Genomic DNA, 72,089 nt, shown 5'->3' on the forward strand with positions numbered 1-72,089 from the left:
TGACCTTTCCTTTGAGCATTTCATTCCCACAAATTTTTGGTTCATGCTCGAATATAATTTCTTGCTCCCTCAAAATGCCATTAGGAAGCCTTATCTTTACCACCCGCACAAGCTCAATAGATGCATCAACTTCAATTAGTGCTCTTGCATAGGATAGTCTACCTCTACTTGCCGTGACCTTATCGGTCGATATGGGTTTACCTACTTTGGAGACAATTTTACTCAAAGCATTCATGTTCCAAAACTCCAATGGCAATCCCGACAAGTTGATCCATACCGGCATAGTGCTAACATCCTTATCATCAAAATCGAAGCAACGGGGCATGACTTTTAACATTAATGGTCTTCCATATACCAAGTAGGGACCACCATGCAACACACTTGGCCTTTCCGAGTCCGTCTCAAATTTGAAAACCAACCACCCGCTCGAGTGCACAAAGTATTTGTAATTAACCTTCCACGAATCACACAATTGGAGTAAGGCTACTTTCCCCGAAAACCTACTAGCAAAATACCCAACAAGCTCATATCCCCAAGTATTTTCAATATTATCTTCATCCGATTCACCCAAGACAAGTTCATTTCAACTTAATATTTTCCTCCATTTTTCTATTGTCTTTAAAAAGGTTTACCCATGGAGCTTTTGTATCTTTCACACCATCAACATTAACATTTTTTTGGTTCTTCAATTCCACCGAATGCGATTCAAAATCAGAACTTTTAGATTCTGTATCATTTTCACCAAGTGTTAATGATACACTAGGTGAGGGCAGATTTACCTTATTATCCTCCACGAAATTGGTCTTCGAATTGGCAACAACACCCCCTCCAACATCAGCCTGCCGACCAGCTAGGGGTATAAGCAGAGCCAACCCACTATATTGGCCAGCAACAGATTTTTTCTTCCCCGTGCAGAACAGAAAACGGGGGCAGCTGGGAAGATAAACACGTGCAGGAGAAAGACCCAACAGGAAGAAGAAAAACAGCCCAAAAAATTAACCCAATAGGAGATATACAAGCCCAACACGTCCAGGCCTAATCTGGCCTAAAAAAATGGGGGAGAAATGGGCCACCAACAGAATTCTGGGAATAAGAATAAAAGGCCCAAAAGGAGAGATAAAATACCCAAACACAGGCCCAATAAGGGGGAAGGGCCGGGTCAAAGGTATAATAATGGCCCAAAGAAACCCAGCTGAAACAGGCCCAAATAAAGGACTCGACTCACACCGAAACCCAACAGAAAGTCTGCAAATAAATGTTTGAAAACTTTCCCAAAGAGGAAAGCCAAGGACCGCCTGATTAAACTTACAATGGCTCAAAAATAGATTGCAATTAATGAGAAATCACCCAAGATGGAAGCCCCTCAGACCGACACCAAAATATGCAATAAAAGAATCTGAAAATGGATGGACCAGTCTGCAAATCCAGGAACCACAGCTTTGACCAGAACAGTCCAGCAACGGTCAACAAGTTCAGAATCGAGAGACCACCAATACATACAAAATACATACAGTCCCAGCACAAGGAAGAATACCAGGAACACACGCTAGTCCCAGGCAGATCGAAAATCAATCCCAAACTGAAACTGAAGAAGATAGAACCTGAAGAAGGCTGGACAACTCAAAACGAAGCAACGCCCAAACAAAACCTAGCTGGAAAACACTGAAAAGCACCCACCAGACGTCCAACCAAGCAAGATGAAGAGCTTGATTTCTACTTCTTCTTGGTGGAAATTGATTTTAACATTCTGGTTTTCATTCATTTTATGGTCCACATTTGCTCTGTTTTGGAGTTTTTCTTTTCGGATTTCTGGGTTGCCTTGGACTTCCATAGTCAAGGTTCAGATTCGGTACTCTGCTTGCTGTGTGGTTCAGTTCCAGTTTGTTTGAGGTTTAGTGTTAGTCGGCCTCAAGTTCAGGATCAAGATTTCTGGTCGTTTCTTGGCCAGTTTAGGTTCAAGCTGGTGGTCTTCTGGTTTTCTTGCTAAGGTTGGTGTTCCCAGTTTGCGTGCGGGTCTCTTCAGGTCTTCTGGGTTCCAGTTTGTTTCTTCTTACCTGTTTGTTTATTTGGTTCCCTTCTTGCTGGAGTGTTTTGTTCCTGGGTGTTCTTGGGGTCTTCTTGCAGCTGGGATTGTTTGTTTCTGTATGCTTTGATCGTGGTTATTGATTTGTGATTGTTGCTGGATTTTCTTGCTGGTCGGTTTGGTTTTCACTCTTGGTGCCGGGCTCCTCCAGTTTCCATCTTCAGTTTTCGAATTCTTGGATGTTTCTATGGTATATCTATTGTGTAACTATTGGCCTGGGCTGATTCTTGCATATTTGAATTTGGTCTTCCCTGCAATTTTTCAGTTTTGCTGCACACGGTCAGTGGTAGGTAGCTAATTCCTATTTTTTTTTAATCGGTAAATGTAAATATCATTGATAAAAAAATGTTTCATATAGAAGTACACCGGGCATTCCCGGGCGAATCAAAAGTCAATATCACATACAATTACTCCGGGCATATCCGGGGACACAAAAGAAAGTGAAATGCATAAAAAATCAATTACTCAATGCCAAGGATTCGAAATGGATTAAGACATCCGGATACAAGGTAAACATAACTTTGTATACGTGTGTCTTGATCCGTCTCACAATGCATTCCAAGTCGGGTGAAAGGTCTTCGAAAATCTTCTTATTCCTTGTAAGCCAAATATAGTATACGGTGCTAGCAAGAGGAATCCTCTTTGCCTTACTTAGCCATGAAATTCCACGTGCCTCCTTTTTCAACCACTTTAAAGCACTAGCAAGTGTTGACATAGATCTCATAATTCCGAGTCATCTCCTAATATTCCCCCATAAGGTAGATGTGAAAGAACACTTAAAAGGAAAGATGGTCGTAAATTTCCACAAAATGCCCACAAAAATCACACTTTCAATCAATATTCAAGAAAAGCAATTTGTCTTTAGTTAGGAGCTTTGATTGGGCCCCTAACCAAAGCATAAAAGAATGCTTTGGTGTGATGCACGGTAGCCAAACTTCGGCTCCCCAAGTTTTGAAAGTACCATTAGGCCTAAAGAAATTATAGACAATTTTTGTGCTGAATTTCTCACTTGTAGAACAGCCCAGATTTTTGTCAAAAAATTCTAGAAACTGCATACAGAATGAAGCATTATGCCCGCCTGTAATGCTGTCCAAATTCTGCCCATTTACCACCCAATTCTCTGCATTCCCGGCACTATAAATTTAGTTAGAAATAGCGTGCCGAGAAGGGGAAAAATCAGCCTTCATTTGACCTGACACCCCTTGTTGTCCATAAGTGAAAACCTGTTGGGAAGCACCATTTACACGAAGGATGTCCCTAATTTCCAACAATTTTTTGAATAGTGGAGAATGATCCTTTCTAGGACGAACCTCTCATATGCAAGTCCCATTAAGATAAACATGATATACCCACCGAATCCATAGAGTGTCCTTTTTATTGTGAATGTTCCAAAGGGATTTAACAAGTAACGCTAAATTCCAACTCTTCAAGTCCTTTAATCCAAGGCCCCCTTCCTCTTTTGGAAGGCAAATATTCTTCCACGCAACTAGCGGCTTTTTAGATCCCCAAAGGAATTTTCGACAAAGACTAACAATCCTTGATATAATTGTAGCCGGAATAGGAAAAATAGAAAGCCAAAAACATTCAACTCCTTGAAGAACCGCCCTTATAAGTTCAATCTTGCCTGCATAAGATAATGTAGAACAATTCCATGCACCAATATATGTTGTTATTTTGTCAAGAAAAGGAGCATAACAACTTACTTTAAGTTTTTTCGAAGCGAGAGGGAAGCCCAAATACCGAAAAGGCATACTCCCCCTCGGAACACTTGTTAATTCCAAGATATCCTCATGAAGCTGTTCATGAATTCCAGCAGTAAACAAGCTAGATTTAAGAACGTTCAACCTTAATCCCGAAACCAATATTTGAAAGGCAATCCATGATAATTTTTACCGACATAACATCTCCCCTAGCAAATAGCATCAAATCATTTGCAAAAGCTAAATGGGTGATCTTTTGGGGCCACATTTTGGATAAAAGTTGAAATCACTATCATTCGTTGTAGCTTTAAGCAATCTTGATAGGTATTCAATACAAATCACAAATAAGAAAGGGGAGAGGGGGTCACCTTGCCGAATACACTTCCTACCTTTGAAAAAACCATCAAAGTCTCATTCAAAGCTATAGAATATGATGTAGAAGTGACACATTCCATAACCCAATGAACAAATGTCGATGGGAATTGCAACCCATGAAGAACGTCTCTAAGGAAATCCCAACAAACCGAATCATAAGCTTTTGAAAGATCAATTTTTAGGAGGCATCTTGGAGCAATCCTTTTTCCTATTGTATTGCCTCAAGAGTTTTTGGGCAAAATGAATGTTCTCCGTGATACTCCTACCTTCTACAAAAGCGGCTTGTGCATGATCGACCACGTCTCCCAAAATGGGTCTCAATCTAGAAGCAAGAATTTTAGCAATCACTTTGTAAGTAACATTACAACAAGAGATGGGCCTAAAATCAACAATATGCGGGGTGTGATCCGATTTAGGCACCAAAGCAATGGCCGTGTGATTAATTTGTTTGAGGATGGAACCCGAAGAGAAAAATTCCATGATAGCCCCAACAAAATCATCACCAATAGTCCCCCAAGCATTCTTTAAAAAACAAAAAGTGTAACCATCCGGCCCGGGAGACTTTTCATCTCCAATATCAAAGAGAGCATCTTTAATTTCCTCATAAGAAATGTCCTGAATCAAATTGTTGCCTTGTTCCAAAGAAACCAAAGGACCATTAGTAAGAATCCATCTCAATAGGCCTAGTAGGGCAATTTTTCCCTAGCAAAGAAGTATAAAAATTGATAAATTCCATAGCAACTTGATGTTGTGATGTAATATACCTCCCATCTTCTTTGAGTCTAGTAGTAATAAAATTCTTCCTAGAATTCCTTTTAACAATGGAGTGAAAGAACTTTGTGCGTTTATCACTTTCCTTAAGGAAGATGCACTTAGCCTTTTGGTAATAAAAACTACGTTCCGCTTCACATAAGCCAACGGTCTTCTTCCTCAATTTTGCAACCAAAAGCTGAAAATGCATATTCATGGGTTGATTATGTAGCTGTAATTGGGCAGCCTCTAAATCATTTTTGGCCTCACTTGCTCTAGCCGAAATATGCTCAAAATGCTTAAAATTAAGCTCCTTCAAAGCACCCTTAAGTTTTCTCAATTTCTTGCAAAGGATAAATTGTTTTGTCCCTCGCAAGTAAAAATTCCAGCAAGCACTAATCAAACCATTGAAGTTCTTATGTTTGGTCCACATATTAAAAAATTGAAAGGACTTTTTGTTGTACCAACACGGTCATGTATCGATACAATGCATGGGGAGTGGTCGGAAAGGCATCCAGAAGAAGAGAAATTTGCTTCAACAAATGCCCCATTTTGCACTCAAAAATCATTGACCATTGCCCTATCAATTTTGCTCCAAACCGACCCATTAGTCCACGTGTAAAAAAACCAATGGAGCGCACATCCGTAAGCCCACATTAAGGCAACAATTTGCAAGATCTTTAATTTCATAAGGGGTAACATCCGCACCATTACATTTCTCATCAAACTTAAGAACATTGTTGTAGTCACCAAGAATCAACCAAGGCAACGACACATTTTCATTGAGCTCCATAATGATATTCCAAAGTGGTCTTCGGTTAACCATAGTATGAAATCCATATACAAAACTCACAAGAAAAGTAAAAGAAGTTATCTTGCAAGTAGCTTTACAATGGATAATTTGTGGATGAACCTTCATCACATCTAAAGAAACTTTGGATGAATTCCACAAAATTAATATTCTTCCGGCTCTATGCGTGCAAAAATTATTTACTTGCATGAAGCCATCGAACTTATTTCGCAAAATCCTCTTCAATTTTTGGTCCCCCAACTTTGTTTCCAAAATTCCCATAATATCAATGCTATGTAGCTTGATAAACCCCCGAATCCCATTTTGTTTAAGGGGTGAATTCATACCCCTTATGTTTCAAGAAACGATCTTCATGATGTTGAAGCAAGGGATGATCCCTTCTTCTCGTCAACTTTTGATCCTAACTTCTTTTTCTCCTCGACTTTGCCTTTAAGCTTTTCATTTCCAGATTTACATGAAGCTGCCTCAATGGAAATGGATGATGAATCTGCCCAGATTTTGAGGCCCCAACATGAGCAGATTTTTTCATCTCAACAGCCCTGTTTTTCTTGGTAATAACCTTTACAAACGGTGCCTCAATCTGCTCGGTATTTTCCATCAGCTGGTAGTCCACATTTTCACTTGCAAACTGCCCAGTTTTTTGGTTATTAATTTACCATTTCAGCCCATCCAAAGTCCTGATCAGTTCTGGGAAATAAATTCACTTTTTTCGCCCTGCACAAATTTCTGTTGGGTAGTCTCCGTGGCTTTTCCTTTTCCTTTCTCCCCACAAGTATGTTTATTGTTACATCCAATAGTCGTGTGACCAAAAACTTTACAAGAACCACAGAATTTTGGTTCATGCTCAAAAACGATTTCTTGTTCCCTCAATGTGCCATTTGGGAACCTAATCTTTACCTCCTGCACAAGTTCAATGGACGCATCAACTTCTACTAGAGCTCTTGCAAAAGATATTCGACCCCTAGTTGCTGTAATTTTGTCGGTTGAGATGGGTTTCCCAACCTTTGACACGATTTTGCCCAAGGCATTCGTATTCCAAATTCCAAAGGTAGACCTGGTAGGTTTATCCACACCGGCATAGTACTCACGTCCTTGTCAAGAAAATCAAAACAATGTGACATAATTTTAAGCATTAACGGTCTCCCAAAGACCAAATAAGGACCCCCATGCAAAACACTTAGTCTATCCACATTCGTTTCGAATTTGAAGACTAACCAACCACTAGCATGCACAAAATATTTATAACTCACCTTCTAGGAGTCACAAAGTTGGAAGAGAGCCACTTTGCCCGAAAACCGACCGGCAAAGTATCCAACAAGCCCGTATCCCCAATTCTCAATGTTGTCTTCATCCACTTCGTCCAAGACAACTTCATCCAATTGATTTACAAAAGCATTCAACTTTATATTTTCTTCCATTTTCGAATTGTCTTTAAAACGATTGACCCATGGGGCTTTCATATCTTTCACAACCCAATTTCCAACAACATTGACATGTTTATGTTGCTCCAATTCCACCGAATTAGATTCAAAATCCGAAAATTCAGAATCCGTATCATTTTTCCCAAGTGTCAATGAAACACTAGGTGAAGGCAAGCTGACCTTGTTTTTTTCAGCAACATTTCCCATAGAAGAAGTGGCAAAAAATGGAGCATCCACAGCTGGACGAGCAGGCAGGGGCTTAAGGGGACTGAGCCCAAGAAGAGAAGGAGAATGGGCCTTTTTCTTACCCATAAAAAGCAGTCCAAGAAGTCCAGTAAAGACAAAGAAGAACTGCCCAACACCAGCCCGAATAGAGAGAAAAATAAACTGCCCAGCAAATAAATTGCTAAACCACACAAAACAATCCAAAGAAACGTCCAGAAATCATGCCCAACACAGGCCCAAATTGAGGGAAAACAAAGCCCCGAATAACATCCAGAATAATACAAATGAGAAGGCCCAAAGTGAGGAATAAATGATCCACAAGAAGTCAGCCAAAACAGGCCCAAAGAAACGTCCAGAAAAGGGCCACAAAATCCCCAAGAAATCCGTCTAGAAAAGGCCCAAAGAAAACGTCCAGGCAGAAAATAAGCTGAAAAAAGGCCCAACACAAACCAATTAAGAAACAATCCAAAGAAAGGCCCAACCACAAGAACAAAACCAGCAATGGACCGGGTCACCAGGGGGACAAAAATGCCAGAAATGGAAGCTGCCAAGGAGTAAGAATATTGTACCACACAGAGTGCCAAACACAGACCAAGTAAGCCAAACCTACAAGAATACAGCCACCAACCCTAACACCCAGCAGAAGATAAAAGGAATGTAGGGAAGACCAATTCAAAAAACTGAGGAGACCGATAGATACACAATATATACAATAATATACTGTTGTAACACCAGAAAATGGGCCAGAAAGTTTAACCAAGTAGCACAAAGTTTAACCAAGTAGCTCCAACTAGAAAACGACGAAGATGAAGACCGAAATTGGAGAATAAAATCGATCAGCAATTGAGAATCGAAAAAGGAACTATGAACCTTCAGAACTTAGAACAGCAACAATGAAGCAATGCCAACTAAACCAACACAGAACTGAAGGCCATCCAGCAAGAAGAAAAATCCAATGACCAAGTTGAACAGAAAACCAAGCAGCAGGGCACTGGCTGAACACAAATGCACCAAGAACAAACAAAAGCAAACTAAAAACTAGAGAACCTGAGCTTGCCTTAGATGACCAGCAATACCACAAACCAAACCAGCACCAAAATTGAACGAAGAAGCTCCAACCAGAAAGAAAGTATGAATATCGAAACTGAAGAACCAACTTAGCCAGAACTAAAAACCAAACTTGGAACTCTGAAGAAGATGAAAATGGAGGCTCAATTCAAAACTCACAAAGAGCATAACATAAACAAAAATCAATATGTATTAATTCAATTTTCACAAAAAGATTAGTAAAATCAAACTAAAACACAAGAGAAAACACAAGAAAACTCTCAAAGCAAGTGTGCACCAAAGTGGGATTTTCTCTCACTAGGTTGAGAGCATCTCTCTCTAACTCACTTAACTGACCGAGAGCTCTTTAGCTGATTCCTATTGTTCCTTTGACTTTGAGTTGCTTCCACTTTGGATGTATTGACATTTATTAATTGTTGCTTGTTTTGGGACCTTTCTAAGTTATTTCTGGCGGCATCTGGCTTTCCCTTTTTGGAAAGTTTTTCAAATACATTTAATTCTGATTTCGTTGGCTTTGTTGTGGATCGGGTTCTTTGTTTGGGCCTATTTTGGCTGGCTATTATTGGATCAATTTTTCCTCACTCTGGGCCATTTCAATTGGATTATTCTGGTCATGGATTCTGGGCTTTACTTTCCCTCATTTCTACCTTATTTTGATATTGTGGGGCTTTAGTTCTGGACGGTTCCTTTGGGCCTATGTTGGGCATATTTCTAGACACTTTCTTTGGGTGGTTTGGTGTGGATTAGCAGTTTATTTGCTGGGCAGTTTTTCTCTCAATTTGGGTCGGTGCTGGGCAATTCTTCTCTTTCTTTGTTGGACTTCCTTTGTTTGGACCTCTTGGTCTGATTTTCCATAGGGAAGAAAAAGACACGTACTCCTTCTCTTCTTGGGATCGGCCCCTTTAAGCCTCAGCTTGCTCTTCCAGTTGAGGATGTGTCGATTTCTGCCACTACTTCAAAGATAATTGTTGCTGAAAATAACAAGGTCAGTTTGCCGTCACCTAGTGTTTCATTGGCACTTGGGGAAAATGATACGGATTCTGAATTTTCGGATTTTGAATCTAATTCGGTGGAATTGGAGCAACATAAACATATCAATGTTGCTGGAAATGGGGTTGTGAAAGATATGAAAGCCCCATGGGTCAATCTTTTTAAAGACAATCGGAAAATGGAAGAAAATATAAAGTTGAATGCTTTTGTAAATCAATCGGATGAAGTTGTCTTGGATGAAGTGGATGAAGACAACATTGAGAATTCTTGGGGATACGGGCTTGTTGGATACTTTGCCGGTCGGTTTTCGGGTAAAGTGGCTCTCCTCGAACTTTATGATTCGTGGAAGGTGAGTTTTAAATATTTTGTGCATGCTAGTGGTTTTTTAGCCTTCAAATTTGAAACAGATGTGGATAGACTTAGTGTTTTGCATGGGGGTCTTTATTTGGTATTTAGGAGACCGTTAATGCTTAAAGTTATGCCACGTTGTTTACATTTTGATGACAAGGACGTGAGTACTATGCCAGTGTGGATAAACCTACGGGGTCTACTTTTGGAATTTTGGAATACGAATGCCTTGGCAAAATCGTGTCAAAGGTTGGGAAACCCATCTCAACCGACAAAATTACAACAACTCGGGGTCGAATATCTTTTGCAAGAGCTCTAGTAGAAGTTGATGCGTCCATTGAACTTGTGCGGGAGGTAAAGATTAGGTTCCCAAATGGCACGTTGAGAGAACAAGAAATCATTTTTGAGCATGAACGAAAATTGTGTGGTTCTTGTAAAGTTTTTGGTTACACGACTATTGATTGCAACAATAAACATACTTGTGGGGACAAAGGAAAAGGAAAAACGACGGGGACTGCCCAACAGAAATTTGTGCAGGCTGAAAAAAGTGCGTTTAGTCCCCAGATTCCTCCCCCGAGACAGCTTTAAATGAGCAACAAACGGGGAAAAAACTGACCGGGACTTTGGATGGGCAGAAACAACAGATTAATAATCAAAAAATTGGGCAGTTTGCAAGTGAAAATGTGGATGACCAACTAGTGGAAAATACCAAGCAGATTGAGGCACCGTTCGTGAAGGTTATTACCAAGAAAAACAGGGATTTTGGGGCGAAAAAATCTGCTCATGTTGGGCCCTCAAAATCTGGGGTAGATTCATCATCCATTTCCATTGAAGCAGCTTCTTGTAAATCTGGAAATGAAAAGCTTAAAGGCAAAGTCAAGGAGAAAAAGAAGTTAGGATCAAAAGTTGACGAGAAGAAGGGATCATCCCTTACTTCAACATCATGAAGATCGCTTCTTGGAACATAAGGGGTATGAATCCACCCCTTAAACAAAATGGAATTCGGGAGTTTATCAAGTTACATAACATTGATATTATGGGAATTTTGGAAACAAAGTTGGGGGACCGAAAATTGAAGAGGATTTTGCGGAATAAGTTTGATGGCTTCATGCAAGTAAATAATTTTTACATACATAGAGCCGGAAGAATATTAATTTTGTAGAATCCATCCAAAGTTTCTTTGGATGTGATGGAGGTTCATCCACAAATTATCCATTGTAAAGCTACTTGCAAGGTATTTATTTTTACCTTTCTTGTGAGTTTTGTATATGGATTTCACACTATGGTTAACCGAAGGCCACTTTGGAATATCATTATGGAGCTCAATGAAAATGTGTCATTGCCTTGGTTGATTCTTGGTGACTACAACAATGTTCTTAAGTTTGATGAGAAATGTAATGGGGTGGATGTTACCTCTTATGAAATTAAAGATGTTGCAAATTGTTGCCCTAATGTGGGTCTTACATATGTGCATTCTATTGGTTGTTTTTACACGTGGACTAATGGGTCGGTTTGGAGCAAAATTGATAGGGCTATGGTCAATGATTTTTGGGTGCAAAATGGGGCATTTGTTGAAGCAAATTTCCTTCCTTCCCAATGCCTTTTCGACCACTCCCCATGCATTGTCTCGATACATGACCGTGTTGGTAGAGCAAAAAGTCCTTTCAAGTTTTTTAATATGTGGACCAAGCATGAAAACTTCAATGATTTGATTAGAGCTTGCTAGAATTTTTACTTGCGAGGGACAAAACAATTTATCCTTTGCAAGAAATTGAGCAAACTTAAGGGTGCTTTGAAGGAGCTTAATTTTAAGCATTTTGAGCATATTTCGGCTAGAGCAAGTGAGGCCAAAAATGATTTAGAGATTGTCCAATTACAGCTACATAATCAGCCCATGAATATGCATTTTCAGCTTTTGGTTGCAAATTGAGGAAGAAGACGATTGGTTTATGTGAAGCGGAACGTAGTTTTTATTACCAAAAGGCTAAATGTGTCTTCCTTAAGTAAAGTGATAAATGCACAAAGTTCTTTCACTCCATCGTTAAAAGGAATTCTAGGAGGAATTTTATGGCTACTATACTCAAAGAAGATGGGAGGTATACTACATCACAAGATCAAGTTGCTACGGAATTTGTCAATTTCTATACTTCTTTGCTGGGGGAAAATTGCCCTACTCGGCCTATTGAGATGGAGATTCTTACTAATGGTCCTTTGGTTTCTTTGGAACAAGGTAACAATTTGATTCGGGACATCTCTTATGAGGAAATTAAATATGCTCTTTTTGATATTGGAGATGACAAGTCTCCCGGGCCGGATGGTTACACTTCTAATTTTTTAAGAATGCTTGGGGGACTATTGGTGATGATTTTGTTGGGGCTATCATGGAATTCTTCTCTTCGGGTTCCATCCTCAAACAAATCAATCACACGGCCATTGCTTTGGTGCCTAAATCGGATCACACCCCTCATGTTGGTGATTTTAGACCCATCTCTTATTGTAATGTTACTTACAAAGTGATTGCTAAAATTCTTGCTTCTAGATTGAGACCCATTTCGGGAGACATGGTTGATCATGCACAAGCCGCTTTTGTGGAAGGTAAGAGTATCATGGAGAACATTCATCTTGCCCAAGAACTCTTGAGGCAATACAATAGGAAAAGGGTTGCTCCAAGATGCCTCCTAAAAATTGATCTTTCAAAAGCTTATGATTCGGTAAGTTGGGATTTCCTTAGAGACGTTCTTCATGGGCTTTAATTCCCCTCAAGATTTGTTCATTGGGTTATGGAATGTTTCACTTCTATATCATATTTTATAGCTTTGAATGTGACTTTGCATGGTTTTTTCAAAGGTAGGAAGGGTCTTCGGCAAGGTGACCCCCTCTCCCGTTTCTTATTTGTGCTTTGTATTGCATACCTATCAAGATTGCTTAAAGCTGCCACGGATGATAGTGATTTCAATTTTCACCCAAAATGTGGCCCCCAAAAGATCACCCATTTAGCTTTTGCAGATGATTTGATGCTATTTGTTAGGGGAGATGTTATGTCGGTAAAAATTGTCACGGATTGCCTTTCAAATTTTGGATCGGCTTCGGGATTAAGGTTGAATGTTCTTAAATCTAGCTTTTTTACTGCTGGAACTCATGGACATATTCTTGAGGATATCTTGGAATTAACAAGTGTTCCGAGGGTAGTATGTCATTTCGGTATTTGGGCATCCTCCTTGCTTTGGAAAAACTTAAAGTAGGTTGTTGTGCTTCTTTTCTTGACAAAATAACAACATATATTGGTGCATGGAATTGTTCTACATTATCTTATGTAGGCAAGATCGGACTTATAAGGGCGGTTCTTCAAGGAGTCGAATGTTTTTGGCTCTCTATTTTCCCTATTCCGGCTACAATTATATCAAGGATTGTTAGCCTTTGTCGACAATTCCTTTGGGGGTCTAAAAAGTCATTAGCTTCGTGAAAGAATATTTGCCTTCCAAAAGAGGAAGGAGGCCTTGGATTAAAGGACTTGAAGAGTTGGAATTTAGCGTTACTTGCTAAATCCCTTTGGAACATTCACAATAAAAAGGACCATGTGGGTTTGGTGGGTTCATCATATTTATCTTAATGGGACTTGCATATGGGAGGTTCGTCCTTGGAAGGATCATTCTTCACCATTCAAAAAACTGCTGGAAATCAGGGACATTCTTCATGTAAATGGTGCTACCCAACAGTTTTTAACTTGTGGACAGCAAGGGGAGTCGGTTCACATGGTGGCTGGAATTTCCCCATCTCGGCATGATGTTTCTGGCCGAAATTATACTGCTGGAAATGCACAGAACTGGGGGGTAACTGGGCAGCATTATAGGTGGGCAGAATGCTTCATTCAGTAGGCAGTTTCTGGAATTTTTCGACAAAAATCTGGGCTATTCTACAAGGGATAAATTCAGCACAAAAATTGCCTATAATTTCTTTAGGCCTAAGGGTACTTTCAAGAGTTGGGGAGCCGAAGTTTGGAAACCGTGCATCACACCGAAGCATTCTTTTATGCTTTGGTTAGGGGCCCAATCAAAGCTCCTAACTAAAGACAAATTGCTTTTCTCGGATATTGATCACAAGTGTGATTTTTGTGGGCATTTTGTGGAAACTTGCGCCATCTTTTCTTTAAGTGTTCCTTCACATCTCCCTTATGAGGGAATATTACGTGATGGCTCAGCATTACGAGATCTATGTCAACACTTGCTAGTGCTCTAAAGTGGTTGAAAAAGGAGGCACATAGGACTACTTGGATAAGTAAGGCGAGGATTGCTCTTGCTAGCACCGTATACTACATTTGGCTTACAAGGAATAGGAAGATTTTCGAAGACCTCTCACCCGACTTGGATTGCATTGTGAGACGGATCAAGACACACGTATACAAAGTTATGTTTACCTTGTATCAGGATGTCTTGATCTATTTCGAATCCTTGGAATCGGGTCATTGATCTTTCATGCATTTCACTTTCTTTTATCTCTCCCGGGTAAGCCCGGAGTAATTGTATGTGACATTGGCTTTTGATTTGCTCGGGAATGCTCGGTGTACTTGTATATGGAACATTTTTTATCAATGATATTTACATTTACCGATAAAAAAAGCAAGATGAAGAACTGTCAGCATTAAAGACAACACCAAAAAGCTAAGGGAATCAAGACGGAACAGCAGAAATCACAAATGCCAGGACCGAACGAAGAAAAACAACCAAACACAGATTCAAACCAGCCTCACTTCCCAACTCCATTCACAACCTAGCTTCAAATCTGAATCCAAATGGAGCTTGGAGTGTATAACTGGATTAGCCCCCCAATCACAACCCAGCAAGACGACTAAAATGCACTGGTCGTAACTTAAGAGACCATGCACAAGCTGAAGCAAACAGGAAACCCAGTGGACCAAAAACTGCCTTGGACGAATAGCAATTACACCGACTGAACCAACACCGAAATCTGGCCAAGTATCTGAAACCAGATTCAAAGCAGCTAGACTGAAAACTGCCTTAAATACAAATCGAACTAGAGCTGAAAACCAACTTGCAGCTTTCAAACTTTGAAAACTGAACACAAACGATTTGAAAATCCCTCCAAAAACCAGATTTAAGTAGGACCAAGTAAAATGCAATATGTTTAAATTCAATTTTCACCAAAAGGAAGTAAAAATTGAACCGAAACACAAGAAAAGTCTCAAGAAGCCAAGGCACTTAAGTGGGATTTTCTCTCACTAGAATTGAGAGCATCTCTTTCTAACCTTGATTGAGAGCTCTTTCTAGATTCTGAACATACTTATTCTTTATTTTTATATTAGATCACACAATTTTCAATTATAGTATTTTATTCAAATTTATGCACAATAAATATAATAACGTAAACATGTTTAATAATGTTACATTAATCACATCAACAAAATAGAAATAAAATTTAGGTATACCAAAAAGGGGCAATTCCTTTAAATTTCTAACTATTATGCTTTGAATTAGTGCAAGTTTGGTTCAATAAAATATATTTGTCTATATAAAACATCACGGAGATTGAAAATGCTATGAATGAACAAGGACCCAATGAAACTCAGTGTCAACAAAGGCATCTTGAGCCCAATTGATATGGTTAGATTAATTATTATTGGCATAATGAAGTTGAACTAATTAAGGATCCATGATTTTCTTCAAGGCAAGATCTTGATACGGTGTCTGGTTTTGGCTCAAGTTTTTGATATTCTACTTGGAAGAATCAGTTTTGTTCTCCCTGAAATTTGGAAGTGCAGCACCTTTCCATAATTTTCTTGCAATTCCTTCAAGTTTTGACCGTATAGATCCATTCCAGCACTAAATTTGCAACATTTCTGTTGTTTCTTCAGTTTTTGACGACTAGTTTGGGTTGTCGGAATTACAGTGGTGCCGAAAAATATTTTGGAAAGAGCAAATTTCAGGCCGTTATTGCAAGGTATCCATTTTTTTCCATTTTGAAATACGGGAAAAAAGTCAAGTAGAAATAATAGTGGGCAGTTTCAACTTGTATTTAGTAAGTTACCAAATCCAGCACTTGGCAAAAAATCTGGAGAATTACCTATTGAGGCTGGATCCAATTCAAAAAAAAAAAAAAAAATCTAGCACATGGAAATTTCCAAAACGAATTTCCAGCACTTGGCCAAAAATCTGGGGACTTACCATTTGAGGCCGAATCCAATTCAAGCAGAATTTCAGCACATTGAAACAATGGCAGTTCCACATCCAACCCTGTGGATTCTATTAAGGCCTTCTGGTAGGAATTCTACCAAGCAAATTTTTAAATTACCTAGTGTATCCCAGACACTTGGTGAAGAGGATACAGAATCGGAGGAAAAATCTACTGCAGCACATCAGGTAAATACTCCTGCCCAAGAAAATAAATCTGATGAAACCAAGGCTCAATGAGCTAATTTATTCAAGGAGAATTGTGAGAGTGAGAATGGTTTCAAGCTCAAAACCTGCAAAAAATTGCCGAATATATTGGTTTTTTTAGAAAATGACTTTGATGATGATCAAACAGCATGGGGTTACTGATGAGTGATTTACACTTATTATATTATGCCATTAATTTCATGATTTTGCTATCTTGGAGAGTATTTTAGAAGTGCTAACAAGTGATTTTGGTGTTGTTTTGTAGATTGATGGAAGTGGAGAAAACAAGAGCTAAAAGAGGCCAAAGGAAGGAAATAGGCAAAAGTTAGCGAAATTGGATGAAATAACCAAAATGTAAGAGATCCAAAATTTGAGGATTAAAATGCAATTAATCAAAAGTCGTGTTGAAACTCGTGATGAAGATTTGAGAGTACTAGGAGTCAATTGGATGAATGAAGGTGTCAAAGGGATCAAATTTAGTCAAAATATGATCACAAATCATTTTCCAACCGAAAAGTTACGCGTCGGAGTTTTGGTCTCATATTGAGACTCATTTTTGACATAGAAAAAAATCGAATTGAAGAATGATGCCTGCTATAAAGTTGTAGCCCTTTGAATTATCTTTTCAACGCATCTTGAATCGCCTCGATCAGATATCGGGAAAAAGAATTATGATAAAAATACTGAAAGCTGTGCAGTGCAACCGAGGTAGTCCTCAGTGCCCAGGCACTATCCCTCATCGCCCAAGCGCCCATCTTGCTGAAAACAAGCAGAAAGTCAATGCCCAGGCGCCATTAACGCAGCGCCCAGGCCCTGCATTCCGAAACAAAAGAAAATTCTGATTTTATAATATTTTCTAGGCCCAATTAGTAACCTGTTGTTCCCTAAATTCCAAAACACTATAAATACACAATTGAAGACCTAAATTAAGAGAGAGCCGCAAACTAAAAATCCATGGGATCAAGTTGTTGGGAATCTACTTATACATGCACAGCGAAAGATTAAAATTATTTCAATTCCCACCGAGAATCCCTTTGTGCTTAGATAGAGATCGTGATAAAGATTGTACCTTTGAAGAATTCTGCAAACCTTTTGCTTTTCTTTTCGTTCCAACAATCTTAAATCTGCCTCCCACAGCTGTCCAATTATCCAGCCTCCAATGAAATCCACACAGAGAATAGACTGTAACTGCTAGGATTTTTCCTCTTGTGCCAGCAAGAATAATGAAAATCATATGGATCTCAAACCCTAGCTATGTATTTATATAAACCCAAACGGGCTCGGCCCGGTCCGGTCCAATATTTAATTAATCCATTTAATTAAATCCGGTCCGTGAATTAATAAATCCAATTAATTAATTCGGGACTATAAATAACCAATCCAATTAATTAATTTTATCCAATGATTGGATGAATTAATTAATTGGCAATTTGCAATCTTCCAATTCTCTTTTGTGTGCGACCCATTAAGTTCCCGACCATGATGCCTAACGACGTGAAATATTATTTTGATCTTATCAGAACTGATAAATTAAACACCCTTTTAATTTATCACAAATTCACACTCGCCGTCCCAGATTGACATCTAGCAATGTATGAGGGCAATACATGTGACGGAAAATGTCACGTGATATGACAAAACCAAAACTGTTCGTTTACCAAGAAACTATAATCCCTTCGTCAATATGATCCCATCAACTACGAGATATGGAAGTGTGTCAATCTCAATTATCGATCATATCTTTCATTCTACTATTAAGCCAATATAAGTCGAAAACTCCATTTCGACTTATATGTATACTTTGGCCATGGATTTCGTTATTGACTTAATTGAACGAAATGCAGATCACAATCTCTTACTATCTAAGAGTGACAAATCCTCTATTGGTCATTCACAACCTTCATATGGTTCTTGACATACCCGAACGATGTCGTATTAGCGGCCCTTGGCATAGCAACATCCAACACCGTCAAAGCATGATTGTCCTCATACAAGGCACTATGATGACCTCAAGTCATAGGATCAATTCCACTACCAAACGTTAGAAATTAACCATTGACACTCAAATAGTTATCCATGTGGAATCTCTTAGCGGGTCTCCAATGTTTTGTTCTATAACAAAACATCCACGTGTTCATTTAAGTGTCACCACACTTTAGCTTGTGAGATCAGCTACTTACTTCACAAGTAAGAAATGCCACACGTGATGGTCTATCCGTAATAACGATATCCGTATCTCGTTATTACTTACGACCACGGACGATTTAAGATTCAATCAGATATAATTTGTATCTCACAATCATAACTCCTTGTGATTAACAAATTATAAAGATTTGAATGTACGGACTCTACTATTTAATTAATTGTCTATTAATTAAATAATAGATGTGCTATTAAATTGCATTAATTATATATCAAAATTATTTATGTCCAAAGTTGATTGGACCTATGGCATAATACTTACAAACTCCCACTTGCACTAGATTCAATCACTTATGTATCCAATATCATAAGTCTACATGACGATCATGTTTATGCTATGACAACTCTTTATCAGTGGATCTACAATATTGTTAAATGTGGGAATTTGTTCTTCTCTTTACGTCATTTCTATGCATTATCTTTCTGATGAGATTAGACTGCCTTAATACATGTTTGGATCATTGATGAGACCTTAGTTCTTTTGCTTTCGCAATGGCTCTATTGTTATGACAATACAATGGCATGTGATCAACAATATCAAGAACTACTCCAAGTTCATTTATGAACATCATGATCCAGATTTCAACTCTTTGCTACTTTTGAAGCAATCATGTATTAAGTTTCTACTATTGAATCAACGGTTGCTTCACGTTTGGAACCTTTTCAACAAACCGCTTAAGAGTAAACTAGTTTCTCGATATGAAATCTTCTCAAGATTTCATCTATGTAAATTGGGATGAGTTAAGCGATTTCTAGATCTACCTCTATAGATCAAGTTGCTTCTCCCATATCGTTCATGAATAAATCCTTTAACAACCATTATTTCCACGATTGAAACATAGGAATGTCGTTTTCTATAATATTAGGAATACGACAATGCTCCCACTATCTTCTTGTAAACACACAATTCGTCTTCAAATTTGATAAAATCAAACATTTTGACTTTTTCATCAAATCTAAGATTTAAGCTCCAAGATACTTCTTTTAACCTATAATCACAGTAAGCAACTGTTGCAAGCAAAACCCGAATAGACTTCAACAAGGCTACAAGAGAAAGGTTTCACCAAGGTCAACACTTAACTTTTACTTCTAGCCTTGCTTTGTATATATGGATATTCCCATCCATATTGACTTTTTCTTTGTAAACTATTTACAAAAATCTATGGGTTTTATTCCATTAGGAGGCTTGACCAAGGCCCAAACCTTATTCACATATGTCGAGTTCATCTCGAGTTTCATGGCCTCTTGCTGTTTCTTTTAAGTCAACACTTGACTTTATTTTGGTACAATTAGTAGGTTCATCATCCTGGATCAGTAATACCTGATTAGCAATCATGGATTCATACCTTCTTGAAAGTTGAATGATCCTACTAGATTCACATAGAGCTAACATGTCCTCAGGAGTCTTTACTTCCTGATCAAGAGTATGTCCCATATCAGATATGAGATCAAACTCGGATTCATCTACTTGGCTAACTATATTTGTAGGCTCTTGAACTCTTTCAAGTTCTATTTTGCTCCTACTGTCCTCCCCTAGAGTAAACATTTTCTCTAAGAAGACGATATGTCGTGAGATGAAGACTTTCTTCACAATAATAGAATTTATATTCAAATATCTGCTTTGAATATCCCACAAATATGTGTTTATCGGATTTAGTCTCAAATTTATCCGATTCAAGGCGCTTCAAATAAGCGCCATGGCCCCAAACTTTCATATGAGATAAATTGGGACTACTACCTTTCCATAACTCGTATGGAATTCTGTTAACCAACTTAGGTGTGACATGATTTAGTGTGTTGCACACTGCAATCAATACATAACCCCAAAACAATTTTAGGAGATTTGCATGACTTGTTATTAACCGCATTATATCTAATAATTAACGTTTCCTCCTTTTAGATACACCATTATGCTGCAGTGTATATGGAGGAGTCCACTGCAAGAGAATCTCATTCTCTCTTAGATAATCTAAATTTTACCTTTAAGAAAATTTCACTCGATCGAATCTTAATGTGAGGGTATCTTTACCTATTTGTTTCTCTACTTCTAGTTTGAATCCCTTGAACTTTTCAAGAGTTTCATGTATGAGTTTTCATCAAGTATACATGATCATTGATGAAATAAGAGAAATATTACCTGACATTAATTGACACGAGTCCATATGCATCCCTATGCATTAGACCAGTAATTATGCTGACCTTTCTTCTTTTCAAGTAAAATAAGATTTGGTCATTGTGTTAGACATGCATAATTTGTACTTGTCAAAATCAATTAATCCCAAATATACATCTCTATGTAACTTTGGAATTACTTTTCATCTATATGACAAAGTCTGTCATGCCAGATTTCGGTAATAATTAGATTATCGCATTTATGCCTTATAATTTCTATACTCATTATAGAATCCTTAGTATTTAGAATATAAATGTTATTTTTTAACTTACCATAGCCATTAGGATCTTTACTAAGATAAACAAGAACAACAATTGTCCTTAACATTAAAATAGTTCATGTTCGAACATAAAATTCATTTTAATGTTCCAGCTATGGTGGGTACAAAGCAACATTTCTCTAATTCCATTACTAAGTCAAGAGGCAACGGCAAGAAGTATGCTCCTATAGGCAATGCAGCAACCTTTGCTCATCTTCAACGTGTAGGTCAACTTCTCCCTTTCGCAGTGGTCTACTTCTATTTAGTTTCTCCATATTTGTATAAACATGAGATCTACATCTAGTATCAAATACTTAAGAAACTCGTGAAGTAGACGTAAGTCATGCAACATCTTCTAATGACCTTTCATTCTATAATGAAAACAAGTGTAATTAAATTTGATATTGTCCTTCGCTTAGACTGTCTTAACCTTATTGGGTGCTTTCTCAAAAACCCTTTAGATTTCCTCTTAACACTCTTAGAAGAATCAATGGTTTGCCCACTACCAATTTTGATAAAGGGCTTGACAGTTCTAAGCATGTTAAGCAACTTAATGAGTATGCATTCGAGTATATTCATATCATAATTCATAATTAGTATGAATAACTGTATGACAGAGATTACAGAGCTAAGTGAATACTTAGTTCATAGTTAATGATTGAACTCAATTGAAACACTTTTCATGTCGATCATCTTTAGCACATGATGATTGACTGAAGATTCTTTTGTCACTTTGCATCAGTATAGTTGTTTGAAAGTCTCATATCCTTCCACACATGATTATTATCATACAACTCTTTGTAATGAAGAATTATGTGTTAACATCTATACTCTCAAGTTGCTTTTGTAACTCAGGTGACATAGTTGCAAGTATCATATATGTTGCAGTACTATTGTCATCACTGCGTTTATTACAGTAACCACCTCTTCTTTAATCGAGTCATCAGCAGGTATCTCTGGAAAGGGCTACTCAAGGACTTGACCAATTTTCTCATGCATGAGAACAATTCTCAAATTGTGGTGTCAATTAAGAAAATCTAGTTTGGTTGTTGGCATCTAGTATGTCATTCAAATACATATGGTTACTCACGATTCAATAAGTATAAATGACGAAAAATGAAAGAATAATATATAAAATACATCAATTAATTTAACATGGACTTTTGTTAAATTAATTATGCTCCCACTATTTAATTCAAATTTATGACCCTCTTACATAAATTTATGGAGTCCATACTCGACTCCCAGTGGGCTGGCCCATCTGTTAAACTAAGACCTTGAGTATACTCAACAAGTCTTAATATAACATTTGGGTAGATACTATTATTAATTGTATCTCCATACAACTCCAAGATCATGAAGCTGACAAATCTTTGTCTTCACACATCTTATGTGTTAGCTTGACATGCCTCTAAAATTTATCTCTTTGAGTGTACTCAATAAAAGATAAATTTTAGTTAAATCGAACCCATCATTCACAAATATCTAATATTTCATAATGTCAAATATATCCCTAATAGACCAGCCTTGAGTGTACTCAACAAGCTGAGATGATTTGAGACTCTGGTTTTTCACTATAATAATAGAAGGTAATCATAAATGTGACATAATATTTTGTGGAGGGATTTTGCATTCAAAAGTCTCATCAAACCAATAATATATATATTTTATTATACATTTACCATGCAATTATATATATATATATATATAAAACATAATATAATAGTGTGGACGATTATGGACTTTACTATCTAGTCTTCCCGAGCCATAAGGAAGACTAATTAGTCAATTTCTAGGGGGTATTACACTGATCAGTATCAGTGTACCATCTCCATGGTCTCCTCCTCTTCTTGTTTCTTCAATTAGTCCAATTGCAACATGTATCCTATACTAGTTGGCACGCAGGTCTAAATGAAATTGGATTCGCAAATCCGTAGTAACAATAATAATAACGAACTCGCAAATCCAAAATGATCAAGAGCTCGCAGGCTCAAAATAATAACAATAATAACAGGCTCGCAAACCCAAAACAATTAAGAGCTCGCAAGCCCATAAAACGACAAGAATAAAAATTAACCATTCAATAAATCCATATGTCGAGTCCATAATCATCCACTAATAATGCATTTATCACATAAATGTATTCTTATATAATATCTAACATTATATGCAAACATGTTTCAAGTTTCTAGCAATTAAGATTGTCTAAACTCTTTTAGACAAATGGATCGGAATAATTAAATAATTAATTAATCATATTAATCAATTATTTAATAAGCGGACATATTTAATTAAAATCAAATTTTAATTAAATACCGAATTAGAGTCCAACTCCAATTCCACAATTATAAGGCGGGGTTATGTAATTAAAATCAAATTTCAATTAAATATTGAATTAGAGTCCAACTCTAATTTCAAAACTTAAGGCGGTTGAATTTAATTAAAATCAAATTTTAGTTAAATAACAAAATTAGAGTCTAACTCTAATTCCAAGATTTTATGGCGGATTTATTTAATCAAAATCATATTTTAATTAAATACCAAATTAGAGTACAACTCTAATTTCAAGAAGAAATTTAGGGCGAGACAATTTAATTAAAATCAAATTTTAATTAAATGTCAAATTAGAATCCAATTCTAACTTCAATAACATATTTGGGTGAATAATTTAATTAAAATCAAATTTTAATTAAACACTAAATTAGAATCCAATTCTAACTTAAATTGAATTAAGATTTTAAATTGAATTAAGATTTTAATTTTAACAACTTTTGATTATTCCTATACGTAAAACAATTCCTAACAAACACAAAGTAGGCTCTGATATTACTGTTGGGAATCTACTTATACATGCACAACGAAAAATTAAAATTATTTCGATTCCCACCAAGAATCCCTTTGTGTTTAGATAGAGATCGTGATAAAGATTGTACCTTTGAAGAATTTTGCAAACCTTTTGCTTTTCTTTTCGCTCCAGCAATCTTGAATCTGCCTCCCACAGCTGTCCAATTGTCCAACCTCCAATGAAATCCACACAGAGAATAGACTGCAACTGCTAGGGTTTTTCCTCTTGTACCAGCAAGAATAATGAAAATCATATGAATCTCAAACCCTAGCTATGTATTTATATAAACCCAAACGGGCTCGGCTCGGTCCGGTCCAATATTTAATTAATCCATTTAATTAAATCCGGTGCGTGAACTAATTAATCTAATTAATTAATTCGGGGCTATAAATAACCAATCCAATTAATTAATTTTATCCAACGATTGGACGAACTAATTAATTGGAAGTTTGCAATCTTCTAATTCTCTTTTGTGTGCGACCCATCAGGTTCCCGACCACGATGCCTAACGACGTGAAATATTATTTTGATCTTATCAAAACTGATAAATTAAACACCCTTTTAATTTATCATAAATTCACACTCGCCGTCCCAGATTGACATCTAGTAATGTATCAGGGCAATACATGTGACGAGAAATATCACGTGATATGACAAAACCAAAATTGTTCATTTACCATGAGACTATAATCCCTTCGTCAATATGATCCGATCAACTACGAGATATGAAAGTGTGTCAATCTCGATTATCGATCATATCTTTCATTCCACTAGTAAGTCAATATGAGTCGAAAACTCATTTTCGACTTATATGTATACCTTGGCCAAAGATTTCGTTATTGACTTAATTGAACAAAATGCAGATCACAATCTCTTACTATCTAAGAGTGATGAATCCTCTATTGGTCATCCACAACCTTCATATGGTTCTTGACATACCCGAACGATGTCGTATTAGTGGCCCTTAGCAGAGCAACATCCAACACCATCAAAGCATGACTGTCCTCATACAAGGCACTATGATGACCTCAAGTCATAGGACCAATTCCACTACTGAACGTTAGAGATTAACCACTCATACTCAGATAGTTATCCATGTGAAATCTCTTAGCGGGTCTCCAATATTTTGTTCTATAACAAATCATCCACGTGTTCATTTAAGTGTCACCACACTTTAGCTTGTGAGATCAGCTACTTACTTCACAAGTAAGAAATGCCACACATGAAATAACGATATCCGTATCTCGTGATTACTTACGACCATGAACGATTTAAGATTCAATCAGATGTAATTTGTATCTCAAAATCACAACTCCTTGTGATTAATAAGTTATGAAGATTTGAATTTACGGACTCTATTATTTATTTAATTGTCCATTAATTAAATAATATATCTACAATTAAATTGCATTAATTATATATTAAAAATATTTATGTCCAAAGTTGATTGGACATAGGGCATAATACTTACACAAGCCACACACGAAATTTGGAGACGGCAAAACAGGGAGTCAGCTGCCCAAAAATTCCACAAATTAGAGAGAATCTGGAGAGGAATAGCCGACAACTTCTAGAGGATTGAAAGGAGTTCATCCGACCAGACGTAACAGGAAGGTAGGAGTCAAAATTCTGGCAGGTTTACTTCTTCAATTAATCAATTTGGTGGATGGCTGGACAACCCTAAAAGAGTCAAAGGACAGAAACTAATTGAGAGGCGTGGAAAATAAGGAAAGAATCGAATTACTCATTTAATTTATTTCTTTCTTCTTCATGTTTTACACTATAATTTGTATGAATTTAATGTCTTTAATTATACACTGATGTAACCGAACTCAATATTAGGGTTTGATGAATTTTTATAATTATTTCGTTTAATTTTTTCGTATATGTTTAATTGTATCATGATTTTAATGCTTTCGATTGCCTGATCAACAATTGGATGATTTGATGCTCTAAATTTGACACTCGAGAGAGGAAAATTTAGGCGTGATCTAAGATTGATACAGCATGAAATTTATAGGTTTCGACAGAAGGTGTAAATCTATGAAGCTTACTCCACAAAAGAATCGGGTCTTTTATAAATTCGTGATTTTCAATTTCGAACAGGGATGTTGGAATTGGGGTCTAGGGTTAATTTCTAATCGGTGCTTGAGAGAGGGGGTTAGAAATACATTAGGGTTCTTGCTTTTAAATAGGGGAAAATTAACCAAGGTAATTGGAATTCGTTGAATCATAATTGAGAGTTAGGTGAAATCAATCCCTAGGCCTTCTCATTTGATAAATTTGCATTCTCCAATTTTGGCGCATCCAATTCTCGTTAGATTCGTTTAATTTATTTACTCATAAAACATTAAATCCATTCAATCATATATTTGTCTAAATAAAGTAGAAATTGCACAATTATAGTACTTAGTGAAGTTAGAATTAAAACCCCTGTGGGTTCGACACTCTTTACTCTATTACTATATTACAAAACTTGACACCGTACACTTGCGGTATAAAATCACGTTGCATAAATCGCGTGGTAGTTACTACTTGGTTAGGTACTTTGCCGGCCCTTTCCCAGGTAAAACAAACCTCTTGTTCAGGTACCAATACTTGTACATCAAAGTGGATGGCTCGTGTTCAAATTTGAGAATTCCAACAATAGAGCACAAGTGCTTGAAGGCGGCTCATAATTTATTTATAGTCGAGTGCTAATGTTGAAAAATGTACAATCATTTTTCCATTTCGATGATGGTGAAATTAGCAATCTTCCTGTATGGGTGACGTTGCCAGGATTGCCATTGAATTTTTGGACAGCTAATGCTCTGGGCATGATTCAACAAAAATTGGAAAACCAATCACAACTGATCTGCTCATGACAACGAAGGAACGATTATAGTGTAAAACATGAAGAAGAAAGAAAATTAAGGCAAGTGCATTCTATCTCACCATGTGACTCTTTTTACTTTTGAATTTGAATTATTTCAAATTATAGTGCACCAACTGATCATTGCTACGTATATGTGAATATAATCATTAGTTTTAATGAAGATAAAGAGCATGCATGTAAAAATAATTTTCTAAATTTTGTCATAAAAAGTAAAATAAATAAAATTTGCCTATCCATTAATTTGTTGGCCTCGAAACCTAAACGATCAAGTTGTCAATATATTTCTTGTCACTTCTTCGTATACAAATGTGTTACTTTTACACTAGAAAACCATTAGATGCAAGGCCATTGTAGACAATCGGTTGCTCTTTAACAATAAATTCATTGGAGAGATAAACACATTGAACGAAAATATATTTCTTGTCACTTCTTCGTATACAAATGTGTTACTTTTACACTAGAAAACCATTAGATGCAAGGCCATTGTAGACAATCGGTTGCTCTTTAACAATAAATTCATTGGAGAGATAAACACATTGAACGAAAATATTATCTCTTATGAGAGATAATTGGTAGGATTGTATTGGAATGAACTTGTAGACTCGTTTACTGAAATCCTGTCTACTACAATTTTCAAGGAATATCTATATGACTTGATGTTGTATGATATGACACATCTACTCTAGGGAAAGTGGGAGATATATTTGGTTTTGTGCCCATAGAGTAAATTTGTTATGATAAAATATTAATTTATAATAACTAAATTGTGGGTTTATTTATTTATTGCATTCATTTATTATTGAACATGCGAATTAGAGTACTAATGATCACTTGTGACAATATAAGTTGGAATTTGTGTTGAGAAGTACATTGTGACGTAACTCATAATTTGATCATAAATAATTTGTTCACAAACAATGTATAAAGGTCGGCATTTTGTACTGGAAGGTTGCAACATTGATCGGTTTACTATTTAAGTTTGTGATTTGTCCTATCACATAAATAGTTAAAGGTGACAATAGTACACTTGAAATGTATTGAATAGATCACGTCTTGAGTTTAATGCTATAGCATGACCAAGTGAAGAATTAAATTTTAGTTGACCACTATGTATTTCATCTAATCCTTCGAAAGTGTTATGTACATCCTTTCGTGATTTTAATGATTCTTTGATTCATCAATGAGTGAGATTAATTTGATTGTTCAAATATCTCGACGAGCTGGGAACTTGACAATGAACGAAATAGAGAACATGAATTCGTGTTGGGAACCATCCCCTTGAGATTGGGTAGAGTTACTGTTTAAGTATTTTCTATTAAACGGTTAAAATTTGAGCTCAATATTTTCTATTGAGCGGTTAAAATTTGAGCTTATTGTTTGCAGAACCATTAAAGAAAATTATACTTAAGTTAGCGAGAATAATTAGAAGGACAAAACGATCATTTATGTTCCTACCTAGTTATTGAATCTCGAACGAGGATAAAATATATGTACGTGTGTCAGATGAAAGTATTACAATTTATCGACTTTTGTGATCTTATATATTCCAAGAGATAAGTTTTTTGCCTTTAATGAAAAAACAAAGATTAATAATTAGATTAGGTAGTCCAAGGTCGATTAGACAGATCTCGGGTCTTACTGGTAGCTCTATAAATTATTGAGATTTAACTACGGTAATTATAATAGTTTTGGGTTTAATTGTAATCACAATAAAGTTTTGCACTTAGCTGTAATTGTTGTTAAAAATTAATAAATTTAATTATAATTGTAATTGAAGGTCTAGGACTACACATGTAATTTTGACTTTAATTGAATATATAATTATTATTCTACTAGGTTTGGAACTATTCTATTTTTATAAATAGATACTAAATAGAACCTAAACTCCACCAACAATTATAATACATAATTTTATAGTGTTCAAATTTGGAGAGGGAAGATAATTATCTTCATACTTTATTTAATTGTCCAGTCCAAGAACTAATTTCTTTATTTAATTAAAAGAAGGTGTTCACCATCGATGTAATTTTGATTTTGGAGAATATCATAGAAGATTTGGAGGTTTGAAACTTCAAGTTCTTGGAATTAAAAGTTAAAATCTCGTAATCCAAAAAAAAATTGGAAGTTTGATATTCAGAATTTAATTCAAGAATTGACCATTGAATTTAGATAAAAATAATCATTTTCTCTTGATATAATATACACGTGAATATTTAGACGATCTTATTTATTGAATTAAAAAATTTTAAGTTATAAATAATTCTGCTTTTGCATTCCAACAAAATCATATCCTATAAAACATGCATGCACATATAAATAATTCTACTGGTCATGTCTTGCATCTTTCAAGTAAGTTCTATTAAAATTCAAAATATTCATTCCAAAAAAATTTCTAACTCATCTTGAAATTTTTACATAAAGCAAAATTAAAACATTGGATTCACATTCAGCAGAAGAATTATACAAATGGTTATTGTTGTAGAACCAACATGATATTCCACTTGTTAGTTCCGTAAAGTCTTTTTGAGTTGGAACTATGCTGGTCATCACCAGAAATGGCACCTTTTGTTGGCCAATTGAAATGATTTTGTTTGTTTCCAAGCCATTTCCCTGTAATTTTAATAAAAGAATAGTCTTATCATCGAACTAACAATTCCATAAAGAATAAAAGGGGAGTGAGAGCCCCTACAGTACTTCTAAATCAATGCCTGCCTTCCACATCGAAAAATATAAGAGTAAGTTCTATGGTATTGTAGTGATTTTAGTATTGATTATTTATCAAGATGTTCTGTTTTATTCGTTGTTACTTAGGTTGTAAAAGTGCTCGCCAAAAGTCCCACATTTGCTCGTGATGAACAGTGCCTTCAATTTGAGGTCGGCATTAAACGTCTTTTTTCTTTACACCAGGTTACTCGCTTCTTCATTATTCAAGTAACATTTTTATATTTGATATCGTTACATATTAGTTTATTTACTCGGGATAAAATTTATTCCATACTTGTTTTGGGATTTCTATGCTAGTTTTTGGCATTATAATTTATATGTTAAAACAATTGTCGGCATCCACTTTTTTTGTTTATATCAAGCTATAGTTTTAATTGAATAGCTGAAATCACAAGTTAAATACATCCTCAGTGCTAGAGAGGATTTTCCCAACTTTGATTCTTTACTAAAAGAGGACGACAATGCAGTTACTGGCTCGTTAGGTAGTAAAACCAAGTCCAGAATGAAACTCTTAACGGCTAAACTACAACTTCTACAGAGAAGCAAGATGAGACTTAAAAAAGAAGTTTAGATCACCTTATAAACTTCAGCAAGAAGATCTTGCTTTTGATCCTTGGAGGGTCTTGGTAATATGTATGCATAATAGCCAGAATGTACGTTTTGTCTTTGACAGTCCAAAACAAAGATACAAATAGGAAAATACGTCACATAAACACAAGATAAATTATATATAGCCAAATGTAATTTCCAACAAACAAAAGTTTCTCACGAGTGAATGCTTGTTCATAAGAAAGCTTAAATTTTGCATACATTTCATGTACAACAAATTATGCATCGCTTCCCAGATCAAGTTTACTTTCATTCATCCATTCAAAAGCAAAATAAAAAGAAATAATAGAACAAGTTCCATAATCAACGTTGGCAATGCCTTATGCAATAGCCATCATAAAGCCTACCATTTGCACTACATGGAATGGCAAAAATATTTACTGCATTGCGTGTTGCTTTTCTGGTCTTATCCAGTGACACCACAAAAACATCTGCAATAAAGATCCTTCATAAATATTCGTTAAAAGAATTAAACAATAAATTATGATTGACAATCTCTCCTATGTCTCCTTATAAGTCATTCTCATAAGTAAATTTCAATATTTGAAACGAATGTTAATTTTTGCAATCATATAATGTAATTCATATTTCTCTTGATATTTTCTAAATACTTCACAGAAAATCTACTATTTTCTACTCATTTGACCCCTAGATTGTACAATTGAAGAAAAGTGAGTGGAACTAATTTGGAAAAGCTCCATCAAACACATTCTCATGACGCCACGTAAACTTTTCACATTCTTCTTCTAATTCTTTCTCATTTTCCAGTCTTTCAAATTCAAAAAAAAAGTAGAGTTACAAACTGCCTGACAGTTTATACCAGTTTCATTTGTAATCTAGAGGGGCATTTATTTTACAATCAAGATATACCAATCCACAATTTTCAGGCATCTTTACAGGATCATACTTTGCTATCAGTAAACTAAAAACATAACTTATTTTATGGATACAGCAGCATAAATATGAAGACAAAGTGAGTGATCGATTTGTGAATCATTTAGCCTGGTGAATAAGCTAATTATTTCTATCTTAGCCCAACTGATAGAAATTTCCATTTGAATTCTGGCTATTGTTAGTATTAGCTTATAACAAATTGAGGATACCGTGCAAGAGATTTTCAAGCATCTCTCGTAAAAAAGAATTTATGTTACTAAAAACTTGTTGAAGTATTGTGAGCATGTCAAGTAGATCACATATTTAAAACCAGTTTATCTACAAAAGATGCTCAAGTAGTTATAAGCTCACAAGTTAAGCTTTTGTGTGGGACTCAATGAGAGTATTTATGTGGTTCTGTGAAAAAAAATAATTAAAATTTAGCGAATTTAAATCACTATGTTTAGAGGAATGCAAATGGAGACCTGCACCAATATGCTTCAAATTTTGTTGAATTTTCCTAATTCAGATCACTAGGCAAGGAACGATCACTTATTTATGTCCTTGTTCACTATATATCCAGGTTATAATCATCATCAAAAAGTTACCATGACAGTAATTTCGACGATCTTAATCATAATTATAAGTCAAATTTAGTATAGAACTAGAGTTGGGAGTGTAACCAAAGCCTTTCTGATGAAGTGCACAAGGGATTAGAGTTCACGGCAAAATGGGACCATCACAAGGCAAAAGTTGGCAAAAGGGGCAAATGATTTCATGATGACTTTGGGTTTACTCGTTTTTGGCAAATCACTAGTCTAATTTGATTGGAGCCGAGCCAAGGAATAAAACTCAGCACCTTTGGCCCTGACGCAAGACCAATTTCGGGCAAAATCCATGGTTTAGGCCTTCGTTTAATCGTTTTTGCTATTTATGGTAATTTTCATTTTTGCAATATATCTTTCCATGAAATTCGGAATTAGATTCCGTTTGTTGGAGGGTGATCCCGAAGATAAGTATTTTCCATCTTAGTAATTATCTCATATTTTCCATTTTTGGAAAAAAATATCTTTTATTTTATTTTATTTTCCGAATTTTCCTAGGTTTTTTTTCTATTTAATCAGTTGTAAGCCCTTAGAGGCAGTAGTTCTTGAATTCAATAAAATCTTCCTTGAGAGTTTTCTCAATTTGTGATTGTTCAACTTCCCTATAATATTTCCGCTACGTCAGTTGGTATCAGAGCCGAAATCGTTCCTTCACCATGCCGCCAAGGAGACGTCCTGAAGCCCATGATGCCCCGGTAGAGGAGGTACATAGACGTGATGAAGTCGCACAACTACGTCAACAAGTGGAATTGTTGACACGGCAGATCTCTGCGCTTATGCTGCAGCAGCCTGCCCCTACAGGCCAACAGCTTGAGGATTCCGATGATGAGAATCCGTTTGCACCGCTTGAACAACCATTGGATCTGCCAGTTCACCGGAGAAGGGGTGGTCAGGAGGACAACCGACGTTGGGAATCAGGATTTAAGGTGGATATTCCAGAATTTCATGGTGGGTTGAGTCCAGAGGAATTCTTGGATTGGGTGACTGCAGTGGAGGAGGTCTTGGAGTTTAAAGACGTTCCTGCCGATAAATGTGTGCCTCTCGTTGCAACGAGGCTTCGTGGGCGAGCAGCGGCGTGGTGGCAGTAGACTAAAGTGACAAGATCCAGGCTGGGGAAACCTAAGCTTGCATCGTGGGACAAATTGAAGAAACATATGAAGAAACAATTTCTGCCTTACAATTATGTGCGGACCATGTACCAACAATTGTAGAATCTGCGTCAAGGTGGGAAAACGGTTAGTGACTATACCACGGATTTTTATATGTTGATTACGAGGAACGAGATGATGGAGACGGAGGAGCAGTTGGTGTCACGGTACGTGGGTGGTCTTCGTCCCCAAATACAGGATACCCTTAACATGTTTGATCCTGTGACAGTTTCTGAAGCACATCAGAGGGCAATACAGATAGAAAAGCAACAGTCCAGGAAAACTACTAGTCCTTTCATTGCAGGGAGTTCTTCTAGTAACCCACAACAGCAGGTGGCACGTCCTGGTAATCCTGCCCAATCTGGTCCTCCTAGAACAAATCTTGCCCAACAACCAACACGTCCTGGGGCTGGTATTCGTTGTTTCGGATGCGGAGTTATAGGCCACAGGCAGTCTGAGTGCCCAAAGAATCCACGCAGGGGACTCTTTGTTGATGAGGGAAATGATGATTATGAAGGTCCGCCTGTATTTGACGGTGAGGGCGGAGAAGAAGCAACAGAAGAGGAAGAGTTTGTGGTTGGTGATGTGGGTCAGGCACTGGTGGTGAGGAGGAGTTTCCTGATTCCTTTGGAGAATAACACTGATTGGTTGCGTAATAATATCTTTCAATCAACATGTACTGTTGGAGGGAAGGTGTGTAAATTTGTTATTGATTCTGGTAGTTGCGAGAATGTGGTGGCTGAGGAGGTCGTTAAGAAGCTGGGTTTGCAGACTGAGAAACATCCCAAACCTTACAAATTAGCCTGGCTGAAAAGAGGCAATGACGTAGATGTGTCTCAACGTGCTAGGATCAGCTTCTCCATCGGACCTGCCTACAAGGATCAGGTCTTATGTGATGTAGTAGAGATGGATGCGTGTCATTTACTATTAGGGAGGCCATGGCAGTTTGACAGGCACTCACTGCATGATGGATATACCAACACGTACAGCTTTCTGTTTGGGGGAAAGAAAATTGTGTTACTACCGGATAAGGGTTCAGTACAGACAGTTGGGAACAATGCCAATTTACTGACCAGAAAGAAGTTCGAGACAGAGATGGAGGAGTCTGGGGTAGTGTATGTACTGATTGGAAAGTCGGTTGACAGTGAGCATGAAGTCCCTCTCACAGTTCAGCCATTGCTAAAGGAGTTTCATGAAGTTTTCCCAGAAGAGCTTCCTGATGGACTACCACCACTGCGGGATATTCAGCATCAGATTGACTTGGTGCCTGGAGCTGCCCTACCTAACTGAGCGCATTACAGAATGAGCCCCACTGAGCATGAAGAGTTGCACAGGCAAGTTGAGGAGCTTCTGGCAAAAGGACACATCAGGGAGAGTCTTAGTCCTTGTGCTGTTCCTGCTCTTCTCACACCAAAGAAGGATGGCACGTGGCGCATGTGCGTGGATAGTAGGGCAATTAATAAGATTACGGTGCGTTACTGCTTTCCTATTCCCCGCCTAGATGACTTGTTGGATCAGCTTACCGGTGCTTGCGTGTTTAGCAAGCTTGATTTGAAGAGTGGGTACCATCAAATTCGGATCAGACGTGGGGATGAGTGGAAGACCGCATTTAAGACGAGGGAAGGATTGTACGAGTGGTTAGTCATGCCCTTCGGCCTCTCAAATGCGCCCAGTACATTTATGCGGGTTATGAATCAGGCTCTTCGCCCATTCATCGGTAAATTTGTTGTGGTCTACTTTGATGATATTTTAATTTATAGTGCTAATGATGATGAACATGTCCGGCACCTTCGAGAAGTTCTTTCAGTTCTTCGCAGGGATAAATTCTATGCTGCAGTGAAGAAGTGTTCCTTTCTCACTGATAGTGTAGTGTTCCTGGGTTATGTGGTGTCGAAGGTGGGGTTAGCAGTTGATACATCTAAAGTAGAGGCGATAAGTCGATGGCCACAGCCCAAAAGTGTCACTGAGGTGCGGAGTTTTCATGGCCTTGCTTCCTTCTATCGCAGGTTCATACCGCATTTCAGTAGCATCATGGCACCAATTACAGATTGTATGAAGGATGGTAGGTTTCAGTGGACTCACGAGGCAGAGTCATCTTTCCAATTGATTAAGCAGAAGTTGACTACTGCCCCAGTTTTGGTGCTGCCTGACTTTACCCAACCATTTGAGCTGCATTGTGATGCTTCGAAAGTGGGTATTGGTGGTGTGCTGAGTCAGAACAACCGCCCTGTTGCATATTTCAGTGAGAAGCTTTCTGGGTCAAAGTCTCGGTACAGTACTTATGATGTGGAGTTCTATGCAATAGTCTAGGCCATTCGACATTGGCGTCACTATTTGTTCCATAAGGAGTTCATTTTGTATACGGATCATGATGCCCTTAAACACCTTGGTACTCAGGATAAGGTTTCTGCTCGACAAGCCTCTTGGATTGCTTATCTACAGCAATTTACTTTTGTGATCAAGCACAAGGCAGGTGCCCTTAACAAAATTGCGGATGCGTTGAGTAGGCGCCAAACGCTCCTTACAGAAATGCGAGTAGAGGTTCCAGGTTTTGACAGGGTGTGTGATTTATATGCTACTGACCCATAATTTTCCCATGTTGTCCAGAAGTTCCAGGAGGGTGTGCAGTCGGAGTTTACATAGGTTGATGGTTTTCTTTTTCATGGAAATCAGTTGTGTGTTCCAGAGGGCAGTTTGAGGTTGAAGATCATTCAAGAGTTGCATAATGAGGGCCATGTGGGTCGTGACCGAACATTGCAGCTTGTTGCTGCTTCTTACTTTTGGCCATCATTGCGCAAGGATGTCAGCAAGTTTGTGGAGCGTTGTCGGGTTTGTCACTTGGCCAAGGGCAAGGCGACCAATGCGGGCTTGTATATGCCCCTACCTATCCCAACCCAGCCTTGGACAGATGTGAGTATGGATTTCGTTGTGGGACTTCCCAGGACCCAGCGTGGTTTTGATTCAATCTTCGTAGTGGTTGATCGGTTTTCAAAAATGGTACATTTCATCCCCTGCAAGAAGACTACAGATGCTGTCAATGTAGCCTTATTGTACTTTCGTGAAGTTTATCGCCTTCATGGACTGCCTACATCTATTGTGTCCGATCGGGATACTCGTTTCCTCAGCCACTTTTGGCGCAGCCTATGGCGCTCTGTGAATACACGGCTGGACTTCAGCAGTGCATATCATCCTCAAACAGATGGTCAAACAGAGGTTGTTAACCGTTCCTTAGGTGATTTACTACGTTGTTTGGTTGGTGATCACATTAAGTCTTGGGATCAGAAGTTGTGTCAAGCAGAATTTGCTCACAATCATGCTGTTAACCGAAGTACAGGTTTTAGTCCGTTCCAGGTGGTGTATGGCCTTGTTCCTCGTGGTCCTCTTGATCTAGTTCCAGTTTCTACTTCTGTTAAAATGCATGGTAAGGCCGAAGACTTTATTCAACAACTGCACCAGGTTCACTCACAGACTCATGATCAGTTGCAGGCTGCTGTCGCTGAATATAAGCGTGTTACGGATCTCAAGCGCAGACATGTTGAGTTTGAGGTAGGTGACTTTGTTTGGGCGATGTTAACAAAGGATCGTGTTCCTGCTCATGAATACAACAAGCTTACTGCGAAGAAGATTGGTCCGTTGGAGGTCATTGAGAAAATCAATCCAAATGCTTACCGTTTAAAGCTGCCCAGCCATATTCGTACCTCCGACGTGTTCAATATCAAGCATTTGGTGCCATTTCATGGTGATAATTCTGGTGATGATGATGAAGCTCCTTTCCCGTCAAATTCAAGGGCGAATTTTTCCCACCTTGGGGAGAATGATGAAGTGCACAAGGGATTAGAGTTCATGGCAAAATGGGACCATCACAAGGCAAAAGTTGGCAAAAGGGGCAAATGATTTCATGATGACTTTGGGTTTGCTCGTTTTTGGCAAATCACTAGTCTAATTTGATTGGAGCCGAGCCAAGGAATAAAACTCAGCGCCTTTGGCCCTGACGTAAGACCAATTTCGGGCAAAATCCATCGTTTAAGCTTTCGTTTAATCGTTTTTGCTATTTATGGTAATTTTCATTTTTGCAATATCTCTTTCCATGAAATTCGGAATTAGATTCCGTTTGTTGGAGGGTGATCCCGAAGATAAGTATTTTCCATCTTAGTAATTATCTCATATTTTCCATTTTTGGAAAAAAATATCTTTTATTTTATTTTATTTTATTTTCCGAATTTTCCTAGGTTTTTTTTCTATTTAATCAGTTGTAAGCCCTTAGAGGCAGTAGTTCTTGAATTCAATAAAATCTTCCTTGAGAGTTTTCTCAATTTGTGATTGTTCATCTTCCCTATAATATTTTCGCTACGTCACTTTCTATAATTTCCTTGTTTTCCAGATCATCTGCCATACACTTCAGCACTGCCTATTGTTGTGGGTTTTATATTCTGGCAAGATATAGTTATTCAATTATTAATGCTGAAACTGGCAGATTTACATTTCCTATGGAGGCCATTCTTGACTAGCCAACATTTTGTTACTCTATGTGAAGACATAATTAGTCAGTACTGCAATTTCCCTCCCAAAAAATGACACTTTAACTCTATTGTTTGAATTAAAAATGAATGATTACTTAAACTACTTATAAACATTATAAAATTTCAAATCAATCATCATAAACTCTAATTCAGAGACAAATAGGTCACAATGAGAAATGAACCAATACCTCGAGCGATTAGGACAACAAGAGGTGAGAATAACAAGATGGATCTTATAATGGCGTCCTGAAAATAGCACAAAGAGAGAGAATCAATTTGTTAATTACAACATAACTGGCAAAAGTCAAATGATAGTCAAAGAAAATAGATCGGCGAGTCTTTGATAGAAAATAGCATATATATTGTAGAAACTTTTCACAACAAGACCAAGGGAGTTTAAAATAGAACCACATTGATGGACTGATCATGCCTAGGCTTTGGACAACTTTGACAAGCAAGAGAGTCACACTTCGAAATTTATATGATAAGCTCATGAAGCTTTTAATCACATAAAATGCAGATATAGACACCCTGCTAGAAAAGGGCAACATAGTTAGTTATGTAATTCTAACACAAGCAATGGAATAAATAATGGAATACCTCCTAAATAACTATATGAAACCCAGAAATAAATAATTACTCTAGTGTAAAGAGTAGCTAGTGAACTAAAACTCTAATCCATGAAACCAATTTCTTATGCATCATTCTTACATTCTATAATAATATACTCTAAAACAAGAAATGTGAGCTTGTTATCTGGTTAAAAATTGTGCTCAATTCTTTCATTTTTTGTATCATTTGATCTCTTAATAAATTCAAGAAATTAAAATAGACCAATCAATGATAGTATCATTAAAATTCAAACTTTACAAACAAACTACTTGCAATGACAAAGCATATAGAAACTCATAAATGATTACCCACCTAATCTTTTAGAGATTGCAGAACATCCCCAATCATCTCCTTCATCAAATCTAACTTCTTATAGTAGAGCTCGACCTCCTTTATCATAAATTTTTCCCATTTTGCCTCAATGTTTCCCGAATTGCTACTCCCCTTCAAGGTGCAGTTCTTCTTGACCATATCTGGTGCAATGAATCCAATATTTTGATTGAATGACGGATGTATTAAAGGATGCTTTAACTCCATATTGATATCGACTTCATCCTCAACAGTGCCTTTCTTCTTTTTATCTTCTTTTTTGGACCCAAACTCCACCCTTCTCCGCTTTCTTGTTTTCTCACTGATTTCTATGATTAGCTTTTTATCACACCCATCATTTCCCCAAAGTTTATTGGAAAGCTCAAAAACAATTGAGTCGTGACGATTAGAGAAATCCCCGGGGGCCCCATTCTCTGTAGTTTTCTTGAAGTTTCCTACAAACTTTTTCCTGAGCCTTCAAAGTTTTTCAGTGATCTGAATCTTTGTAAACTGAGTGTCAAGTTTGTCCTTGATGAAAAAGTAAAAATCAGTCATGTTTTTATCTCCGTGCATACACTTGAAGTCGATCATACCTTGAAGCAAAACAATGACATCTTTGTCCGTGAAAATCTGGCTAAATGAAACTAGGGGTTTCTTCCTATTAGTTTCTTGAATGTCAGTCTCAAGAGGATTTTCTGTGGGGTTCAAGGATTCAACAACCGTGATGACTTTTTTTTTTTGGAGGTTTTGAAAATCAAAATCAGAGCTGGAGGCTTGTTTGCCCTCTTTTTGTCCAGCTTCTGTGATCTGATTCTCGCCCGCTAACGCTTCTTTAATTTTAGAATTGGGATCACAGATGTAATCACCTTGTTCTTGAGTCTTCTCTAATACAGCATGTGATTGTTTTCGTTGGTCCGCTTGATTGTGAATTCGCAAGGCCGTTAATTTGTCCAACGCTGGTTCATGGCCCTCTTTTTCTCCAGCTTCTGTGGTGGTCTGATTCTCATCAAACAGTGCAATTTCTTGAGCTTTTGAAATGGGAACACACGTAGAATCATCTTCCCGTTCTTGTGTTTTCACCAATGCTTCTTCTAAGTGTTTTTGTTCTTCAGAAATAGCAACATCTTCATCCATTATATTAATTTTTTGGGCTGCAAATATCAGAAATATTTAAAAAAATTACCTTTTCTGCAGATAATCAAGCAGATAATTGGTGTCAAATACAAACAAAATAAAGTTAAGTTTCCTCTTCATTTAAGTCAGTTTGATAAAGGCAAAAATGAATAAGTTAGCCCTAATGTCCTGATGATTAATATGTGAACCCCATCTTGTTGACATATTCTGCAGTCAATTATTCTAAGACTTTAAGATACAAGAGCAACTACATATATTAAGTTTTCAAGACGAACTAAAGATAAACAATATCAAGAAGAAAGAAGAGGCATATAATCAAAACAAGTGCAGAATATGCATTGATGAGAACAAGAAAAAATGCCAATTGGAGATGTTTGGTGATGCCTAAAAGCGTCTGCTAAAATAATTTTAAGAAAGATAAAGGGCCTATTCAATAGCATGGTTGGATTACCTTCCTTCCCCTAAACAACTTAAAGAAACAAACTTCTAGATGAAGTTTCTCGACTGCAAGTGAAAAGCCAAAAGTTTATACAGAAATTCCTACTATTTCACTACCTATCATCTCTATTCATTAAGCAAGAAAAACTCTCCATGAATCTTATTCAAAACTCTTCTCCTACAAGAGAAGCAGATTATTTCTGTTGATACTTCTAGAAAATCCAGAAAAGAAGCCAAAATTGGTTGTTAAACTAGACCACACATGTAAATTGTTCAATATGCAAAAGGGTTTGAATAATCAAAATTAAGTTGAAGAATATTATATACTTACAGCCCTCAGAAGCAGATGATGATGAGGAAGAATGGAATACTAATTTTTTGGACGCCAAAGCCATAACCACCTAGCTTCCAAATCTCTTGTTTTCTTCTTCTTTTCTTCTAGGGGGAATCAATGGTTTACCAGTGAAGGGATCTAAACTTTTTACAGAGTCATCAGAGATAGAATTCTTCCGTGTATTTGTTCCTTGAAACTTACGCTTACCATTAGGCGGATAGTAAACCTCAGTGGCTGTCAAGTCAAATACATGCACATTAAAATTTGAATTTCCAGTGTATTTGAAGAGTAAAAAGTAGCCATAACGGACAGAATCAATAGAATCAGTAAGTCTAACAACATTGGAGAGTTGATGACCTTATCTTTTAACAAATTTGTTGAGGATCTTCCGCACAAAAATACATTATAATTTATTATATATACAAGCAAAAAAATGCAGAAATTTCATCCGACTAAACCCTAAACTTTATATCATTTCTACAAGCTGATATTTCAGTTAGCAAACTACCCCAATAGGCAAATACAAGAATCTCATTAATAATTAAGAAGATATGAAAATTACCAGTTTGTGAAGGGAAGTGATTGAGGGCAAAATAACTTTGAAGAATCTTCTTCTAAATGCATTTTTGTTGCTTTGTGTTTCATATTCCTGGTAATATTCATGGTGTTTCGAATTTTGTTGGAACTCTGTAAACCCCTTTCGAATTGAATGATTCAGTGTGAAAATCACACTCATCCAGACGAAGAGTCAAGCCTTAATTATGCCTTACAGATAATTAGTGTCAAATATCAATCGTTATTGATGTCTGTCCCACTGCTCTATGAGTCTATGTTCAGTATAAATCTTAATTTTATATTATTTTGTATTCAATCCATTTGAATTTATAATTATTGCTATTCTCAAAAAATTTATTGATATTGGGAAACTGGTGCCTTCATTAGTACTATTCTGAGTGTCAAAGGGCTTCTTGAGTAGAATTTGTTCGCCTGTAATTATTACTAAAATATGTGGTTGCGTACATGAGTTCAAAAATGAGAGAAAGTTAAGAACCTTCATTAGAATTAACACGTGGATATAACTATTTTATTGATTTTACAAATAAGTTAAAAGCAAAAAAGGTCTATTCATTTTTTCCAACTTTTATTAATTGAAAAAGTATCTATTCATTTACTTATACTAGTGGTAAGCACGTGCCTTACACGTCTTCTATGCGGCATGAATGATATGCATAGTATTTTTAAAGTAGGACACTTGATAATGTTAAAAGAAAAAATTAAAATTGTTAAAGAATATACATATAAAAAAAGTTTTGTGAAAATTACGTACATAAAGTGAAAATGTTGAATAAATTGAAATATAATGATTTGTTTAGGACAAAGGCATCGACCAATTTTGTGGTACAGACATACAAAGAAAAATCAAATTAAAAGATATACATTTGATTAAGTTTAAAATGTTTACATATAAGTAAACTAATAATTTTCAAATTAAAAAAATTACTCATACTATCTGTACCATAAACTTTTTTCCTATAAAAAAAAAAAGGAAATAAAAGTCTATTATCTAAACATATTTAGAAACAAAAAATTACATATTAATCATGCTCATCATATTAATCCATAGCATTTATTTTAAATTAGAAACCAAAGTTACATCCAAAATAGATATCGTAGTGAAAAATCTTAGACAAAAGTTTTCCTTTTCTTTTGAATGGGATTAATACAAATGGGGGAATAAAAATTCTTCATTTAAATGTACCAAGATAAAAATATTTTCTTTTCTTTATATATTTATATATAGTAAGTAACATGATTACCATGAATTTTTATGCTTATACAAAAAGGAACACGCAATAATAAATATTCAATACTATATTAATTATTTTTTAGAACACATAATATAAATTTTTATTAATGCTTAAAAAATTGGATTTAGTGAAAATGTTTAATTGAGAGGTAAAGCTTGTATTTAGCGTGTAGATATAAATATGGGAAGTGTAAGTAACTTCCAATTGTTAGGAGTAATTAGTAAGGTTTTTAAGATTGATGAATAATTTCTCCCATCATTGATTCTTTCCCTCCTAACTGTTGATCACATGTAAGCACTTTTTTCTTTTCAATTTATCGCCATTTGTATTTAAATAGTTGTATTATCAACTATTAATTAATTACACGTGAAATTTATAATTTTTGAATTAAAATATTAAAAATGTTATATGAGGACAAAATGATAAATTGAACATTTCTCATCCATCTCCACATTTTATTTTTATATATATTGTAATTATAATATAATTATATAATTAGATGAATGTTGATTTTAAGTTAAACTCACGTATATAAATAATAAATAATAAATAATATAATATATATACATGTACGTATATAATAATATTATAATATATTAAAGATGGCATAATTAAAAATTGATTTCACGTAGTCTCTTTTTTTAAGTATAGAATTCATTTTTAATATTAGAGTACTCATAGTTTTGGGTTAACTAAATTAAGTTTAATCACTTAAAATCAAAACTCGTGTACATACATAATTATATTAAAAATATAATAAATATTATTTTATTTGATAATTAATCTACCATTATATTAATGCAACATTTGATTTATTTTATTGTATAATTATAATAAAATTACGTCTAGATTTTAAGTGGTAAAATTAATTTAAATAATGTAAGTTAAGTAATTAAACATAATTTCATTAATATAAAATTTAAGTGCTCCAATATAAAACAATAAATATTACACTTAATGGACATTAAATGAAGTTAAATTATATTAAATGTTACTATATTAAATATATAAGGGTAGAATTGGCATATGGCTAAAAATATAAAGGATTTTTATTAAGAGCATTAATTCAATTTATTCAACATGAAATTGAAAAATGGGTATTGTTTAAGGAACTCAAATGATGGCCTTAAATAACCATTTATAGAAATTAAAAATATTTTTTACTTTAATTAATAGCATTACATTTAAATGGATACTAAATGAAGTTAAATTATATTAAACGGTACTATATTGAATATATGATAATAGAATTGACATATAACTAAATATGTAAGGATAAAATTGATATTCAAAAGCTTTTCCTAGCGTTGGACATGGTCCGGTTCGATTCGGTTCTAACGAGAATCGAACTGACCTGAAATTTTCGGGTATTTAGTAAGTGGAATCATCGGGTCCAAATTTAATTATGAAACCGTTCAGGTTCGGTTCCATTCGGTTCTGTATTATAATTAAATTTTTTAATATATACAAAGTTACATTAATTTACTTAATGATATGTTCAATATTAGCTCTTACAAAATAACGTAGTCTAATTTTATGTGTCTTTTACGTCTCTCTTTGCTGAATTCTTCATAAATTTGATTATTAAAATCATAGGAAGAGAAAGATAGCGAGCTCAAAATAATTAAGAGAAATGTTGTAGAACTTTTATTCGATTTTCTCCAGTAGGAACGACACTATAGTAGAGTAACAGATTTGGATAAAATTGAGATCAATTTGATTAAGTTGATTTTGAACTAAAAATTAGAAATAGAAAAATTATATTTTGTAATTTGAACTAAATTAACTAGTTAACAAATTTATTTAGAAAAAATAAAATAATTTTGCTTATTTAAAATAAATAAATTTAAAAAATTGAGGAGATTCGGTTTTTATTCGATTCTTCGGGTCTTGACCGAGAATCAGAACCGAACTGTACCCGTCAGTTCTTGATTCAAATACCCCTTCGGGTATTTAATTTGAGAAGAACCGTCGGATTCGGTTTTGTTTGGTTCGGTTCGGTTCGGTTCGGGTTCGATCAGTTCGAGAGTTTTGTCCAGCCCTAGTTTTTCCTCAATGCATACTTTTAATATATGGTAGATGATATGTAAATACTTACAGGAAAGCTTTCGAGCTTACCAAGTATGCATTAAAAGTTATAGACGTTATTATTTTTTAAGTGCAAAAACTAAAAGTTGTATTTTAGACAAACGGGTTTGGAGATTATTTTAATTAATATTTCGTTTGAGTAAAATAAAAAATATATATAGAAATATATAAAAACCAAGATAGCCGATGCTATATATTAATTCAACTTACGTAAACATGTAGTAAAAATGTTAAGTAAATAAATTTTCAAAAATGTTCCAATGAGTAAGAAAGAGGAAGATAGCTAAAAAATGGTTAAAAAATCGTATGTAAAAGCATACTAAAAATGGAAAGGGCATACAATAATAATTTTGGCTAGAAAACTTATAAAATTTTTACACTTAGATTATAGATAATGAGCTTAGGTGACCCCGATTTTTGCAATGGCAACGTGGACAACAGATGTCGTGCCCGCTCGTGCCTATGCGAGCAACTTTCGACACGTTATGATTGGAATAACCAATTGAAGGATCTCTAGCTGCAACGAATGTAGATATGGTCAATCGCATCTCATGCTAATGTAAATGGGCCAAATGTTGATAATGAACGGAGCTCCATGCCCAAGATGAGGCTTTTTTGATTAATAGGCCCAATTAAATTAAATAGGCGATGCCATGTCGGTCAATGTGAGACTTCCTCCATCACACGCATGCTACGTAATTTATAGATGTAACAATAGTCCCCTAAGTTTGAGTTGTACATTCATATGCGAGTCGGGCTTCAAAATATAAGTAGTCAACTAGGTGAGATCTTACAAATTGTCTAAAAAATATGAGCAGCTCCAATATGAGGACTCACGGACTACCTTAAAAAATCCGTGCAAGCTTTAATAAGTGGGGGCCTACAGACTGCCTCGAAAGATAGATATCACATATGATTTGTCAATAATTGATTTGAATCATAAAATGACTATTGAATATCACATATGATCAATTGGATGCAATTTGGAGTGTCAAGTGAGTGAAATAGAGTTGAAGTATTTTCACCAATCAATTTTCAACCGAATAAGTTATGCTTTAAATTTTTAGCCTCAATTTAAGACCCATTTTTTTGGATAGCAAAATTTCAAATTGAAAATATTGTATTTCAAGAAGAATTGTAGCTCTTTCAGCTAGATTTCCCTGGAAGAAATGAGAGATATATCTCAAGCAAAATTGGCTATTAACTAGCAAAAAATGGTTAGGTATTATAACTCTAAAGTTAAGAAAAAGTCATTTTCGCTCGAACGACCTTGTGATACAAAAAGTGTTCCTATCTTCTAAATAGTCGGGAGTGGGAACCCCAAGCCCTAATTGGGAGGGTCCTTATCGAATCAAGGAAGAGGTTTGATCAGAGACCTATAAAATTTTAAGTATCGATGGAAGGCGCAGCCTCATCCATGGAATGCAAAGCATCTACGAAAGTACCACCAGTGAAATTGTAAATGAATTTTATGTACGATTTGTTTAAATTTAAATGAAAGTTCCATAATAAAAATTTCTGTTTTACGGAAAAAAATACTTCTCGTTAACTAAATTATGGGAGAACCATCTGCATAGATGAACTGTCCCCATGTGGAGAAGTGTGGCACCTTGACGATGAGGTGTATCCTATCGAAGGCAAGATAGCTTGGAGATATTAACACCTCCACCCATGGTTAGAATTGGCGATTAGAGCATTTTCAGTAGGTTCTTTAAATATTTAATTTAAAAATTAACCTTTAAAATTATGTTCTAAGAGACTACTTAAATTAATATTTTAAAATAAAGAGAGTTTATCTCTCCAAATTTAGTGTGTCAAGCTCACTCTCTATAATTAAATACACTCAAAGTGCTTCAATTTTCATTGGAAAAAATAATATAATAATTTCAAGGAAAACTAGGGAAAATAGAATATAAGGAAAAATAATAAATATTTTTTCGAATATTACTTAAAAATATTTACACTCTAAATTATAAAATATGCTCTTTAAACATAAAGAGTCTCTTGAAGATACTTTTAGCCAACCGAAATGTGCAAACCATTTTACAACCCCTACACTATTAGTAGTATTTTCCATTCAGAAATAAATTTTTATACAAGTATGATTTTTCTTATAAATAATATTTTAATTATAAAGTAATTTTTTACTTCAACTATTTTTATTTGTAGGTTAATTTTGAACAAAATATGTTGATTGACAATAATTATTTATAAGGAATAAAATTGGAAGAGAATATGAGACATGGTAAAAATCTATCGATTTGATGGATTTCATAAAAGGTGCCATGGATTTAAACAGTGAAAAAAAAAAGACAAAAAAAACCTCCAAAGCAAGCTTTTGAAGTTTATTTATGTAGTGTGTGCTTTGCAGCAATTACTTGAGAAAATGGAATTTCCTCTACAATCATGTTTTGGTGTAGTCATGTCAATTTTAAGTCATTTTTATACCCTGCTATCTCATAGGTAATACCTCGTCTTCCAATTTTACCCCTACTTCAGTAATCACCTAGCAACGATGCTTCCACTTGCAACAGTTTAAGATCCGTTTCATTTTGTCACAATTTTTTATACATGTTTTAGCGTGCAATTCTTATTTTTCACTACCCCTTAAAAATAAACATTGAACAACCAAATAGAAATATCTATTTTCCATTTGAAATCTTAATTCTGCTTATAATGTAAGATGAAGTCGCACTATACAACGAGTGCCAAAACAAACAAGGCCAGTCCTGAGATTTTGGAGACCTTAGATCAATTTTAAATATGGGACCATATATATATAAAAATACATGTAAAATAAAAAATAAATAATTTTTTTTGGATCCTCACCAAAGTAGAGCGTTAAGCGATCGCCTACCTCATCTATAATTAGGGCAAGCACTGTAAACAAATTTGGAATGCTTATCTTAGTTGATGCAACATGTAATCTCGTAATTGTTTCCACGACATGTCTTCATCGATCATCGCATCCAATTCAGCTGCAATTTTATCTTCCTCATCGTGGAGGTCTATCTCCAATTCTTCGTAATCTGGCTCTTACACTTTATGGAATGCTTCTTCAACATTCTCATTTGTTTTAAGAAAATTGTGGATAGTCCTTGTTGCAAAATGACCGTTGTTTGAGCTCGAAACGAGTAGCTAGGCATCCCATCAAGGATATTCCATCATTATTTTCACACTCCAAATGACCTCTTAATAACGTTTCTACTGGAGGAGTGATGATTGAATTTTTGTCGGGTGTTACGAAACCTACACCTTTTTAGATTTGTCTCATTATGGAACTCTTGAAAATAATATATGATATCTTAACCTTTACCAGGTGCCATATATCCTACTCGATGTGTAAATATTTGCCATGCACGGGCTACAAAAAATTAATGTCTGGACTATGTATTGTAGTAGCCAAAATACGATAATAGTGTCTATTTCTAATATGTGTTCCATCAATGGTTCTAACTATCCTATTTATGTTATGAATGAATCCAAAAAACAGTTTCCAATTGTCAAGAGCATGATATATTAATAAATACAGAAAAATGAAACTCGTGCAATTGTGTTAACTTGAAAAGAGGACATTCTTCTGCGTTTGGATGGTGATGTGCTGCACATTTGGATATGATTTAATGATACTTCCAGGAAGCATAACAATAACACGAAGAACAGTCTTAATTTAATGACTAATTATCTGCAACAAATGTCCGAAGAATGTTTGAACTTATCAATATCCTTTGTCGTATGCTAATACACACAGAAATATGCCAATTTGTTTGCCTGACAGAGAAATGCATTGTATGGTCAGCAAAAGAAATTGGAAGTTAGCACTAATATGGCACATAAATTTTGCAGAACAAATTGGAAGTTAGCAGTTGAAATGAACACGAAATCACGGCATAATATGGCACAACATATTTCAAAAAAATTTCAACAACATATGGCATTATAGTTGGAACTTAAAGTGTTAACCAAAGATCATAAAGCCGTCATATCCAAAATAGAAAAATGAAGTATTAGACTATAAAAAAAATAGCATATTCAATGGCGGAGCACCTCGATCTTCCTTTCCCATCAATCATCGTATGCCATAATTCGATTCCTGTGCAATTGCTTGTGCTTTGTTGTACTTGTTACCAATAGTCGAGCTTTCTTCTAGCTTGAGGCTTGAGGTCTTCTATTTTTATTGCTTATTTAGTTATTTATTTTGAGAGCTTTAGTAGAATGGGACCTTAATTATTAAGGTTCGAAATTGTTGGAACAAATCATTTGCTTTATCAAGAAAGATTTATTTTTCGTTGGACCCTATTTTCAGTGTATGAGTCATTTGACCTTTGTAGGGTTATTTTGTTGCTCATTATATGAAAATTGTGAAATTGATTCCCGCCTGTTAACTACATATATTTGAAGTTTCCCACTCTTGGAGTGGACTCTTCCGCTTCCCACTGCATATATATACGTAATATACCATGCTTGGTAACTTCAATTAGAGAGAATCTACTTCAAGTGAAATGAAGGGGTCTTTGAGGAATTACATACGGATGAAAGAAGAATCTGGCAAAAGAAGAAAACTGCAACTGCTGGGAAGTAAAGCATTAGTTAAAAAACATAATTCTAAAGGGATAAACCTCGCCAATATTTCTCATAGAACTACTACTTCCAGGTTATAGTACTATGAATTATTATTGAATTGACAGACAGAAAACTCTAGGCCGTCGCACTCAATGCAGCAGATGCAAGGGGTCGACTGGGATGTTATGTGGAGATTGTCTATACATAAGGTATGTTCGGTACATCAATGGAATTCAAGTACAAAGTGTTGTAATGCGGAAGTAGAATTAATCAGAAATTAAAATTTCTTTAATTCAAAAACAAGATCGTTTAGATGTTCACGTGTATGTTATAACAAGAATTAAAGAATTTGAATATTTTACCCAAATTCGATGATCCACCTTTGAATTGATTCTGAACCACGAACTTCCGTCTCTTTCAATTGCAAGAATCTTGGTGCTTCAAACCTTCAAGCCTTCTATGGTATTCTCCAACGGAAAAACTACACCGGCGTGTGGGCACCTTCTTTTAATTAATCAAGAAACTAATTCTTGAAATTGGAAATCAAGAAATAAAATATTTCTCTCTCTAAATTTGAATTCTATGGAATTATAATTGTTGTAGTCTTTTTTCATTCATCTAGTCTCTATTTATAGAGAAAAAGATGATACAATCCTAGTACAATTACAATTCCACATTCAAATAGGATTACTAATTAAAACTCAAGAGGAGTTCTAATTTAAGTCCAATTCCAATTAGTTTACATTAATTATATGTGTAGTCCTAGAACTTCAATTACAATTACAATTAAGTTTTTAACTTTCATAGTAATTACAATTAAGTACAAAACTTTATTGTAATTATAATTAAGCTCAAAACTATTATAATTACAGTAATTAAGTTCCAATACTTTATAGAGCTACCATAGGGACCTGATCGGACATATATTATCCAAGCTCCAATAATTAGATCATGTCTAGTCGACCCTAGACCACCCAATCTAATTATTAATCTTTGCTTTTTCCACTAAAGGCAAAAGACTGAATTCTTGGAATATATAAGATCACAAAAGCCATTAAATCTGTAATACTTTCCTCTAACCTGCTGTATATGTATTTTATCCCTGTTCGAGATCCGATAATTAGGTACGAGCATAAATGACCGTTTTGCCCCTCTAATTATTCTCACTAACTTAAGTTTCATTTTCTTCAACGGTCTTGTGAACTAATCACAGATATCGAAGTTTAGCCGTTGCTAAACACTGAGCTCAGATTTTAACCGTTCAACAGAAAATACTTAAGTAGTCACTCTACCCATCTGGGCGACGGTTCCCGACACGAATTCATGTTCTCTACTCCGCTCATTCTCAAGTTCCCAACTCATCGAGATATTTGACCAATCAAATTGATCTCACCCATTGATGAATCAAAGAACAATTAAAATTACGAAAAGATATATATAATCCTGTCAAGGGATTTGGATGAAATACACAGCGGTCTAGTGAAATTTAATTCTCCGCACGGTCATGCCATAGAATTAAATTCAACACGTGGTCCGTTCAATACACCCCAAGGGTACTAGTGTCACCTTTTACTATTTCTGTGATAAGGACAAATCACAAACCCGAATAGTGAATTGGTCAACACTACAACCTTCCAATATAAGGTGCCAACCCTTATGCGTAGATTGTGAACAAATTATTTATGATCAAAATATAAATTGTGTCACACTGTACTTCTCAACGTAAGTACTCAACTCATATTATCACAAGTGATCATAGGCACTTTAATTTCACATGCTCAATAATAAATAAATGCAAAAAATAAATCAAACATAATTTTATTCAATAAAAATATTGTTATTTTTTACATCAGCAAAACTATACTATATGGGCACACAACCCAACACAAAGAAATTAATATTTACGTATTGGTACAGATATGGGGAGAATATAATTGAAGCAAATGAGAATGGGAAAAGTTGGATATGCCCAGTGTGTCGAGGAATATGTAACTGCAGCAAATGTAGAAACAAGAAAGGATTGCCTCCTATTCCTTGTATATATTCCAAGGTATGTATCCTCCTTTTCTTAATTTTCTTCCACGATTAATTTGTTTTGACTAATAACTAATTAATTTAATATTTAATTTGCAGGCGTTGAGAAATGGTTGCAAGTCCGTGGCACACTATCTTATTAAAACCCACATTGTTAGTATCAGTGGTGAAGGAGAGACAACAAAAAAGGTCTAGTTAGATGAGAAGATTGGTGTCTCCATTGTATAATATATTAGTGTTGAACGTCCAACTCAATCGTATAATATGTTACTATCAATGGTGAAGGAGAAATATCAAATGTCTCCCAAAAAAAATAAATAAATAAATAGATGATGCAGTGTTTATTTTGTGAAACATATTTTGTGAGCATTAGTAGGAAGCATTTTGCTTGTACATTTCTATGATCATCCATCCATCTCAATCATAAAATATATTAGTATCAATGGTGAAGGAGAAATATTGGACGCAGTGTTTATTTTGTGAAATTGAAGCATTTTGCTTGTAAATCTCATCCATCTCCTATCAGATGAATTCATTTGTAATAGCTCATATGAGAAAATGATGTTCATTGAATCTTAGTAGGATGATGCTCACTTCACGATTCCATTCCAAGATCAATCACCCATAGATTACATCACCATGATTCAACTAAATGAGATGGCTTCCTGAATGTAATCTCCCGAGGATGATGATACTCCATTCAATGTGCAATATGTTACTTTTTGTCAAAATCTCACAAGATGAAATATGTGAAGAGGTAGAATCAAAAAGCCATGTGCATGTTAAGCTATGTGAGGTGATGGAACAACCAATCTCAAAACTTATTCCGAAATAAAATAAATGGATGAAAACAATTTGATCAAGTTATCTGCAACAAATTATATTTTAGTTCGTGAAACGTATATCACAGCTTTTTTTTAATTTTTTTTTTCTTGGGTTATTTGCGTTAAAATATAACTAGTTGAAATACATTTATAATTAGGGTTAATAATGTTCAGAATTCCCAGTGTGAAATACATTTACTCTTCTATTTAGCTAGAAATCTTCTGTAAGTATCTGAAGTGGTATATTGAATTAGGGTAATGGAAAGAAATTAGATTATGAAGACATGGAAATTTGACTCATGTAAATAGTAGTGAAAGAAGCAAGATGAGTGTCCACCACGTTCCTGATGCGAGGAAAGAATGACAAGAACCAATGCAAACATCAATTATAAATTCTCTTCGATAGCTTGTAAAATTAGAGTATACATACAGACCTATAGAAGAAAATGAATAAATATTGTTTTGCAAAAAAGTGGCCGTGTTGCTGCACTTAAGATTCCACAATTTTTGGGCTGCAAGAATAATTACAAAATGATTCTGAAGCAATCGCAAGTGTACTGTGTCCATTAAGCAAGTAGTAAAATAAATTTGAAAAGTCCAAATTATCGTTCGCACTAGAATTATGTATCTAATTATTGATTTAACTATGTCTAACTTCTATTCGAGTAAAAATTTTTAAAAGCAATTTAAATTCAGACCATAAACATTATGACTCTACAAAAATAATTAAAAAGTGTGAAAATAGACAATTTAGGATTTTAACTGGTGTACAAGAATTGTTATGGTTCATGAATTCACCATAACTATCCCTTTAATTTCAATCACCAAATTTCAACAATAATCAATTATGTGCATCATATCGCATTCTTCTAATTTAATTGATTTACTTCTCTTGATTTTAAAGCAATCTTATTCAATTAAGTTAACTCACTATATCTTTACATAAAACAGGGCAAGTCTTACTTAAGAGTATACAATCACAAAAAATGACTGCAAAGTTAGCAAAGATTTATCTCTACCTTCTACCCAAGTTTCACTTTTTACTAGGGCTGCACAACGAAATTGTCAAACCGCAAAATCAAACCGAAATTGTTGGTTTGGTTTCACATAAATCCATCAATGTTTTGGCTTTGAACCAAATTAAACCAATTCGAAGTGATTTGGTTTAGGTTTCAATCTTTACAAATTGTTTCAAACCGTCAAACCGTTTATCCAAATATATATATATATATATATATATATATATATATATATATATATATATATAATTTGAAAATAAATTAGTCTAAATTTTTATTTAACCTAATTGAAACTTAACACATTTCAATTAAAAATATACATTCATATTGGACATAACTCAATTCAACTCAATTCTACAATTATACATCTCAATTAAATAATTAAATCACATCCAAATACCCATCAATCATCACAACTGTAAATATAAAACCCTCAAATTGGACAAAATGTTAAACAACTGCCGCTAAACCATATTCATTGATCCATTATTACAATTGAGCAGACAATTAAATCTAAATTTTAATTCGAACTTACACATTTCATTTTCTTCTATTAATAATTTTTGCAAATTTTTCTTGAATTCAAGTCAGATTATCCAAATTTTCTTTTATCTTTTGGTAATTTTTTTATGTCTTTATTGGTAGTTATGTTGTTTCGTTCTAATAATTGTCCTGCTTCCTTGAAGTAACTCGCTAATATTTAAATTGAGTAGAAGTATTGGATGATTCACAAAAAGTCACAGTAGTTAGATATTATTGTATTTGAATTTTGTTGTTCATTTTCTATTATTGTTGCCTACGCCTTGGCTCGGCTGGGTTGATTCTGTCAAAAATGCTGCTTGAACTCCTGGGTATTTGTTTGGCTCGTATGTAGGTGGAAAGTTATTCTGGTTATATAGGACCTCAGTAGGTCGGCCTGAAGCATAGTTGGAAGAAATGTCAACTTCCACTTCCCTTTCAATGGGAATATCACCCTAGTTGTACTCCAATGTAGCAACCCTTTGGCTTTGGACCTCATCCTCTTGCTAGTATTTTTCTTGGAGCATGTAGGAGGCATAGGAAAACCCCCCTAGCCCTGCATTTGGGCCATGAGCTCTCTCATGGCCATATTTTGGCTAACAATGTCCCTCATGTTTGTGGTCATGGCAGCCATTTCTCTAGAGATTTGGGCACATTCTTGTACCACTTCTATGGTAATGGTGGTGGGGCCTACGACGAGCTGCTGGGGGCTATCCCTGCATTTTCTCTTACCCTCCTGGTGGTATATCCTCATCTGAGCTCATTTTTTCTTCTAGATTTCAACTTATAGGGCTTTCTCTTGCTCTTTTTCAAGAACAATTCCTTTTTCAAGGAGGATGCCTGAATGTTTATTTCAGTTAGCTTTCACTACATGATTGCTCGTGGTTATAGTATGGTTTTCCATAGACGGTGTTAATCTATTGATCCTAAAATATGTTGCCAACAGAAATTGGACCCACCCACGCACACGCAAGCCTAGTCCAACACGCTAAGACACGTGGACAGTCTGGAACGAGCAGATTGAGGATGTGAGAGCGGCTCAAAGGCGCGGGACAACAATGTTCGAAATTCGACGAGATTTATATAATGATCGTATAATAATTACCGATCGTGGTTTGTAGAATGTGTATGTAATCTTGAATTATCTTTGTAAGAGAGTGAGAGAGAGTAAAAGAGAGAATATTTGTTCTTGTATTGGATCTTGCATTCGCCTTTGTATGGGGTATATGGCGGAGTATTTATAGTGTTACAAGTTAGATCTTGGCCCTCAGTTGGGAGTACACGTGGCCTCATCTTGTTAGTTTACATGTCAAATTGTAGGAATCAAGTTTGACCACCTAGCTTGCTATACATTTATTAATTGGCAGAGTCGCCGCTACTTTGACAAGACAAGACACTTGCATTCTATGATGGGTGTCCCATCAATCATTCAAAGAGGATTCTTGTGTAAGATCAGATCTTTGGAGAGAAGTGATACAAGTTATCTTGCACTTCGGTTTCAGTATAATGGGCCTCGGTATGAAGAGCCTCGGCCATATGCACCACTTCAGCTATTGCATTTCAGCATACAAAATATGGGCCACGTCATAGGAGCTGTTTGCTGGTGTTGTTCAATCTTCATTGGCTTAGGGGCCTCGCCTGAAATGCCACGTGGTTCAGCATGGGTGGGCCAGGGGCCCCAGTGGGTCTGCGAAATGTATCAACACATAACACTCATCTTGAGGGCCATTTACAGTGCACTTCCTTTTTGGGGGATATAACTTATGTGTCAATACGGTTAACATTTATTTTATGTTATGGTTTTTTTTTTTTTTTGTTGAAATTTAAGTGCAAAAGTTTTCTACAAGTTATGTTTATAAATGAAGTCAACGATGTTCATTATATTAAGGAAAATTTTTATCATTTCTCTGCATTTATGATTTTAAGAGAAAATGAAATGATAATACTTCCAAATCTATGTATCTAAATTTGGGGGGTTTTACAGATTCCTTCCTTCATTTATAAGAAATCAAGGCAAAAAAGTCTATCTTTAATCAGGAAAAACAGCAAGGTAGTTTCATCTCAATCCTTGAATTTTTATTTTCGAAAAAGGGGATTGATAAGCTGTAATCAATATATCAATATCAACATAAATGCCAAAAGTAGATAAAATTTATTTTAACACCAATGAACTTCATTGACATCATAACTTGAAAATAATAATAAAATTTTAAACAATTTTGTGAGATAAAATACATCATCCAAAATGATTTATTAACAACAATGAGATTTATCAGAAGTACAAATGATTAATTTAGAATATAATTAGCCCATCTTGCCTCAAGTAGTGGCATCGCATCACCTAACTCTCATCATCTGACAAATGAAGATGAATAACATGGAATGAACGCTTAGTAAATAAACATCATGCATATGATTTACTTTAAAATAAAATAAAACCAAACATTTCTCAACATATATTCCCTTTTTCTTTCATTTCTTTAAAAACCCTAATATTGAGAATGTGAGCTTACTTTGTATATAGTCTAGCTAATCAAAATACAGTGAGCCATGTCACCGCATTGACATACAACCCGTAACGAAAACATTATTTAGGATACATATCCTTTTAAAAGAAGATATTCATTCTCACCTTGACATTAAAAAACTCTTATTGGTATGATGAATAATCATTAAAAATATTTAGACATAAAACATAATGATTGCATATTAATTGTACATAAATACCAATCTAGATAGCATATAACTACATATAACAAAGTAATATATCTTCATAGACAATTGAAAGTTTACTTACCTGAAATCCGTAAAAGTTAGATTTTAGAATGACAATTGGAGATATCCCCGCCCCCAAAGTTACCGTACCAAAAAAATGCCCTAGTTCATTACCATTTATTTAGAAATTTCAACAATATCTTAAACATCACTTCAGTCCAGACCGTGTTCTACTAATTTTATTTTATTAATGCAAATAAATTAATAAGGCCCCTAATTTATATTATCAACTTAAATTTAGTTCTACTAACTAATGTAGAATTATGTTGTTCAACGTTGTAATTTTATATATAATTTTACACAAATATACTCATTAAGGAGGGGGAATATTTCAACATGAGGTCCAGGCTGAATTCAAAGTAAGACTAGTCATAAGCTCATAAGAAAATAAATATATTATATGTCATATAATTAAATTCGAGCTTAATAACTTTATAAACTCATCATAATGAAATTAATAGGTATCCAAGATGCATTCTACTTTAAGAACATAGTTAGTCATGAGGAAAAATAATTATATGATTAAACAATAATATAATAACAACGAATTTAATGCGACTAGATTCAATAATCACATGGAACAATTATGCGGAATTGCAATTTTGGAAAGATGAGTCCTTGGAGAGAAATATACCATTAAATGGGCATTGGAATTAAATGGGTCTCAATTGGACTTGGACTCCTAATTGGCAATTGATGGGTAGATGTAGGAATGTCATGTCTAGTCTATCTTTATGCAAGTCAATTTGTTATGCTTATTAATCAGTCATTATCTACATAATCTAGGATAAAAACTAATTGGTTATGATACAAACCTAATTCTAATCAAACCATCCTAAGTTTATCTATAAATACCAATGCCATGCACATATGTTTGCCACAAAACCCATTCTTTAACTTCTGTTTCATTCCTTAAAGTTTCAGTAGAAATTCCTCTCTATTTACAAATTTCAGGTAAAAATTAGCACATTGGACAGAGGTGGATGAGTGAATGTACTGGACCAACTGATTATTGTCATGATGTACCTTATTTGTTGAAATTTATTAGTTTGGAGTAACATTATAATTTTTTAAATAGTCCAAATTTTATTGCATGTTAGAACTAGTTTTCATTAATATTTTGATGAAAGATATGATTCGAAAATGTTCCACATATTTTATTAAATTAAATTTATCTTTTGTTAAGTTCAATTTTTATTCGATATGTCATTATATTAAAATTTATTTTTTGAGGACTTTAAGAAATTCATATTTGCTAACGTATCAGGTTGCTAGAATTCAGGGCATTACACGTATTCTCCACAAATTTGCTATTTAAAATATTGTTTTAGCTAGATAATGGTCATCAAATAAGGGCTTCTTGTTTTAATTATTTTCAATTTGCTTAATAATTTTTTTTAAAAAACTAATAAGAAAATAAAAAGAAATCCTGAAAAAAAATGTTTCATGATTATAAGATTATAATTGGTGTCCATGTAACACTAAGATCTGCTATCCAACTCACTATGATTTTTGGGTCCACCTTCCACATAAAATTATTTTATTGAGCTAATATGTGGTAGAAAAATAAATTTATTTTTATCAAACACGAGCTTAATATAGTCTTCAATAAGTTTCTTGTATGTGAGGGTTCGATTATTTTCCCCAAATTTTATTAAAGGCTTGACATATATGAACGACAACACAATTTAAACACAATAATTTCTTATTATCCTTCATTTATCACTTGTTAGATCCCAAAGGCAAGGACACAAACATTAAAACCAAGAATGTGGACCTATTTTTGGTACATCAACTTTGTGGTTTGGATAATTTGTGCATGTATAATACTATACCCCTGTTTGGGCTCCATTATTCCAAATTTTAATGAGGAGAATAGTATTTTTTGAAGAATGTGTGGGTGAAAATCAAGGAAAAGTTTTAAGGTATATGTGTAACATTATTATATTGAAGAATGTGTGATTGATAAGAAAAGAGAGAAAAATGAATTTTAATTTTATGGGAGCCAAACAGGGGGTATATCCATAAATTACGTGATATGTACATGATAAAGGGTGTTCCACATTGATCGATTTAGCATGAATTGTGTTAATTAGATTTGGTTAATCAAAACAAGTAACATAGTCTTGGGTTCGAGCTCGATCCATTAGCCTCACTTGAATTGTATGTGTGTGTGAATCCATTTCTCTCAAGGTAATGTGCTATAGCGTAGGCAAATCCTCATCACCACTCTCCTGCACTCACTCTCTTTTATCCGATTGTTGATTTGACCAGCGCAGTACAAATGATCACCATACATTTTTTCGATCGATAGCCTTCGTATCCTAATGATATGTACTGGTGTATAGATGATGCCACATACTGTTGGCCACTCGATCCGTTGGATTTTGAGGTCAACAAATTGGTATCATCTATTAAAATGATACATTATATTCTCACAACATCCATAAGGCCACCAGAAGGGATAATTTTTTTAGTAGTTTTTTCAACCAAAATATAGAGGCCAGTTACTAAAAATGAAGAAAAATGGCCACTGACCAAGATATGAAAATTTCCTTGAAAAGGAATATTTTGATGATCGTTCTAGCTATTAAAATAGCTACCGAAAGAAGGTCTGAAAATCAGTTATCAGTCACAAATAAGAGAAGATGACAACAAGAAAGGTGATCGGAGGTACAAAAATTACAAAACAAGAGCAAGCTTACATGAATTTTCAAAGTTCAAAAGTGAAAAAAAGGTGGAGCACTCGCTACTTCTTTGTTTACTATCTCACCTATGTTAAAACTATCGTTCTTTTGGAACAACACATTTATTCTTTGGCCACCGATTTCTTATCTTGGGCTCATGGGTTCGTTACCTTTCAGTTATTTGGAGAATGATTGTACTAAAATCATTATAAAATAATCTAATTGAAGAATGTTGGAGGACAAAAAAATATTCTCTGGTGGATGAGTAAAGAAATCTTTTCCAGCACAAATATATTCAGATTTGAAATTATTCACTCAATTTGCTTGACACATTGCTCGGGCTTAAATATAGCATCCAACTGCATCCATTGAGGCATTTTACATATTAGATAACGTATTATTGTCAGAATGCGGAAGCAGAATTATCTAGAAATTTAAAAAAATATTTAATTCAATAAACAATATCGTCTAGATGTTCACGCGTATGTTATATCAAGAATAAAGGATTCTAATTTTTACCTAAATTCGATAATCTATTCTTTAATTAATTTTGAATTACGAACTTCCAGCTCTTTGGATCATGAGCTTCCAGCTTTTTAATTCCAAAAACTTCATGCTTCAGACCTTCTAGTTTTCTATGATATTCTCCAAAGTCAACACTACATCAATGGATAGGCACTTTTAAATTAAATCAAGAAAATAATTCTTGAATTGGACAATTGAATAAGATGAGAAAATAATTGTTTTTTCTCTCTAAATTTGAACACTATGAAATTATGTATTATGATTGTCGTACAATCTCATAGAATGTCTAACTCCCATCTAATCTCTATTTATAGAGATAGAGAATAGCTATAATCCTTGTACAATAATAATTCTACATTCAATTAAGAGTTCTAATTAAAATCCAAGTAGGAATTTTAATTAAAATTCAAATTAAATTAGTTTACATTTAATTACATATATAGCCCTAAAACTTCAATTACAGTTATAATTAAGTCTACAACTTTCATAGTAATTACGACTAAGTATAAAACTTTATTATAATTACAATTAAGGCTAAACCTATTATAATTACCGTAATTAAGTTTCAATTCTTTATAGGGCTACAATAGGAACTTGATCGGACATATAGTATCCAAACTTCAATAATTAGATCTTGTCTAGTCAATCCTAGATCGCCCAATCTATATATAGGCAAAACACTGAACTCCTGGAATATATAAGATCACAAAGCCAATAAATTTGTAATACTTTCCTCTGACTTACCGTATATGTATTTTATCCCCGTTGAAAGTCCGATAATTAGGTATGAGGATAAACGACCATTTTGCCCTTCTAATAATTCCCACTAACTCAAGTATTATTTTCTTCAATGGTCATGTGAACTAATCACAGATGTCGAAATTTAGCCGTCATTAAACACTGAATTCAAATTTTGATTGTTTAATAGAAAATACTACCCATTTTTTAGGTGACGGTTCCCCAGATGAATTCATGTTCTCTACTCTGCTCATTCTTAAGTTTCAAACTCATCAAGATATTTGATCAATCAAATTGATTCTCACCTATTGATGAATCAAAAATCATTAAAATTGAAAAATATACATAACACTGTCAAGGGATTTAAATGAAATACACAGTAGTCAAGTGAAATTTAATTCTCTGCACGGTCATGCTATAGAATTAAACTTGATACGTGGTCCGTTCAATACACTCCAAATGTACTACTATCACCTTTAACTATTTCTGTGATAAGGACAAATCACAAACTTAAATAGTCAATCAGTCAACACTACAAACTTTCTGTACGATGTGCCAACCCTTATACATTAATTGTGAACAAATCATTTATTATCAAAATATAAGTTGTGTCACCTTGTACATCTCAATACAAGTACCTAACTAATATTATCACAAGTGATTATAGGCACTTTAATTCGCATGTTTAATATAAATAAATGCAATAAATAAATAAAATCACAATTTATTTATTATAAATTATTATTTTATGATAGCAAAATATACTATATGAACACACAATCCAACGATTATAACCTTTATTATCTTGTTAGTATTCTCCTAATTACTTACTCTAATCAATTTTCCTTAGATTCTTGGTAGAGTCACATATATTATTCTTTGTAGTTGCCCCCACAATTTGTTAAATAATGCTCTTTTATCCCATATTTGTATAAATGTATGACAAAATAAGCCCATGTTTAGACTCCTTTATTTCTAAAACTGAATTTTTCAAAACTCATTTTCAACCACATTCTTCCATAAGTAATATTATTCACAAATCCAAAATTTTATTATCATTTAACTATGCATTCATTAAAAAATTCACTATTCAAATTACATTTTTTTCTTAAAATCGTATAAATGGCAAAGCTGCTACAGGTGCATTATAGATTATATTATGAGTTACACTCTCCCATGTGACATGTTCAACAATCCTAAAATATATAATCAAAGTTATTTCTTCTTTTATTTCTTGACATGTTAAAATTTGGATCAACCTTATTCGTTTCTAAGAAATAGTAAATTTTTAAATTTGAAGAATAATTACATTAACATAATTATTATTAAAAATATATATTTCATATTTAGCTTAGAAGAAAATAATTAAACGACAACTTTATACTAACAGGAGAAGTTTATATATCTTTTAAAAAAATGAGGATGTGAATGTAATTATTGAAAATTTCGAAGGACATTAATGAAACTTACATAAATAAAAGTGGAAATTGAAATGAATGACTTTGCATGTCATTTCAAATTAATGATTGATATTACCATTGAACGTGATAGATTGACATTTCATTAACTACTCAAAATTTGGGGAAGTCGAGCAAATCGTTAGGATTTTTCCAATGCTTCAGGATAGACACTTTGATGCATTATAAGCCCCTGTTTCTCCCCCATTAAATCTCATCAAATTAAATTAATTTTTTCTCTCTCCTATTTTCAACCACACAATTTTCAATAAAATAATATTACACGTAAATTGAAAACTTTTCATTATTTTACAACCATCCATTTTTTTTAAAAAAAAACAGCCAAATTGGGGCTAAAAGCCTATTCGAACTCCATTTTTTGTCAAGTAGTGGTCTAATGAAAATTTGTAGTTGAAAAAGAAATTTAAGTTTTCATGAAATATTAATTTATCAAAGAATATGTGGTTAAAATAAGAGAGAAAAATGTATTTTAAAAATAATATATACCAAACAAGGGCTAAGAACCTGTTGAGCTACTTTTTTTGCTCAAAATGCTTTTTAGAATAATATTTTAATGGAAAATGTGTGATTGAAAATTGAATTTGCAATCCGAGCTCACAAGTAAAAAGGGAGAAGCTTTGCTTCATGGACAATTGCTATGCCTCCTCAGTGAAACACAGCCACACTGCAACGTGCTGAAGCGTGTAATGTCAGGAAACATTGAAATGCATTTTTCGAAGTGGTAGTCAATTCGAATTGGTGCTGACGCGGTACATGTAGGTCTGAGCCGGTACAACCGAAGCAGTAATCATTCTGTATTGGTACGAGGTAGTACGTACATGTCCGAGTTGGCGCTACGACCCAAGATATAAATCTTTTGGACAAGGATCTGTCCAAAAGATCTTTTGGAATGATGGAAGACACCTCGAACCGATAGATGAATCCACGTGTTCCACAACTAACAATACTCCTTCCAACTTTCTTTCTATAAATACCAAAGAGCCAATCCTTTGTGAGGTAATATAACTTCACAATTCATGTTTATATTTACTCCTCCCCATTTGTGATAACGATGTCCGGGGGTTGTTGTTACCAGAAATCGTGGTTTTGTTTACCGTCTATTGACTTGATCGTCGGAGTGTATGGGGTCACTACCATCCTCACTCGGAATGGCCATATACTTATGACAAGTTTTTGACGTGTGCAAGGAGGAATACAAGTGGATTTGCTATTTGTTGGCTGTGTGAAAGGTCCATTTTCCGAGGTTAACGACAACTTTGCTTCTTCGTCGCTTCATTCTGGCTACTAGCTTCTCAAGTGGGTAGCTTGGTAAGCAAGCTACCTTAGCATTAGTAAACTCCCTATCAATAATAGGCTAGAGTGATGGGTAAGGTAGCTTGCTCTTCAATGGAAAGGGGCAATCACCCTTTCAGAGTCGATCCTATACAACTACCTTTTCGTGCAACATGATCATGACCAAAGATATAGAATTGCAAAGGAAGGACGAAATGAACCAACCCACCCCTCTTGATCGGAAAAAAATTGAAGAAAGAAACCCTGGATATGCTACTGAAGCTGCTACTCGTGCTAGTTAATCCATAATGAAGGTGCAAGTGCTAACAAATCTGCCGCTAGCTCTACTAATGATGCTATAGGTTACAGATCAATATTACTTTATTAAAAAGGGTGTAGTTGAAAATAAGATGGAAAAGTATATTTTGAAAATAATGGTGACCGAACAAAATTGGCAAATTGTGCATCACTTTTGTACTTAACTAAGAACATTAATGCTAACTTTACAAATGAAATTTGAATTACAGATGTAACTTATTGAAAATAAAATAACGCCCTCTCTTTGGAGGCCTTTAGTTTACTATAATTTATTTTTCAGATTTATTTTAACTATAAATTCATACAATGAAATATTTTACACAAACTTAAAAAATTTTTTCAGCTTTTTAATCACGCTTTCTTCAAAAAATATTATTCAAAACATAGTTATTTACAATTAAAGGCCACCAAACCGAGCTAATTATAATGTCCATTTATTACATTAATGTGTGTTGAAATCATTTATATTTAGAGTTTGTTTGAAACTCATTTTATTGGGAGATTTGATTTCTTAATAATGATTTTTAGAAAATGGGCGGTTAAAATGTAAGGTAACATCTTAAAATTAATATGTAAAATTATTTTAGAGGGAAAATATAATTACGAGAAAAATGAAATTTTAAAGAACAAAGCTCAAACATAGGCTTAAAAAATGTATTCTATTTATAACGTGACTGACGAGAAGCACATGCCACGCACCATCACACTGTTAAATTTTGATATTGTTGAATTTTAGCCACTAAACTTTAAAAAAAAAAATGTCTTCAATTGCTCATTACACTTTCAGGTGGTCGAATTTTGGCGGCTAAACTTTGATATAGTCAAATTTTGGCTACTAAATTTTGAAAAACGTCTTCTATTGCTCACTATAAATTTAGATTCTGTTTATCTTCCTTTAAAATAAAACTATTTAATTTTTCATACTCATTTTTAACCACACAATTATATAATATAAATATTTTACACGTAAACTCAAAATTTTTTCCAATGTTTTAACCACACATTATCCAAAAAATCATTATTTAAAACTCATTTTTCAAAAAAAAATAAATTATGGCGATCAAACAGGGGTTAAAATTGAATTTAATTTAATTTTAACAATAAATATATTGTGTATTTCATTGCAATTAGTAATCAATTCCTTTGTGCAGCTTTGTAAATAAATGACAACCAAACAAAATTAGCAAATTGCGCACCACTTTTGTACTTAACTAAGAGCATTAATGTTAACATTACAGATGAAATTTGAACTATAGACATAATCTATTGAAAATAAAATTATGCCCCCCCCCCCCTTTAATTTATTTCTCACACTCATTTTTAACTACAAATTCATACAATAAAATTTTTACACATAAATCCAAATTTTTTTTTTTTTTTACTTTTTAATCACACTTTCTTAAATAAAACAGTATTCAAAACATAGTTTTTTACAATTTCAGGTCACCAAACCAGGCTAACTATAATGTCTATTTATTACATTAATGTAGACTGAAAGCATTTATATTTAGGGTTTGTTTGAACCTCATTTTAGAGAATGATTGGTTTTACAAATATAAGCTTGTTTTAGAAGAATCTGTCTATGTAAGTAGTTTGATAATGTTACTTCTTTTTAGGTATGAAAGGAGGAATTAGAGAGCTAGCTATAAGAGGCAAACAATGTTGTTATTGAGTTAATGTCGATTTAGTTGTCTTCTCATGATGCTTGAAGAAGATTTTGCTTTTGAGATAGGGATAGAAATCTTAATATTAAAAATTAAGCTTCTTTGTCAGAAAGATATTGCCACCTTTGTTGACAGATACTCACATGGAGTGGGAACCTTGTGAATGAAAAAAGCCCAAAAGATTCATGCTTCCCTTCCCTTATTTTGAGGGATTTGTCAGGGAGGGTGTCAATTCGTCGTTATTAGCATAGCAGAATTGTAATTTTAATGTGGGATATGACTCCATAATTTTTAGTAAACTTATCAGAAGTTTGAGGATTGATTTGTACAGTTTCAAAACTTGAGGAGGACAATTTTTGGCTCTTATGGATGTTAGAAGTGATCGGTGGATTCCATGATCCGATCATGAAAAGCAACCTCAGTCGGTTCGATTGGAGTCCAAGCTCCTCGTTGGACATGGTCGTGTCGTAGTTTTCCAATATTGAAAAGGTAGAATTCTTTTTATTTTATCCGGGATTATTTTAGGTCTTTTTGAGGCATGGCTTTTGAGATGGGCCTATCACTATAGACAGATCTATTCTAGATTAAAATGAAGAGGACACAATAAAGATAGTGAGGATGTAAACGAGTCGAAGCTCATGGTTCGAGTACAAATGGATTGAGCTTTTTTTGGCCCGAGTCAAGCCGAGCCATAGCTCGGTCGAAAAAAGGTGCTAGGCTTGGGCCTTTTCGAGTCAAGCTGAGTCAAACTGGCACTTCATTTTTCCTAAAATTTTAATTACTTTTTTCAAGGCAACTACCTCTAAAGCTACCTTTTCAAAGGCTTTATACACAAGGCACCCGTGTTAGTGTGACACGGCATGAGACTCGATTCCAACAAGCTGCGATCCAAGTCGGCTCGAAATTTTTTTGGTCCGTGCCACATGTCATTTGATCCAATGAGCCAAATTGACATACCTAATAGAGAGTTACAAGTAAAATAGAAAGAATATCCAAGAGAGAGAGAGAGAGAGAGAGAGAGAGAGAGAGAGAGAGAGAGAGAGAAAAAAAATCAAGGATTTCAAAATTTTGTTCCAAGTACAAGAAGATTATCTTTTCCTCGTTGTCTTTTAAACAAGGTGAAGTAATTCAAATGCTCCACATGTTTCTCTTTTCATATAATGTGCAACTAAGTCAATAGTAGGGATGAAATATTAAAATGTAGTTTTGAACCTTAATTTTATTTATGAAGATTTGACTTTAAGTTAATATTTGGATATTGTTTTTACTTTTATTATTATTGCTTTAAATCAATTTGGCATTGTTTCATTGATTTGTAAGCACTGAGTCGAGAGGTGAGTTATTATTTTAGACCTCACAGTAAAAATTAAAATTTGGGTAAAAGATACATATTTACTAAGTTTGCAGTCATTAATTGAATATTTTTGTGATTGTATACTCTTAGTTAAGACTTACTATGACTTAATAAAGACATAGCTACTTAACTTATTGAATAAGATTGATTTAAATTCGAGAGATGTAAATCAATTTTGATTAGAAGAACTCGACATGATGCGCATAATTGAGTATTGTTGAAATTTGGTTATTGAAATTAGAGGGATAGCTATGATGAACTCATAAACCATAACACTTCTTGTTCATTAATTAAAATCATAAATTATCTATTTCTACACTTCTTTAATTATTTTGTAGAGTTATAATATTTATTATCATAATTTAAATTATTTTCAAATATTTTGCCCTATACATTAAAAGAGTGACCTAATTTCGGCACTATTCATAGGGTTGCATGCCAACAGTTTTTTTCCTCCAACCATTGAAAAACTGCTAGCTGAGTTGCTTCTACTCTTACGCAACTATCTCATTTTCTATTTCTCTTAACACAGCTATATCACTTTCTATTTCTCTTTGTATTCTCAGCCTCAAATTGAATCTTAGTTAACTAATAAATATACGTGTCTTTGAACAAAAACAAATTAATAATCTGGGAGATAAAAAAAATTGATATTTTTATTTCTTCAAATCCTCTTTGCAGTCCACATCACCATCTACCACCATTCCAATCAACCCGATTTAACCTATAAAATTATTGTAAGGTTGAGTATTTAAAAATATCCATTAAGATACATGCAGTTTCCATACACAATTATTACATGATCAAAATTTTAAAAAATAGTTATCCTTAAACTCTTAATTCTTATCAAAATACTTTAATTTTATTTATTTAGAGATTTTCTAAAATGGGAATTTCATTAAATAAAAGTTTTTAAAAATAAATATGTAAAATGGCGATGAAATCAACTTAAAACTATTGTTTCAATACATAAAACAATCATTTAATATCCAACCATTAAAAAAGAAAAATCTATCAAATAAAATAAATTAAAAATATATGCAAGTGCATTGTTCACGTGAATAGTGAATAGTAAGTATTGTTCATATGATTTTTTTCTTAAAGATGCCTACAGATTTGAAGACATGTGCTCAAATACCAAGCTATAACACCCCAAATTTTTATAAACATTGGAGTGCTGCCAAAAATTCAATTTTCTTCATGTTAAATGTGAAATGAACATATATAAAAGTAATTCATTTATTTTCAACCATAAATATCAATTAAAACGTGGAATTCAAATTTTAAAAAATTTCAAAAATAATCAGTTAACTAATTAATAAACGTGTCTTTGAACAAAAACTAACTAACAAACTGGGAGATAAAAAAATTTAATAATCTTATTTCTTCAAATCTTCTTGGTAGTCCGCATCACCATCCCGTCATAGTTCCAATCGATCCGATTTAATTTGTTAAAATTATTCTAAGAGTGAGTATTTAAAAATACCCAATAAAATACGTTCATTTTTCATGCACAATTATATAACAATAAATTATACACTTCATACCACTCTTCTCTTATGGAGCGTACCGGCAACCGAGTGACACATCCATCTCAAGTCCTCTTAAATTTTTGTAGGATTTCATATCACTTTCTATAGAACCTGAATGTCCATTGATAATTTATGCATATTTAATTGAATACATAAAAGCATAAGGAAATAAACCACTTGCACAAAAGTATCTTACCTTTATTGATTTGAAAAGTTGTATTGGATTGTAAAATAATGCACATGAAAACCGTTTTCTTTTCCTCTCTCTTTCTTGTATGAATAAAATATATTATATGGTAATATTGTAGGATTCTCTCTCTAGCTTGTAGTTTTCTTTGGCCGTGTATGTATAATATCTTCATGGTGAAAAATTTCTCTTGATTTATGGGAGTATTTATAGGACTTATAACCTACAATATCGATTGAATTTCATTGCAACAAGGAGACTTGGATATAGTGAATGGAACTGTATAGAATGGGTTTCCTAGTGAAACTTATAATTCTAATTCCAATGGATAACAATGAAAGTGCTTTTTAATTCAAATAGAAAACTAATCAATTTAAAAGGAAAAAAAAAAAGGTTTCTATATTCATCCTAGATACAAACACGTGGTTGCCCCCTCTAATTTCTATTTAATTAAAAAATTAATAAATGACAATTTCTTTAAACTTCAATATCTTGAGTTTAACTTATCCGAATTAACTTTTTCTCGAGTCGAATAGTTATAATTGATTATACGCTACAAAAAGAGTCCAATATTGATTTACTTATATTTGCTCTATCAAAATCTAATTATTAGACTCAATTAAAATTAAAATTTAATTATTTCACTTTAGTTCCTCAACTTTCAAAATATAAATATGTAGCATATAAAACAAATAAATTTTATTCTATAAAATTTTCGGGGTATTACCTTTTGCATCGAATTCCACCACAGAAAACCCTAGCTTGCTCCTTCTCAAAACTCACTCATCTCTCGACCATCAAAGAATTTACTCACTCCATTCCAAAACTCTTAGATCCCCGATGAAATTGTAAGAAGAAGAAACTCCTTTGCTAAGGGGAGCAGTGATGAAGGTATAATCAGACGTCGGATCTCCTCCATCTCATATGAATCGACCCAGTGGTCGAAAACTCTCTTAAAACTTCATAGCTTCCTATAGGGCGAACTCACTCCTATCTTATCTTGTATTTGCTTAATCTTATTATTGTTCCAAAATTGGTATTATGCTCATGACATCTATTACATAAGTATTTTTTTACCTTTTTTTTTCAACTTTACTGTATGATTACAAATAAGTTATTAGATAAAATGTTCAGGCACCAATGATGTGATCGAGTACGATCACAAATAAAATGATCAATTGCAGACAACTCCATCAGAAATATTTAAGAGATTACCTAACTCAAGCATGTAAAGCAAAAGACTTGTGATTTTGTGTATATAAAGTTTGCAAGTATTTTTTTCCGTCCCTTAAATTACTACAAAAGCTGCCAATTATAGTATTGAGGTCGACATGGTTACCGTTGGAGTAGAACAACGTTGCCTATTAACCAGAACTTCACATTACTCTTTGCCATACATTAGTTACATTAATAAGGGGTTAGCCACCCTAAACCATCTGCTGATACTTATTAATGTAAATGTTGCATCAATAATTTTACAAACACTCTACAGATTCGCTTTAAAGGCGGCAACCGCTTCAGCTTGGAGAGAGGCTTTGGATGGGAAGAGGTTCGATGACAAGGAAGGATGCTTTGGCTAAAGAGCAGCTTTGTTCCCTTTCTTTATTTTGACATTGTTGACTGCCAGATATTTACATGTAGTGCCTCACATAGAGCTTTAGATAGGAGCTGTAATAGAATCATTTGACCAATTGAATTATACCTATTGTGCAAAGTGATCAAATTACCTTTTTCTGGAAAAGGACAAAGAAATATTCAGTCGTTGGGCCTAATACATATTGATGTGTATAGATCGATGTCAATCATCGCTAGAGATTGTTTCTCTTACTTCATCACTTTTACTAATGACCATTCTAAATATAATTATGTATACTTAATGATTCAAGCATGAAGCACTTGAAAAGTTCAAGAAATTTAAGGTAGATGTAGAGAAGCAAATTGGTAAAGACATTTTCACACTAAGATTTGATCGATGTGTCGAATATCTTCAATGAGAATTGTTAAATTATCTAAAGGAGATTAAGATAAACAACAACATAATGATGTATCTAAACAGAGGAATCCCATGCTATTAGACATGGTGTGATCAATTATAAGACATGCAAACCTTTCAATATCGTGTCTTATCTAAGTCGGTTGACAAAATTCAATACGAGTTAATGAAAGGCAGGAAACCCAACTTATATCATATTAAAGTTTGGGACTGCAACGTTTATATGAAGCACACTTATGGAAATAATTTGTACTTAATAAAAATATAAGATAATTAAATTAAATGTAAATTTATTTACAAAATGAAGTCAATATTTCTAAGTGTGATAATACTGAATCAATCTCACTACCAGAAGTCGTCTCGAATCATTTTATCTTTATCATCCGAAAATGGAGAAGAATAACATAGAATGAACCAATGCTCAGTAAGCAAACCACATGCATATGATATGCGTGTAAATTACTTTAATAAAAAAGTATCTCAATATGTATCTTATTTTCATTCATTCTTTAAAAACCTTAATATTGATATCGTGAGCTCACTTGATGCATCACCTAGTCAATCAGAATGTAGTAGTGGACCATGTTATTTGGAACTCGATCAAATATTTCGGTAGTATCGAAAAGTGATTAACGTTAAGTATGAATATTAGTCGGGTATGTTGGTTCCCTATGCCTCATTTCTCACTCACACCTTCATAACATAGACATACACCTCATAATAAAAACATTAGAGATACATATCCTTCTAAAAACATTCCTTCTCACACTGACATTTAAAAACTCTTTATTTCATGAAATTCCATGATGTTTATGAATGAATTGATATTTATGAATTATAATTAAAAATATTTATGATATAAAACATAATGATAAAATATTAATTTCATATAATACCAATTTAGATAACACATTTAACGAAGTAATATACATATGAAGACAATAGGTAATTTACTTACGTTGAGTTCTAACAATTTATTTTTCGAATGACAAGTGAAGATATTCCAAGACACCCACGAAGTCAGCGTGCCAAAACCCTAAGTCACTTCCATTTATTTATTTATTTATTTATATCCCTAAAGAGAGGAGGGGTAAAGATTTAAACGACTCTTTAAATTTCAATGTGAATCAAACTAACATTTGGTTACAAACAAATCAATATGTTGATAAAAACATATAAACTAGTAAGTGATTTAAATCCAAATAAAATTTAGAATATGTAGCTAATATTATACATCGAATGAAGAATAATGTGTCAGTTTCCTTTCTAAATTATAAAGGATTGCTAATTTGTTGATTCCCAAGTTCATACTAATAGAAAGTTGATGCCAATGAAAAATCATTGTATAAAATCAAAAAACAATTAAATCCCCATAGTTTTAGATAGGCAAAGAAGAATTTTTCTTTTTTTTTTTTTTATGCAAATCAACAAGAGTTTTCTTATAATTTAGAATTTAACACACATCTATATGAACCTCATTCATTTAACTATTTATTTGAGGAAATTAGATTGCCAATTCTCAGTTATCCAGGTGAAAAAATTAATTTAACAAAAGAATCAAATGGCAAAATAACAAAGTGATTCTTGCTCAATTAAAGTTATGCATAAAGGGGCTTTAAAGGACCATGAAATTATATACATTTATATATAAGTATATATGTATCCACACATACCCACGTATATGTGCATGTGTGTGTAAAAAATCATATCCTTATTCAGTCAATTTAATGAATTTCAGTGGCCCAATAACATGTTTAACACTAAATTACCATAAAATATTAAAAAGATAAAATAATTATACCTTCAATTGCAAGAATTCCCACTTTCAGAAGATGTAGCCGATAACAGTAGTGGTTTGAATACTAATTCAATTAGAAACGTATATGGAATTTACTCAAGAATTAACTACTGGATTTGGGTAAAGATTCGAACTCTTTATTCTTGATATAACATACATGTGAACATCTAGAGGATATTGTTTATTAAATTAAAGTTTTTTTTTAATTTCTTTTCGCTTCTGCATTCCAACAACTAATATCAAAGCAATTTAAATTTTTTTACGTATTTGTTATTTCTGAATCTTGATTGCATATTCTAGTTGAGCGATATCTACAAATAATTTGTTATGTGTTGATTGAATAATTGGTTTATTCAAACTATGATCCTATTATTTGTGGCCAGTTCTTGATGCAATTCGTTATTTTGAATATGTAACAATATAGATGGATTTCGACACCATCATCTTGATTTAATTTTCATTTCAAATAGGTTCAAAATTTTGAGTCGACCGGACATATGAATTATGTAATTCTTATAATTATTGATTCTTATAAAATGATTGAAGATTGAAGACCTAGTAGACATGACGAGAAAGAAAATTCAAGAATTTGCGACGGTTTTAAAAAAAATTAATTTTATAGCGTGCAGCTTTACGATGGCCACTATTGCTAGACGCAATGGGCAACAACGAGCTTCCCAAGTAGGCAACTGTCGGCTATTAAAGTAGCTGCCCAAGCTAGTTGATCAGCGTCTTACTTATGTTTGGTACAATAGATTGGTCAACTTTGATATAGGTTTAGTTTTGTATGGACTGGGTCAAATCAAGATAAGTCAGGTACAAAATTAATTAATTTTTAAAGGTATGGTGATGGATTACTATTTTGGATCCTTGAAAATTCTCAAGTTGAAAATTCAAATTAAGTATTGAGCTTAGGTCCAATTAGTTTTTAATTTAATTTTTGGGTCGACTTTTGGGCCATAAATAATTGTCAATTTATCACTTTATGAATACTTTAAATTATTGTTTATAATATTATCGCTCTAGATATCATGATATGATAAACAGGATGCATATCATCGTACACTAATTTTTCTTTTATTAATTTAAT

At 34.1% G+C, this 72,089-nt stretch overlaps 1 protein-coding gene and 1 long non-coding RNA gene across 2 annotated transcripts; both read right to left on the reverse strand.

Moving 5' to 3' along the window:
- Positions 1-37,920: 37,920 nt before the first annotated feature.
- Positions 37,921-38,472, reverse strand: LOC111378305. Its single transcript, XM_023001476.1, has 2 exons — positions 38,429-38,472; positions 37,921-38,386 (listed from the first exon to the last, which is right to left on the reverse strand). The coding sequence occupies exons 1-2, from the start codon at positions 38,470-38,472 to the stop codon at positions 37,921-37,923; spliced, it is 510 nt and encodes a 169-aa protein (XP_022857244.1).
- A 356-nt stretch (positions 38,473-38,828) lies between these two features.
- LOC111378293 lies at positions 38,829-40,645 on the reverse strand. Its single transcript, XR_002699841.1, has 3 exons — positions 40,386-40,645; positions 39,821-40,057; positions 38,829-39,068 (listed from the first exon to the last, which is right to left on the reverse strand). It is a non-coding gene; the product is annotated as an uncharacterized LOC111378293 (long non-coding RNA).
- Positions 40,646-72,089: the final 31,444 nt, after the last annotated feature.

Source organism: Olea europaea, unplaced genomic scaffold (genome assembly GCF_002742605.1).
Source record: "Olea europaea var. sylvestris unplaced genomic scaffold, O_europaea_v1 scaffold180, whole genome shotgun sequence".
Taxonomy (NCBI): domain Eukaryota; kingdom Viridiplantae; phylum Streptophyta; class Magnoliopsida; order Lamiales; family Oleaceae; genus Olea; species Olea europaea.

Excerpts from the sequence above, each read along its gene's own strand:
- LOC111378305 (XM_023001476.1), bottom strand. The coding sequence starts at position 38,472 with ATGACTGATTTTTACTTTTTCATCAAGGACAAACTTGACACTCA. Across the intron at positions 38,387-38,428 it reads AAGGACAAACTTGACACTCA|GAAAAAGTTTGTAGGAAACT; the intron begins GTTTACAAAGAT and ends TTGAAGGCTCAG.